Raw genomic sequence first — 67678 nt, forward strand, 5'->3', positions numbered from 1 at the left:
TTTGGATTTATTTCAACCCTTTGGAGATGCTGTTCTCTGTGTGTCGACCTCTGGGGAGGTGGGATCCTGGCTTGGTTGTGGTTGGATGCAGTTCCCAAGGGGGTTTCCCACTCAGGAAGGGTTTAGCAGGAGTTTTGGTGCCTGTCAGGGAAGGAGGGTGAAGCCTCTTGGGGTTCCAGCAGCTTTTTGTTCCCTCAGGATGAGGCAGGTCAGGGGAGAACAGGCTCGTTCAGGGTGGGGCATTGCTCCTTGCTCAGAAATTGAGACACCTAAAATTCCCAACTTCATTGTCCATCCCTTCTCCTCTCTCCTTCTTCTCCCAGCCCTGGCACTCAGCACAGGAGCAAGACCAGAGGAGGCCGTGGAGCTGCTCCAAGGGCTGGAGAGAGCTGGAGAAGAGAGGGATCCAGGGAGATCTCAGAGCCCCTTCCAGGGCCTACAGGAACCTTATAAAGAAGGACAGATTTTTATAGGGCCTGGAGTGACAGCAAAAAGGGTTTTAAACTAAAAGAGGGTTGACTCAGACTAGATGTGAGGAAAAATTTTTTATGAGGAGGGTGGGCAGGCCCTGGCACAGGGTGCCCAGAGAAGCTGTGGCTGCCCCTGGATCCCTGGAAGTGCCCAAGGCCAGGTTGGACATTGGGGCTTGGAGCAGCCTGGGATAATGGAAGGTGTCCCTGCTCATGGCAGGGGTGGACTGGATGAGCTTTAAGGTCCCTTCCAACCCAAACCACTCCAGGGTTCTGTGATTCCGTGATTCTTCCTCATTCTACTGCCAAAACACCTCCTGATCACAGAGTCAAACATCCTCTGCTCCAACCAAATTCTCCACATCCTGAATTTTCCCTCCAGTTCCACGGGACCCTCAGGGGGGAATATTTTCCCAGCAAAGCTGCTGGACACACTTTGAGGCTGCTTGGCCTCAGCTCATTCCTGGGGCTGGGAACAAGGTGGCACCATGGGTTCTGAAATAAAACCACCAGCACTGATCCCAGCATGGATCTGTGCTGATATTCCCGTTTTCCAAGCATCTTGACAAGAAGCAAGACCAACTCCCAGCCCCTCCATCCTTTTCCGTGTCCATCAGAGCAACTTAAAAGCAAAATGGTGTCACAGGGAAGGAACGAGCCAAGTCTCTCCTCGCCTGCCAGGCAGCTCAGCTGTTCCAAACCTCCCTGGCTCCCTTCCAGCTCCAACGCTTGCTCCCTTCCATCCTCACCTCCCCAGGCTTCAGCTCCGGAGCAGCAGCACCTTGGAGCCAGCAGCATCTGCCGAGCAGGAGGAGGTGTGGAGCTTCTGTGGAGAGCGTGGGCGAGATGCTGCTCCCTGCGCTGCTCCCAGCCCTGCCCGGCTCCCTAATGAGAATAAACCCATCTGCGCTAATTGTGTTCATTAGCTGGAAGCCCAGCAGCTCCGCAGCGGGGAGAGGAGGAGCCCAACCCATCTCCTGGGCAGGGATTTGTCCCGCGTGTTGCTGCAGGAAGGGCTGGAGCCACCAGGGAATGAGGGGATTCTCAAATCCGGGGTGAAATCCAGGGATGGGTTGGGAAGGGTTGTTCCGAGGGTGATGAAGGCAGGAGGGGTGGAGAGCAGAGGTTTCACTGCGTCCATCCTCGTCACTCTCAGTGGTGTGGACAGTGTGTGACACTCGTGTGGCTGAGGGCACCGTGGGGATGGTCCCGAGCTCCTTCTATCCATGCTGGAGTTGTTGTGCCCGTCCTGCCCCTCTGCCTGTCACTGCCGGCTCCAGGTGTGAGGTGCGAGAGGGACACGTCCTCAGGAACTGCAGTGACAGGAGGAGGAATAACGGGTTCAAACTGAAAGAGCGGAAGTTTGGGTTGGATAGATGGGATTCCTGGCTGGGAGGGTGGTGGCACAGGTTGCCCAGAGAAGCTGTGGCTGCCCCTGGATCCTTGGAAGTGTCCAAGGCCAGGCTGGACAGGGCTTGGAGCAACCTGGGATAGTGGGAGGTGTCCCTGCCCATGGCAGGATGGGCTTTAAGGTCCCTTCCAAGCCAAACCATCCTGGAATTCTGCGATTCCATTAAAACTGAAGGAAGCTGAGGTGACAGGGAGTCCCTGCCCTGCTCAAACCACTCCAGGAAGAAGCTGGAGGAGATCCAGTGGATGGGAGAGGAATGGCCCTAAAGGGAAAGAGAGGCAGAAAGCCCCCCTGGGTCATGGAAGGGGTTGGCTCATCCCGATGCCATCCTGCAGTCAGTGCCAGCTGGAGCGCTGGGAAGGGCTGGCACGGAGGGAAATGTCGGGATGAATATAGCATTGGCTCGTCACGCTGTCAGCACCCGGCTGCCTGCACAGTGCCACCCCAGCCACGCCGGGCGGGGGCACGGGGGCGGGCTCGCTCCCAGCCGGGGCTCATCGCCTTTTCCAGGGAAAACCAGCCGGGAGAAAAACCTTCAACTGGCAGCCTTCACCTGGCGGCTCCCCAGTACAGATCGCTGCTCCCCAGTGCAGCTCACTGCTCCCCAGTGCTCCCCAGTACAGATCACTGCTCCCCAGTTCAGATCACTGCTCCCCAGTGCTCCCCAGTACAGATCACTGCTCCCCAGTACAGATCACTGCTGCCCAGGGCTCCCCAGTACAGATCACTGCTCCCCAGTACAGATCATTGCTTCCCAGTACAGATCACTGCTCCCCAGTGCTCCCCAGTACAGATCGCTGCTCCCCAGTACAGATCATTGCTCCCCAGTACAGATCACTGCTCCCCAGTGCTCCCCAGTACAGACCACGGCTCCCCAGTACAGATCACTGCTCCCCAGTGCTCCCCAGTACAGATCGCTGCTCCCCAGTACAGATCACTGCTCCCCAGGGCTCCCCAGTACAGATCACTGCTCCCCAGGGCTCCCCAGTACAGATCGCTGCTCCCCAGTACAGATCACTGCTCCCCAGGGCTCCCCAGTACAGATCACTGCTCCCCAGTACAGATCACTGCTCCCCAGTGCTCCCCAGTACAGATCGCTGCTCCCCAGTACAGATCACTGCTCCCCAGTGCTCCCCAGTACAGCTCACTGCTCCCCAGTGCTCCCCAGTACAGCCCAATGCTTCCCAGGGCTCCCCAGTTCAGCACAGTGCTTCCCAGTGCTCCCCAGTTCAGCTCACTGCTCCCCAGTGCTCCCCAGTTCAGCACAGTGCTCCCAGTAACCCCCACTGCTCCCCAGTACAGCCCAATGCTCCCCACGGCTCCCCAGTACAGCCCAATGCTCCCCACGGCTCCCCAGCACAGCACAGTGCTCCCAGCGCTTCCCAGTAAGAACTCCGCGCTCCCAGTGCTCCCAGAACAGCTCCCAGCTCTCGCGGTATCCCCCAGGACAGCTCCCGGTGCAGCTCCCAGTACTCCCAGTACAGCTCCCAGTCCAGCTCCCAGTCAGCTCCCAGTACAGCGCAGCGCACGCCCCAGTTCCCCGCTGGGCGGCACCGCGCCCAGGCCACGCCCCCTCCCGCCAGGCCACGCCCCCTCCCGCCAGGCCACGCCCCCTCCCGCCAGGCCACGCCCCCTCCGCGTCCATACCCGCGGCCTAGCCGCCACTTCCCCTCCCGGCAGCCCATTCCGCTCTCTGATTGGTCGAAGCCGCCGCCGCTCAGCGCTCTGACCAATAGGCGAGCTGAACGCGAGGCGGGGGGCGGGCGTTTCCGTTCTTCCGGTCCGTGCGGTGCCGTCGGCGCGGCCTGAGCGGGGGAGGCCGTGCCGGGATCGGCATCGGCACCGGGATCGGCACCGGGATCGGGGCTGGCTCCGGCACCGGGACCATGTTCCGCCGCAAGCTCTCGGCGCTCGACTACCACAACCCCGCCGGCTTCAACTGCAGGGGTGAGGGGCTGCGAGGGGGCCGGGGGAGGCTGGACATTGGGGCTTGGAGCAACCTGGGATGGTGGAAGGTGTCCCTGCCCATGGCAGGGGTGGGATGGGATGGGCTTTATGGCCCTTCCCACCCAAACCATTCCATGATTCCATGAGTAGATCCCATCCAGAGCCAAAATCTCCCGGCTGGGCTTCGAGGGAGCAGTGGCACCCCAGAGCGGTGAGCGGCTCCGTGCGGGTTCTGTTCGCAGCGGGGTTGTGTCCCCCGCTCTGAACATCCCTGTGTGCGCCACAGCCTGGGAACTGTGGCATTCCAGCTCCCAAATAACGGGATTTGGGCTCAGCAAGCAAGAGGAGTCAACAGTGAAGGGAAAAACTGTGCAGCCGCAATATTTATGTCGTGTTTTTTGGGAGGAGTTGGGGCTGATGTTACATGTGTTGTGTTTTTCCTGAAAACAGAGTTAGAAACGCAGTTTCTCTGTCATTTTTTCGCCTTTCTTTCTTTGCTTGGTAAGTTATAATTATCTTCCCAGTAAAAACAATCTGTTGGCTGATACCTTTTAATGTGGTCAGTTTGAAAAATGAAAACCACTCAGGGTTGATTTTGGGTCGGAGAATCCACAATTTTAATGGGTTTATATATATATATATATGTAGGGTTTTAATGGTAAAAGTGCTCACAGGCATCAAGGTGTGTATGAATTGGATCAAAACTTAAGATCTTGGTTAATTCCTGCCTTGTTTCCTCCTCCCCACAGATGAAACAGAGTTCAGGAATTTCATTGTCTGGCTCGAGGACCAGAAAATCAGACACTACAAGATCGAGGACCGAGGGAATTTGAGGAACATCCACAGCGATGACTGGCCCAAATCCTTTGAGAAGGTATTTCCTTGCTCCAAACAAGTGGTGGTGTAAATGATCTTCACCAGCTGCTGCAGCTGTGGAACGGAAATAACTCGGGATATTTGTCCTGTTGGTGAACTCTTCTGTTTCTAGGAATTGAAATGAATTATTGAAGCCAAACTGGGGGAGTTTTATTACAATGGGAGGGTTTTGTGCATAGTTTTCCCTCAGCTTTGTTTGTTCAGTAGGTGGAGTATCCATCCTAATCTGGTTGGGGTTTTTTTTGCCTGATTTGATTCAGCTCTTGAAGCAGAAAGAAGACTGACTGCAAATAAACAGATTTTTTCTGCATTAATGCTTCCCCTGTCCCAAAAGGAGGTGGTGGATGAGTCTCCTGCAGGCCTTGCCAGCATGTGGGGGAAAATTCCTGCAGCTCATCCCTGCACCTCCTGTCATTCCAGATGGATTTCCTGGCTCCAGATGGACTCTGGGTGATCTCCTCTGTGCTCCTGAGCATTTGGAATCACCACCAGGCTCTTGAGCTTTTCCTCTTGGTTCCCGTTTCCTTTCTCTGTAATCCCCACTGCCCGTTCATCCCACTTTTTCCCCCCTGGAATCACTTGCTGTGCTCACTGCCCAGGAGCTGCAGTGCTCAGGCTTTGCAGGGGGAACCTGAATCATTCCAGTATCCCGCAGGTAAATGGAAATATCTGGAATTCCTGGCAGCTGGTGCTGTTGTGGTGTCAGTGGTGCCTTTCCTGGCTTGGCTGGACTCTCCTCTCCATAACTGCCGGGGAATCCCTGCTTTCCTACCCCTGGCATCCTTTTCCCAGCTGTGTGGCTCCCAGAATGTCACCCCATCCCTGACAGAATGTCACCACGTCCCAGTTTTTGGGAGCCTTGGCAGCAGCCAGGGCTGGATCTCGTGTTTTGGGTTCAGAAGAGCACAGACTGAACCTCAGCCACTTTTTGGCCCCTCTCTTGTTTCACAAAATCCCTAAGAAAGTGAAAATTATTACTTCTGCTGCTCCAGGGAATCCTCTGGTTTGTGGAAGCCTTAGGCAGCTTCATTCCAGGTGGGAAGATTTGCTCCAATTTGTTTCCCCTTCCCTTGTTCCATTTGCTCTGTGACACGAGCAGAGAGCAAAGCAGGGGGGTTTTGGCTTGCCTGGGTGCAGTCTGACAATAAATAACATTCACTAAAAAGGAAATTCCATTGCCAGATGTCAGATCTGATTTGGATTGGGACACTCCAACACGGATCAGATGCCACAGCAGGAATTTCACAGCGACACCTCTTGTGAATTAAGATTTTCTGTGAGGCCTGTGGGAAAGTGACTGCTCACACAGCAGTTCTGTGCCTCCAACTGATTCATCCAGGTCACTGAAATCCATTTGTTTTGTTTTCTCTTTGCTCCCCAGTACATGAAGGATGTGAACTGTCCCTTCAAAATACAGGAACGACAAGAAACGGTGGATTGGCTCCTTGGCTTGGCTGTGAGGCTGGAGTATGGGGATAATGGTATGAGGGAGTTCATTTAATACCTCAAAATGGGAGGGGAATGGGGGTTTCTGATTAATTTCACAGAATCCCAGGATGGTTTGGGTTGGAAGGGACCTTAAAGATCCTCCAGTCCATGGGCAGGGACACCTTCCACTAGCCCAGGCTGCTCCAAGCCCTGTCCAGCCTGGTCTTGGACACTGCCAGGGATCCAGGGGCAGCCCCAGCTTCTCTGGGAGTTCCATTCCCAGCCAGGAATCCCTTGCCTTTGGTTTGGAAAGGCAGTTTTCTCTTTGCAGCATTCCCAGTGCGGGGTCACTCCCTCCATTCCTCGGAGCATCCATTCCATGTTCCATTTCCCTTGGAGACAGTTTCACCTCAAACCTTTATTGTCAAAGATGTGCTGTCCCTGTGCTTTGGGACAGCTCCATCCACTGCAGTGTCCAGCCTTCCTGGGAGCCTGGCTAGAGCTGGGAATTTGTGGGCAAGGAGCCAAATGTGTTGTCTCCTCCTCGAAGCCTTCCCAGATTTTCTTGCTCTTTCCTCTGGAGAATCACAGGGAGATTTGGATTGAAAGGAGCCTGTCAAGACCTTCCAGTCCAACCCCTCTGGAAGGGGCATTTCCAAGCAGGCCAGGTTGCTCCAAGCCCCATCCAGCCTGACCTGGAACACTTCCACACAGGATGTCCTGCACTTGTGCAGGTGCCTCAGGTAGCGCTTCAGCAAGTCAGGATTTTCCTTCAGCTGGGAGAGCAGCTTGGAGGTCTTGCAGGAGCATCCATCCTTCCTGCCAGATCTCTGGAAAGCACAGGGTGACAGCGTGGTGACAGGGACAGAGGGACCTCAGGCCTCTCCTGGAGAAACTCAGGCCTGGCTGAGCTGCCCCAGGGAGCAGCTTGTGTGGGAATCATGGAATGGTTTGGATTGGAAGGTCCCTTAAACCCCATCTCATTCCAATTCCCAGGAATGCTCAGCCTGCCCTGGTTTTCTCCTCGTGGCCCAGACCCACCTCTGCCTGCTGGGGCTGGGCAAAGTCTGGGAAGGACCTTCCTTGTCCCCATGCCCTTACCCCCTCCCTCACCTTTCTCCAGCAGTTCCTGGCTTTCCTGCAGAGGGAACACCCAAGGGAAACCCCCAGGAGCAGCAGGTACAGGGCTGGGATGCTCCAATAAAGCAGCTCTGGCGTGGTGATGCCCTTGTGGGCAGCACCCTTCTCCTGCAGCTCCAGGGGAGGCACATCCCACACCAGGGTGGCCCAGGAGGGTGGGCAGGAGTGGGTGGTGCTGCTGGGATAGAAACAGCTGAGCCCGAGGGCCACGAACAGGAGCTGCTCCAGGCCGGGCATCCCTGGAATCCCTGCTCAGGCCATCCCACGTTGGCACCTGGAGCTCTGCAGGGTGGGGACGTGAGCTGTCACCCCACAGTGTGTCACCAAACGTGCTGTGATGTCACAGTGCCCTTGCACACACCACTAAATGCCCTGGGCAGGGACACCTTCCCCTACGGAAATTCACACTATTTTTAAAGTTTCCATCAAAATCAGACAATGCCAAAAGCATCTTTCACTTTTTTTAACAAATAAACCACAATTTCCTGTGCTTGTTGCTGTTGCTCTTCAGCTCCCCTGGGACTGGAGCAGCATAATTGCATTTGTTATTTTATTTACCCACATTTACCCCAAAAAACGGCCCCGGGAGGTGGAAAATCTGGGACCCCAAAGTCACCTCGGGAACCCCCAAATTTACCCCAGAAAATTACTTTGGGTGTAGCCAATGCCATTGTAGATATTCATCCCCTTCTCCCTGGGGGATTGCCTTTATGAGAACTTACCCTGAAGTGCATTAAATGCATTATATTTAGCACTGCATTTCTTCAGAGAAGTTATTCTTAGACCCCCTTTTGTTTTTTTTTCACGAGGAGTAGATGTGGAACCCTTGGGAACTAGGACAAGGTTATGGAAAAGTGGAGTTGAATCTCCCCAGTCACAGCAGTTCCATCTCCTTGTGGAGGGAGTGGGAATACAAATGGAATTACTGGTGGCAAAATAACAACAGCCAAAGCGTTGTTTTTCCATGACCTTTAATTCCTGCAGGGCTGAGCCCTGTCCAGGACAGGGATGGGAGATAAATCCTGTGCTCAGTCCCTCGTGATGGGCAAAATGAGCTGCCTGTTCCTTGGGATTGTGTGGAAAAGGAGGAGTCAGGAGATCCCGTCCTCCAAAGGCTTGGAAAAGCCCTGTGTGGGCTCAGCTGGGTGTTGTGAGACAAACCCTGAGCTGGAAGAGTTTGATTTGCTCCTTAGGACCAGCATCATCCCGTAATTGTTGCTCCCTGTGCTCCTGCTGGGGCCAGAGGGCCCTGGCAGTGGAACTGCTGGGTTTTGGAAGTGGCAGATGTGGGAGATGCAGCTTGTTCAGCCTTCTGGGGTGAGGCTGTGCTGAGGAGCATCCTGCCCTACATAAAAGTGTGGGGCGGGCTCTGAGGCTGCCCCTGGAATCTCTCTGCAGATGGCAGCTCTTAGGGCAGCTCATTGGAGTGGCAGCTTTGGGGTCATTAATGGGGAGCTCCAAAATCTCCATTTATAAACCCGCAAGGCTCTTGGGCAGTCACCAAGCCCCAAAAATCCAGCTGTAACAGCACAGCTAAACTTCGAGTTCTTTTTGCTGATGGTTTTTGTGTTTGCCTCTTCATTTTGCAGCTGATAAATACAAGGATTCCACCCCTGATGGTGCTAAAAACACTGAGAACACAGCAAAAAATGCAGAGCCACTGATTAACCTGGATGGTGAGTGTGCCACAACCTCTGGATGGGAACGTGCTCCGTGTCCTGTGTGTTCCTCAGATGAGAAGTTGATTATTCCTGTGATGTGGATTTTTTAGAGCCCCATTTGAAGCTTTAGGAATGCAGAGAGCTGAACATTTTTGCTCTGTAAATCAGAATTACTTATTGTAGGTGAGGGAGAAATAGCAAGATGCCTTCAAAAATAAAAATACCCAAGGAAACATGATGGCAGGCTGGGTACTTCCATGCTGTCAGGAATTTCATGTTCAGACTTCCCCAGCTGTTCCTGTCATAATAATTTTAATTTTTTTTTTTGCCTTCTGGGCACAGTCACAATAAATGGAAGTGGTGGGAAAGAGCTGCTAAAATCAACCCTCAATCTTCCAAGTCTTTTTCCATTCCCTCACCTACAAAAAAGCAGGATTTGATCCTGCCCTCCCCCAGCAGCAGAGTTCTGCTCTGCAGGGATAAAAATGCACAAAAGGCAATGTCTGCCTGTAATTTGCTTTATTTTCAACACTTCACCTGTTCGTGTAGCCCAGTGCTGATTGCTCTGTAGCCGAATTGTTTCCTCACTGCTGTGTATCCATGGCCTTGGAATCAGGGAATTAAGGTTGGAAAAACCCTCCAAGATCCCTGAGTCCAACAATTAACCCAGCACCTCCACATCCACCATGAAATAATGTCCCCAAGCGCCACATCCTTGTTTTTTGAACACTTCCAGGGATGCAGAGGAATTGTCCTTGCCCATCCTTAAGAGCAATCCAATACCATGGAGTCAGGAAGCCAATTCTGCCTGCAGGAATCAGTTAAACCAAAATAAATCATCGTTTATTATTAATGAGAACGTTGGTTTTTCCAGTGAATAATCCTGATTTCAAGGCTGGAGTGATGGCTTTGGCTAATCTGCTTCAGATCCAGAGACATGATGATTACTTGGTGATGCTCAAGGTGAGTTTCCCACTTCTCCCACCTCCTTTTTTTCCCTTCTTTTCCCCAGTGCCTGGTGTGTGTTCATAGCTCCAGGTGCAGTTACTGATAAATAGGAATTTTTAGGCAAAGATTGGAAAGAAAACCCTCGTCTCTGTGTGTCTTTTCAAGCAGATAAGAATGCAGAAGATAAATCATGGAAATTCGTGCAGGGAGAATTATCCTGGGAAACAATTTTAGCTGAGTTCCTTAAGGAACATCCTCAAAGGAGAAGGTTCTGTTCCAGTGCTAGAAATTAAGAGGAACTTGAAAATACAGAAATTAATGATGCCAAGGATGTTTTAAAACAACATCCAAGGGAGGAGCCACAGTTACAAGTTTCCTTTTCCTTTTGGTCCTATAAACCGTTTACTCCTTGTCATTATTCAGTTTGATTTAGTTTTGGCAATTAATTAATGCTTTTAAGTGGCCTAAATAGGCTGCTTAATTTTCTAAACCATCTTTTTTTTATGCCTTTAAGAACATTTCTGCCTTTCTGGTGGAACTGTAGAGATTTTGGGTCAAAAGCATACTGTTTTAAATAAAAAAACCAGCATTGATGAGAGTTTAGCAATCCCAAGTTCCTACTTGATCACGTGGGAATAAATTTAGTTTTGTTTGGCATTAAAATAAAAGCATGCCACTGAAAGAAAAAAAACACCCCATGAAGTTCTGGTCATGACAATAGTTGTGATATTTGTTCAGTTTATTCTGGAGAAACCAAAAGCTGTGGGTATCGAAGTTTATTTAGTGTAAGTCTGTAACTCTTGGGAGAGTATTATGGGAATTTATAATGGTTTCTTAAGGAATTCTCAGCCTGCAGTTATTCCATCCCTTTTTTCCCTCCTTCTCTCCAGTATGGTTTCCTACTTTCCCTTCCCAAAATACCCTTCTTCAGTCTTTAAGGAGGGTGCAGCTCTCCTACATCAACCCCCTACAAAAAACCACCTCAAAACCCTATAAAAAATGAGTGAAAAGGGATCTCAGGTAGGGAACTGGGATATGGTGATATTGAGGATTTGCAGCATGAATGAGCTCAGCTCTTACCCAAATTCCTTTAGATCTTTTCCCAGGGCTGGCAAACTTTCCTGGGTGCACCAGTGTATAGTTCTGTATAAATGTATTTACATTTCTGTCACTATTTCCACATTTCTGGTCTCACTTTTTTTTTTCCAGACAGATTTGGGCAAAACCAGCCTGAATTTTCTTGCTTTTCATTCCAGCAAGAGTAGATTCCTGCAGTGAAAATCCACGTTCCAAGAGCAATGCAAAGCTGCTTTGGGGCTTGAGATGATGATATTAGAAAGTGTCAGTCAAACTCTTTTAATCCTCCACCACTCTAAGTAGGTTTGCAGGGAATTTCTGATCCCTGTCCAGGCTTGGACACTTGGGAGTGGATGTTTTTGGGGAGCCAGAGGGTGCAGGCACACCACAAACATCTGGCCAGGGTGAGCAGAGATTTAGATGCCATTTTCCTCCTTTAAATCTGGCAAGTTGATCACAAAGCATCTGTGGGACACAGTTGGATATCCATTTCCTAATGCCAAAGGCACTTGGAATTCTCTTACACAAGGTCTGGTTTCACTGCTGGAATGAAACTCCTCATCCAATCATTCCTTTGTCCAGGCCACTTCCTCCAGGGAGAGATTTCTAGAACTATTTCGGTGGCAACTTTCTGGTATCAGCTCAACTTTACTCAGGACCAAAACTGGGAGAAATCCTGGGGGAGCTGCTTCTGGCACATTTGGCTACTCATCAAGGAAAGTCTGGGGAATGTGTTTGACAGAGCCAGTTCTTCTTCCCTGTGGAAATCTGCCTGCATGGTGTTGCTGCAGTTATTTTTGGAGGCATTTTGAGCTGTAGGTATCAGTAACTGATAGCTCTGATAAGGATTTCACCCCGTGTGCCAGAGCCAGGGCAAACAGATGAGCAGCAGGATTATCAAAGTCAAGGCTGCTCTTGTTCCCAAGGCTAAAATGAATTCCTTCCAGCTCTCAGCCTTTTCCAAGCCTGCCTGGGAAGCCTTGCTCCAGCTTTCTCTGCACATGGGACGTGGTTCAGCACCTCCTAAAAGCTGCTGGCAGCAGGATTTCCTTCCCAAGGCAGGATTTCCTTCCCGGAGAAGCTGCATTGCTGCAGAGTTAAAGGTGTCAGAAGTCAGGAAAATAAGATTGGTGCTGCTGCTTTGGGGTTGTGATCAGCTCATTTTGGAATCATGGATTTGTTTAGGTTGGAAAAGACCTTGAAATCATCGAGCCCAGCCATTCTCCCAGCACTGCCAAGGCCACCAGTGCCACGTGTCCCCAAATGCCACATCCACACGGCTTTGAGATCCCTCCAGGGATGAGGACTCCACCACTGTGAAACCCTTCCCAATGCTTGTCCACCCTTCCCATGAAGAAATGTTCCCTCATATCCAATCTAAACCTCCCTTGGCACAGCTTGAGGCCGTTTCCTCTTGTCCTGGCTCTTGTTCCCTGCAAGGAGATCCCAACCCCCACCTGGCTTCTCCCTCCTGTCACCCTCCTGAGCCTCCTTTTCTCCAAGCTAAAAATCCCAAGCTTTCCAGGCTATTCCTTGGATTTTGCAGCTTCTGTCCCAGCAGTGGCAGGAATTAATGGGGTGAAATCCATGTCCTTGTCGCTCCTGGTTAAGCTGCCTCGCACACCTGGGTAAGATCCAACATGCCAAGATTATTCCTCAATGGAAAGGTTTAAGGGCTGGAAGAGTTTTTTTAAAAAAAAAATCCTTCACCAAACTGGGCTTGAGGTTATAATTTTGTCTCCTTTTCCCTTGGAGTGACTGAGAAGTGCATCAAGAGATGAATTAATTCCTGTCCTCTTCCCATGTTTTTCCCAGGCAATTCGGATTCTGGTTCAGGAGCGCCTGACGCAGGATGCCATAGCCAAGGCCAGCCAGTCCAAGGAGGTTTGTACCCACACTGCCTGTGGCCAGAGTTAATTATTCCATGTTAATTAACGAAGATATAGGTCTGTCCCTTCAGTCAAAACCAGCTCTGTTCCAACATTTCATTTAGGAGAGCGGAGGAAGCTTCCTTTATCCCAACCATCCTGATTCCAGCAGATCCAGGGGATTATGGAGAGCAGTACACAAAGCTCTGTTTGTTCCACTTGAACACAAAGATACCTGTGTGGGAAATCATGGAATAGCTCTTCCCTGAGTTATTTTCCAGAGGATTGTCCTGACTGTTGAGTGCAGCAGGCCTGTAGTGTGAGGAGAAATGCACAACCTGGCTTTTCCTTGGAATTAACAGCACACGCTGCATTAAAAGGTTCAGACATTCCTTGTATGGAATGTTTTGCTTCCTATGGACACCTCGTATGTGTTCAAAGAATGGGATGCTGGAAATCCAACTTCTCCCCGCTCTTTTCTCCAAAAAAAAGGAGTGGTGAAGGAAATTTCTGCCCTTAAACTCAGATTTTGCAGAATTCTTCGGTGACCACGAGCTGTCTGTTGGGAAGATGCTCCAGGGGCTGACTGTGGGTTTGCAGTTTGTGATTTCTTCAGCATTCCAGTTCTCCAGCTCTTCTCTCCAGAGCTGGGAAAGGCTGGGAAAGGCAGCCTCACCTGCCCTGCAGGTGTATGAGTCCGAGTGTCCCTGCTAAAGCAGCTGGGTCTGCTCAAAGAGCCCAAATTCCTTCATTTTTTTTAGCAGCTCACAACAATCCATGATTGATTGATTGATTGATTGATTATCATCACCCTGCTGATGGTATTTTCCAAGTGGGAATCACAGGTGCTCCAAGCTGCTGCAATTGCCAGAAGCATTGCAAGGGTGAATCAAAGCTTTGGACTTGAAAATCCATAAAACTGGTCAAAGAGCAGGAAAACAGGAAAGCAGTTGAGCCTGTTGTCTTCATTTTAGGTTCTGCCACGTTAATAAAAAGCAGCTTTTAGTTGGTGTTTTCATAGCTGCACAACAGGGATCAAAATGGGATTTTCTTGGAGGAGCAGGGAATTTTTTTCCTGCCAGGGAATTGTTCATATCTGATAGATCTTCAAAGCATCAGCAGGGCTGAGATGTCTCTGTCTGGGATATCACCCAGGAGTGTGTTTTCCTTAGGAATGCCACATTCCAGGGGGTGTGGAGAAAAGGGGGGGTGGTTAGAGGTGGGAAAATCTGTGCCAGGAGGGACCATCAACATCATCATGTACCAGGGGAAAGAAGGAAATATCTCCAAAGCAGAGAGGATGGCTGGGGTGGGAGTAAAAAGAAAGGAAAATCCGATCTGTGCTTCAGGTTTTGAGTGATTTGTAAATGGCCAAAATTCGGTGTAGCATTCATAAATCAAATTTTTAGGGAGTGAGGCTGGAAATGAAGTTGTCTGTGAAGTTCCAGATCTAAAGGTGCTGTTTTTTTGAGTTTATTCCCTGTTTGAAGCTGCTGCACAAAGAATCGGGAGCTCGTTGTATTTGTAGGATGGGCTGGGGGGATTCCAAAGGCAGCTTCCCAGAAAGGATCAAACTCAGGGAGTGTGGGAAGGAGGGAGGGTAAGGAATTTGCTGCTGCCAGGTGACACTGGAGGAACCTTGGGGAATTCATCCACGAAGAACTTGGAGGGGAAAAAAAAAAGACAAAAAAAGGACCCAATTTTTCCTGCTCGTGTGACTCGAGAACACCCCAGGCTGGCTGGGAGCTCTTTGGAACCTAAAGTCCAAACCTCATTTCTTAAAAAATCCGTGTAGGAAGCCTGATTTTTCTGGAATCTTTCTGAAGTGGCTTTAGTGGCATTCTGATCACCAATTTCAACAGCGGAGACGGATTTTTAGGATTGCAGTTGAACGTGGATTTTCCTATAAAAACCGTGGAAAAACCCCACTTTTTGCAAAAGAGTTGCAGCCAGAAGTTTGTGTTTAGTGTGGGTTTTGATCAACTCAGATTCTTTTTTCTTTTCCTTGTGTATAAAAGCCTTTAAAGGAAGTTCTCACTGTCTAAAAGCTTTACAGCCCCATCGCCGCAGAATTTAATGGTGTTGAACCCCAATGTTTTTGTCGTGCAAAATGCAAAGTATTTGGCAAATGTTGGAAAAAAAAAAACCTCACTGAGGGCAGTAAAAGCAAATCCTAAGATTTGGAATGCTTAAATCTGATTTTAAGTGCATGTTGGAGCTCCCTAAGTAATGATTTAGTGTGACCACTCCTCTGCAGCTGGACAGGGCAAAGGAAACAGAGCAATGACCACTAATAAACTTTGCCTTGGAGTGTTTTAATAGAGAAAATGTTTAGAAAACAGAAATATTTCGCTTTATTCCTAAGCTTTACGCTTGAGCAGATGCTTCTGGGGACGTTGTGAGCTCAGCAAAACTTGATTGCAGAGAATCCTTGCAGCTCTTTGCAGTCAGCCCCTGCTCGAAGCCTGGCAGCTGTTGAAAGGCAGAAGTTTCTAAGAAAGCCCGGGTTTGTTTTCCTGGGAAGCTGCTGGATTGGGGGATGGCTCCCAGTGCTGCTGTTGGCCTTTTAAGGATTGAATGCAGGCACTGTGTATCCAATGGGGGATTCTGAAGCAGGAAGATTTTTCTTGAGTACCACCCCAGGTTTGGTGTTTCAGGACACAAAGGGAGATGTTTAATCAACCACGGTGGCTTTTCAAACTTGTCACACGTTTTTATATAACCAAACCCTGTATTTTCTCCCCCAGTTACCTGCTGCAGTTTGATTGTATTTACCAAACCTCTAAAATGACATTTTTAACATCTTCTTTTTTTTTTTTTTCCTTTTCCAGGGTCTGCCTGTTGCTCTGGAAAAGCACATTCTTGGATTTGACACGGGAGGTGAGCGCTGCTCCTAATGTGACTTTTAAATGGGAATGTTTGTCTTTGACAAAGTTATTACTGTCAAAGCCAGAGCTGATGTGGACAGTAAAAAACCCCGGAGTGGAAAGAATTCCTCCCTCCCAGCTGGTTATTTACGAGCACTCCTGAGCATTTTGGGTTTGGAACAGCAAAGCCCAAATCCAAGCTGTTTGGAATCTGTTTAAAATAACAGCTTTTAATGGCAGCCCAAGGAATGCATCCCGCTGTTTGTAAATCCTGCTGCTACCAGCAGAGGACAGCTGTGCTGCTTCCATGGATTTCAGCTGCCTCTTTTCCCTAAAATCCCATCGAGGCAGCTCAAGTTGGCATGACCTGATGGATTATTGATAGGGAACAGCCACGTGACCTGGGGCTCCACAGGTCTGGCTTCACTTTGGCTCCACGTCACCTAAATCACTCTCAGAATGTTTCACGCCAGCCTTGGAGTGGGAGGTTGGAATGAGATGATCCTTAAGGTCCTTCCAGCCCAAATCAACCTGTGATTCCCTCATTCCCTGACCCAAAGCTGGGGAAGCTTTGGAGGCCACCCCATCGGGAGGGAAAGTTGTCCCCTATTTCCAGCCTGGAAACCAGCAGTGGGAACCAAGTGCAGAGCATTAAAACTGCCTTAAATCCCTCCTGTGAGCTGAAAACGATGGATAAAACAATGGATAAAATGCAAACTCCTCTCTCTGCCCCTCCCCAGATGCTGTTATCAACGAAGCTGCTCAGATTCTCCGCCTGCTGCACATCGAGGAGCTCCGCGAGCTGCAAACCAAAATCAACGAAGCCATCGTGGCTGTCCAGGCCATCATTGCTGATCCCAAGACTGACCACAGACTGGGAAAAGTGGGGAGATGAAGGGAGGAAAGCCTTTAGCCCCGTGTGTGCTTAGTGCAATTAGGAAAGACGTACAGCTCCCACCCTGGCATGCAGTTCGAAACGGGATTAATTTGCCTGTTTGGAAAGAAAACAGGAAATTGAGTTCTGACTTCTGATGAATTACCAGGTTTTTTTCTCGAAATAAATGAAATTGAGGAAAACAAATTGTTCTGGTGAGCTCTGAGTTTGGCAAATAGGACTTTTTTTTTCCTGTGTCTCTTTTTCATTGTGTTTGGCTTTGTGGTGAGGGGAATGTTACATAAAACCTTCTTTTCCTGAGGTGCTGCCCTAGGAACAACTTGCTCCTGGCTTGCTTGCTGCTTCCCCATGCTGAAATATTCCCTTGCCACTGAAATACTGAAAAACTGAATCCAAAGGGAAACTTAAACCAACCTTTTTTATTCAATTATGGAAGTAACCTAGAAAAAGTGAAGCATTACAATGTAACTGGTATTTCTGAACATGTCTTGGTCTACACTGGGCAGGTCTAGGAAGGCACTTGGAAGACCCAACAAGCATGAACAGATCAATTCTAGCATATTCTTCTAATATAAATACTAAAAGACATGCATGGAGGCAGTGGTGAAAACACAGAATCATCCTCTGGAAAATCTTCAACGCCTTTGCCACATCCCATCCCCGTTCTGCAGGATTTTGGAGCACACACAGAGTCTCTGGCTTCAGGGCTGGTGGTTATTTAGACCCAGCAATTTACTGCATTCACAGCTTCCCACAGGCATTTAATTTATTTTGGATAAAAGGACCTCTTGGTCAGATTGTCAGAACGATGAAAAATGAACCCATCCTTCTTCCAAAAAAATAAAACATTGGAGTGAAAAAAAAAACAACCTACATTTTAAATCTTGCAAAAGCAAGAGTTTGAGTCATGGCTTGAGCTTCCCAGGACCCTTTTTTGGTGATATCTCATTGTTTTCCACTTGGTAAAAAAAATACAGTAGTAAAGTCTTGAGGTATAACTCGAAAAAATACTTGAAAATCTTTTGCAGGAAAGCAGGGCACTTCATGGGCCTCGGTGAGGGACTTTCCCCCCCTTGTATGCAGTGACAGTTCTGTGGGTCTGAAACTCTCCTGGGTGCAAAGATTGTTGTTTCCTTGAAATTGGAGTTGCTATTTCCTGGCTGCAGGGAGAAATGGAGGTTTTTAGTGCATCAGGCAGCCAGCAGCCATCAGAATTCACGAGGGGATGGGGTTTGGGGTGGGTTTTACCTCCAGGGCAGTAGGGATAAACTGCTGTTATCCCATAGAGGTGGGACCGCTGCTCTGGAAGATACTCGTCAGTGAAGGAGCCAGTTTCTTTATTGACAGCTATCACCCCATCCCTGGTGGAAAAAGGGGAAGAAGTGTTTTATTCACCTATGAAACTTGGGGGTTTTTTCCCTTCTTTATGTGTGTTTTAAGAACAGGCAGCTGAAAAGCTTGGTCTGAACACCTGCAGGACAAGTGGAAAGAAATTTGCCCCGTAAAATCCTCCTCCAGCTCATTCAGTGCATTTCTCTCTGGTGAGGCAGCCACAGAAAAGAGCCTTCCAAGGAGAGATTATCTCCCTGAGAGTCTCCTCCAAGCGTGGCAAGCCTTTAAGTGTTTGTTGTAATCTAAGACTGGATGGGAGTTGTGAGAGCTTCCAGCTGGAGTGGGAATAGAGGCGAGTTCCTGCTGCCGAGGCAAAGGGAACGGCTGAGGACAGGATCTTTCCTTGGACCTAATCGAGATCCAGACACTTGAGCCAAGTTTTAGCTTAAAAAAAACCCCCAAACCACTGTTTTATCCCTCCCAGGGAGCTGGGCTTGTGTCTAAACAACTGCTCCGTGCTGAGATTTACAAGCAGATGTTGCTGAAGCCACTTTCAGCTCTGCAGAGACCCACGAGAGCTCTGGGGAAGCTCCAGGATTTGGGAGCAGGCTGGGATTCCTGTCAGGGAGGGAAGCTCAGCATTCCCAGCCGTGCAGGGGTTGGGTTTTTCCCTGCTCACCGTCTCCAGTCCGTGTGGTAGAAGTGGTTGGCGTAGCTGATGATGCTGAAGGGGTAGTTGAGGTTGCTCTGGATGACGCGCCGGCCTGTGCCGTCCGGGAATGTGCATTCCAGGTGCTTGGTGCCTGTTCAAAGAACCAACATATTCCCCATCCCAATGAAAATGCCATCCCAGATATGTTCTGTGTATTCCATAGCCCCATAGGGATCATCCAGCCCAGCTCCAGGCCCTGCACAGACACCCCAACAATCCCACCCTGGGCATCCCTGGCAGCACTGTCCAAGCACTCCTGGAGCTCTGGCAGCCTCGGGGCCGTGCCCATTCCCTGGGGAGCCTGGGCAGGGCCCAGCACCCTCTGGGGGAAGAACCTTCTCCTGATTTATTACATTTTGAAACAGCTTTTCAGCCTAAAGATGTAGAATCATAACATTTAGGTTGGAAAAATCCTCTAAGGCCAAGTCCAGCCATTCCCCAGCACTGCCAAGGCCACCAGTGCTCCATGTCCCCAGGTGCCACATCCACACGGCTTTGAAATCCCTCCAGGAACGAGGACTCCACCACTGCCCTGAGCAACAACATTTTCCATGAAGAAATATTTCCTAAAATCCAATCTAAACCTCGCCTGGCACCACAGTGGAGCCCACAGGTAGCACTGGGCTGAAGACATCCAGGTTTTTCCCTCAAAGCTCAGTGTGACATTTTCTGGTCCATCCTTGGGGACATTACCTGCGTCTGCCCAACACAGCAGCTTGGAGAAGGGGTCAAAAGTCAGGCCATTGGGTAAACCAATGTCTGTGTGCACCAGGACCCTCCTGTTGGCTCCGTTGACAGTGGAAGTTTCGATTTTGGGAGCTTCACGATTCCAGTCCGTCCAGTAAAGGTTGCTTGGGAAATAATGCACAAACAGGGCACACAACAGTAAGGAGTGGTGGGAGATTATCCTGGTTCTTGCCAGGAGCAAGGCCTGGTTTTCCCCTTACCAGTGCCTGAACCAGCTTTATTTGATTAGGAAAAAACCTCTCCAAGCAAAGCAGAACAATACCAAACATGTTTATGACCCAAACTGCAGCTCCTCGATGAGGGCGAGCCTTAGGAGTAGCACATTTTGTATCCCAACAACACCCTGGAGGCACAGCCTGTGTTTCCAAAGCTTTTCCAAATAATCTACATCCTGATACTGAAACAGCAGCTTTAGCCAAATCCTGCATTATTAAATAAAAGAGGGGCTGGGGAACAGAGCCAATCCCTCCTACAGGGTGTGCCGGGTCAGGACGGGGCCTCGGCAGGGCCGAGTTTTGCACCTTGCAAAGCCCCGTGTCCGAATCCCTGTGGGATTTCTGCTGCTCACCCTCGGACGGGGTCCACGGCGATGGCGCGGGGGTTGACGAGCTCGGTGTCGAAGAGCACGCGGCGCTCGGAGCCGTCCAGCCGGGCGCGCTCGATCCTGTCCAGCCCGCTGTCCGTCCAGAACACGGCCCGGCGCAGGTGGTCCACGGCCAGGCCCTCGGGGCTGATGAGCCCTGGTGGGGGATGGCCGCGCTCAGGGAAATGCTGCTCCAGGATCCCTCAGGAATCCCCAGCCCGAAGCCGAGGGATGGGAGGAGCCCGGAGCTGCGGTGGGAACAGCAGATGTGGCTTTGGGCAGGTGATACTGGGGACACGGTGGCCACACCTGAGCTGATGATGGTCTCTGGCTCGGAGCCTGGTTCCAGGCCCGCCCGGCTGATGGTCCGGCCGGCCACGTCGGTCCAGTAGATCATCTTCTCCCGGCAGTCGTAGTCGATCCCCACCACAATGGAGCCCTGCCAGGGTCGGGAGAGGGACACGGGGTGAGATCCTGCCAGGAGCATCCAGGAGCTTCCTCATCCCAGCAGCCGGCACTGAGAGCTGCCTGGGACACGCTGCAAGTGGGGAGTGGCACTCAAATCCCATTTCCCCAGCTAAAACCCGCCCCTGACGGGTTCCCACTGCACCCTCCCGGCTGAATCCCGCAGCAGAGGATTTTAGGGCAGCTGGTGCAGGCTCACACCCACATCCAGATGGATTTGAACCCTTTGCCTCAAGGAGAGGCTGCTCCAAGAGTGAAGCCAGCCCAGGGAAATGACCTTCAGGATGGGGAGAGGGAATACTTGGCAAGGTCTTTCACTTCCCCAGGGTGCAGGGAGGGTCGTGGCCCAGATTTCAGCGTTCCTCTGCCTTGGTCTGGCCTGGCTGGAGATGCACATGGACACGCTCCAAGGGGAGTCCAAGGAAGGAAAAAAGGGAAGTGTGCAGCAGAGCTCTGCAGCTGGAAGTCCGGGCTGTGACCAACCCTGGAGAGCTCTGGGAGCTCCTGAACTCCTTCCCTTTGTGAGCAGTCCCAGCTCTGGGATCTGTCCAGGACTTGCCTCTCTGCTGGGGATGGCTGGAGGGAGGTGAAAATAGAATCCATAGGATCCCAGAATCGTTTGGGCTGGAAGGGGCCTTAAAGAACATCTCATTCCACCCCCTGCCATGGGCAGGGACACCTTCCACTAGCCCAGGTGGCTCCAGCCAGGCCTTGGGCACTTCCAGGGATCCAGGGGCAGCCACAGCTCCTCTGGGCAACCTGAGCCAGGGCCTCAGCACCCCCCCAGTTAATAATTTCGTCCCAATATCCCATCTAACCCTGCCCTCTGTCATTGGGAAGCCATTCCCCGTTGTCCTGTCACTTGTCCGAAGTGCCACCAAGGCAGCCAGCACAGCCAATGTCCCCAAATACCAACATCAACCCTCAAGAGGTGACCCCTCAAACTCCGACAGCTCAGACAAGTGGTTCAGAGAGAGGTGAAAACACTGAGTGGCAGCACCAGCCTGTCCCAAACTCCCCCCGGCATTCCCGCACCCCATCCCCATCCCAAGGATACCGTACATGCAGGGAGAGCAGGGTCTTGGCCGCCTCCTTCTGCAGCCGGGTGCCGTTCAGCGGCAGGTACCCGATCTGCTGGCCCTGGGCGTAGAGCAGAAACGTCCCCGTGGCCGGTGGGGACACGTCAGGCCGGGGCTCGGGCCGGACACTGGGCGGGGCGACGCTGGGCAGACCTGGCACGTCGGAGGGCACAGAGATGGCTCAGGGAGCGCTGTCCCCTCGGCTCCACACCCGGAGCGGGGCGCGGCGCCTGAGCTGTAGGTGTGGCAGGGTGACTTTGGGGTGCTGGGCTCTTACAGGGCGGGGTGGTGCCGGGCTCGGAGCGCGTCCCCGGGATCTCTCGGCCGCTCTGCTCCACGCACCAGCAGTAGCCGCTGTCCCCGTGGCACTGCAGCGGGGTGAAGTCGCCGCTGGCATCGCACTGTGGCACGTACTGGTCCCCGCGGGGGCTGCCCCCGTAGTGCTCCAGCAAACTCTGCCGCCAGCGCTCGCACATGCTGGGGGGCCGCTCCGTGGGCTCTGGCACGGGGAAGGTGACAGTCACCCCCTGTCAGCCTCCCCACTCAGGGCACTCAGAGCCCCGTGTCCTCCTCTCCCTGCTGGCTGTGCCTCCACACCGAGGATGCTCCCCGGGCACTGACCTGGGCTCCCGCAGCGTGGCGGGGTGGTGCCCGGTGCCGTCCGGGTGCCGGCGATCTCCTGCCCCGCCGCGTCCACGCACCAGCAGTGCCCGGAGCTGCCGTGGCACTGCAGGGGCCGGTACCGGCCCTGCTCGTCGCACTGGGGCACGTGGCCGTCGCCCACGGGTGAAGGCCCCGGTGGCACCTCCCGCGGGTACATCCTCGCGTGTTCGCAGGGCGTCAGCTGCTGGATGGACTCTGCCGGCGGCAAATGCCCCCACCCCGGGCTCAGGGGGTGCCACGCGGCTCCCCTGGAGCCACTTGGCACCTGGGTTTGGCCCTGCTTCACCCCAGTCTTTCAGCACCCCTTGGTTTGGGGGAAGGAGGGCGCAGGGCTGCCCCACTCCAGCCCACTCCACACCCCATAGCTGTCCCCTCCACAGGCTGACACAGGAGGTGGTCCAATGGCCACAGCCACTGTAACCCCATGGGCCAGGGCACCGAAAACACCCAGGAACCCCTCGATGCACCCACTTGAGAGCACCCTGCCCTCAGTGAAGCCGCAGAAAGGTGGTTGGGCAGAGGGGCACAGAGTCACAGAATCCTTAGGGTTGGAAGGGACCTCTGGAGATCCTCCAGTCCAATCTCCCTGCCAAGGCAGGGTCACCTGGAGCAGGTGACACAGGGATGTGTCCAGGTGGGTTTGGAATGACTCCAGAGAGGGAGACTCCACACCCTCCCTGGGCAGCTTTTCCAGGGCTCTGCCACCCTCAACATAAAGTTCTTCCTACGTTGAGGTGAAACCTAGGATGTTTTAATTTATGGCTCTTTAGTTTACGGATCCCCTCCATTCACTGTGGCCCCACTGTCCCCGTGCTGCTGGTGGCTGGACTGGAGTGGGATGCCATTGGGATGCCAGCCAGGTGCCCAGGGACCTGACCCCACTCCCCTCACCCCTGGAGGATGTCACTCACTGACCTGGGCTCCCGCAGCGTGGCGGGGTGGTGCCCGGCGCCGTCCGGGTGCCGGCGATCTCCTGCCCCGCCGCGTCCACGCACCAGCAGTGCCCGGAGCTGCCGTGGCACTGCAGGGGCCGGTACTGGCCCTGCTCGTCGCACTGGGGCACGTGGCCGTCGCCCAGGGGTGGCACCTCCCGTGGGTACATCCGCTCGTGCTGGCAGGGCGTGAGGCGCTGCGGGTTCCCTTCTGCCAAAAAAGAAGAGGAGAGTGAGGCCGGGGAAGCTGTGCCAGGCAGAGATGGCACGGGGGGAGCGGGCACCTCACCATACGTGCACTGGAAGCCGTCGCCCACGTAGCCGGGCTGGCAGCGGCAGGAGAAGGAGCCCGGGGTGTTGTAGCAGGTAGCGGCCGGGTGACACGGGCTCTCGGCACACTCATCCACATCTGTGCAGAGGGAAGATGGCACCAGCAGGGACAGGGACACCCTGGCAGCTGTGGCGTGGGGTCCCTCCCATGCCCACCTTACCGGAGCAGTGGATGCCGTCGCCGGTGTAGCCGGGGAGGCACTCGCAGGTGGCGCGGCCGTCGCCGCGGGACAGGCACCGCGCCCGGTCCCCCGGAGCGCAGGGGTGCCGCCCGGCCTCGCAGGGGTCACTCGCCGGTGCCAGCGCTGTGGGGACAGGGGAGGGGTGATCAGGGCACGTCTGTGAGGCACAGGAGATGGGGACACCCCGACTGGGGCCAGCACTTACGCACACACGCCTGCCCGTCCCCCGCCGGCCGGTACCCGCCGCGGCACTCGCAGCGGTAACTGCCCGGCACGTTCAGGCACACGGAGAAGGGGCCACACTGGCTCAGGCCCTCGGAGCACTCGTCCACATCTAGGGAAAGAAGGAGACACCGGGCACCCCGATGGTGGTGGGACACCCCCATCTTCAGGCTGCTCCTGGGCTGACAGGGAATATCCTGCCCTGTGCTGCCCATCCTGTGTCTGTCACTGAACTTAATCAGCTACAGAATTAACTTTCTGACCAGCTCAAAATAGAAGGGAAAAAAAAACAAGACTGCTTTTGGGGTATAGTTTTGATAAAGAAGCACTCGTTCGAGGCACACCAATATTTGGGGCTATTTATGATTTAAAACTAGAGAGATCAGACTGGTCACTTAATCCTGTTCCTTTGGAAAGGCAGGATCCTTGAACTCCTCACCAGCATCACTGTGCAGTGCAACTCACTGGCACTGGGCAGCTTCTTGTGGAAAGGGACTCCAAATTTGGAAGATAAATTTGCAATGTGAAGTTTGGTGTGATAGCAAAGCAACAACGAAGCTGGCTGGATTTATGAAACACAGGGATTCTTTTTCCACTGGTTTTGCTTTTTTCCCATCTCTCCTTTTTTGACTCCTCTTTTCTGCTTGCTCTTCTTTTCTTGCACTTCCCCAGGGACCTCCAGCACCCTGCCTCAGTTTCCCCCCATGATTCATCTACACACTTGGTGAAGCTCTGTGGGTGCTGTGACATCCCAGCATCCCAAATAGCACTGACCACCTTGGTGCCTGATGGACACAGACCCACCAGTTCCCCCTCAGCACCCACCCCCGGCCCCACTGACCTCGGCAGCCCCGTCCATCCCCGCGGTACCCAGTCGTGCACTCGCACGTGTACTCGGTGCCCACGCCGGGCCGGCAGCGCGCCGGTGCCTCGCACGTGTGGGTGCCATCGTGGCACGGGCTCACCCCAGGATTCTCGGCATCATCTGCGGGCACAGAGGGATGTAGGGGGGAATAAGAGATCTAGGAGACACAGGGAGTGACCATCCCCGCTTATACCCGATGCTGGCATCAAATGTGCCACAGTGCCTTTGTCCCATGCAGGGAACCACGGCCATGCCACCCCCACCCTGCCAGGAGCGCTGCAGCTCGAACTGCTTGGAAAACTCCTCTTTTCTGGCTGATTTTGGGCAAAGCGAGCACACGGCAGCTTTGGGAGATGGCAGCATCCCCACTGGGGGCTGGCACCCTGGATTGGCACCGGGATTGGCACCCGGGGGTGGGTGCTGGCGCTCACCTCGTGCCGGGCCGATGCGGGCGGCCAGGGCGTAGCGCAGGACGTGCTCGTGGCTGTCGAAGAGGGCGAAGGCGCGCGCCACGGAGAGCTGCTGCCGCGCCGGCAGCCGCGAGTGCGGGCACCCCGAGAAGGTGATGTTCTGGCGCAGGCGGTAGGACAAGGTCTGGTTGGCAGTGCCCGCGGCCACCGTGTATTCCCGCTGGCCTGAGGAGGTCACGGCTGCCGGACGGCACGGAGAACCCCGTGGGATGTGGGAAAGATTGTGTCAGCGTCGATGTGGCTCGGTTGTCTTTGGGAATTTAGGGGTGGTGTGCGAGGAACTGAAGCCAGGTGAGCACAGGTCTTACCCGAGCTGGAGTAGGAGTAGAGTTCCTTGTAGGGAGTGATACGGACGGTGACGTTCTCCGGCAGGAACGGCAGCTCGCCCTGGATGTGTGTCCTGAGGCTTAAATAATTGTCCGGCCCCAGGCCCTCGGCTGTCTGAGTGACCTGGACCGTCTCCCCGCCGGGGTAAAACGTCACCTCCAGGTTCTGGGTGAATTCAGCGCCTGGGCAGGAAAAGGGAATGGGCACCATTTGTAGAGACAACCCCAAAGCGTCCTTCCCCCAGCCCATCCATGGGGGCTCACAGCAAGAGGTGACAGCCAGCTGAGAGAGGGATTGGAGAAGCCACGGAGCTGCCCTGACCCCCTCACCACCCACCCCAAGGAGCCACCCCGCAGAAGCCACACCCCTTGGCGCGATGGCACATCCCGAATCTCTGCTCACCGGTGATGCTGAAGCCATTCTCAGAGCCGGGCTCCTCCAGGGCAAAGAGCCACGTGAAGAGCCCCCCGACAGGCAGCAGGGGCAGCAGGGCACGGGCAGCAGGCTGGGGCACCCCGCTGATGGCCGTGTAGGCTCTGCCGTCGCTGCCCACGATGTAGGCGTGCAGGTCCACGTCCTGGAAGCGGACGGACGCCCGTCCCACCCTCAGGCTCCCGCTCACCTTCCCGTTGAGGCGATGCACGGCCCCTGGGTGGGGAGACGGGCACCCCTGGCAGCGGCCACCCAGGCACGGGCTGCCCGTCCCCGCCGCCCGCCCCGCGTACCTTCGGGCAGGCACTGCCGCCCGTTCCCGTAGAAGGTGGCCCGGCAGTGGCAGCAGAAGCCGGCGGCGTAGTCGGTGCAGAAGGCGTGAGGGGAGCAGCGCCCGTGGTGCTGGGCACACGTCTCCTTGCTGGCTGCGCTGTAGGTGAACACTGGGGACAAAGGGAAAAGGTTGGGGATGCGGTGACAAAGCCACCCCTCATGGTGGATGGGTGCCTTGCCTTCTTGGCCCCAAAAACACCACGAGCCAGCTGGCAGTGGTGGTTCCCAAGGGAGTCACCCGGGATGCAGAGTGGTGGTGGAAGGTTTGGAACCTGTTCCCCGATTTCAGGCAGATCTGACAGAGGGCAGGAGATCAAATTCCTGAGGGTATTTTTGGGAGACAGTTGGCTGAGGACGGGGCTCTGCTCCCCCGGGTACGTGCCACAGCGATTCCACAGCTGGCTGGGTGGCGGGGAGGGCGGCAAGGCCAGTCCTGGCCTCGTGCTGGGACCTGTCCCCTGAGCATCCCACCCCCTCCCGTGCTCCAAGCCTCCCGCCTTTTCCCACGGCAAGCCCGGCGGGCAGGGCTGTGTGGCTGCAGCAGCCCCTTGGCAGCGGGACTGGGCTGAGAGGAGGCGCTGGAAGGCAACAGCTTTGCAGGAGCAGCTCCAACCCACCCTCCTCCAGCACCAGCTGCTTGGGAAGGGGTGAACTCACAGCCAGGGGCCATTTTTAGGGAGCCACCCGCCACGAGCCATCCCTGCTCGGTCACTGTCCCCATTGGGTCATCACCCCGTGGGGTCATTGTCCCCGCTGGGCCATCGCAAGGGCTGTGGCCGCTCACCATCAGGGTTGAAATGCACGTCCTCCTCCACGCCGACGCCGTGGTGGCCAGAGCTGTAGGAGGAGGGGTTGGCAGAGTAGCTCTGCTGGGCGTCCCTCCTGCTGGGGACAAAGCCCAGGAGCACCGGGGAGCGGGAGCCGTGGCTGGGACGCTGAGCCATGGACGTGTGGCCAGAGAGAGGGCGGCTGTAGCCGGTGGTGCCGGGATTGGGGTGCCCAGGGGGGCTCTGAGGCACGGCAGGAGCGGCTCCCTCGCTGCCCCCCGGCTCCACGTGCTCCACGCCGCCCACGTGGAAAACCCACACGCCGGGAATTCCCGTGTTGCTCTCCCTGTGGACACAGCACACACGGACATCATCGCAGGCGTGCTGGAAAAGCCACCCCAAAGGTGACACCACCCCTCCAGGACCCCAATACAGCTCCCGTGCAGCTGAGGCAGCCCAGCATCCCCAGCTCACTCCCCAAATTTTTCCAGGCTCTAAAAACCTCCAGGGCTGGGAGAAGGTGACCCTGCTCCCCCTGGCCATCCCCACAGCCCCCAGGTGCCACACACCTCTCCAGGCTCCTCAGAGCCTGCTCGCTGCTGGCCAGGCTGTGGAAGAGCCCGTCCCTCTTTGGGTCGTCGCTGTCCCCCCAGCTGAAGCCCACCCTGGCTGGCAGCTCCAGCTGGACGTTGTAGGACTCCTTGGGTCGCGTCCCCAGGAACTGGAGGCCGCCGTTGGGGTAGAGGAAGATGGTGTAGGTGTCCTCATCGTTGTAGGCTATGACTGCCTGGAAGGTGTTGAGCTGCCAGAGGGAGAGCGGGACAGATGGATGGCATGGAGGGACAGGAACACAGCAGGGGAGGGAGCAGGGATGTGAGAGGCAGCCCCACACACACCACAGGGCATGCAAGCACCCCAAAAGAGCCCTCCAACAGAGAGCACCTCCATGGATCCAGGCTGGAAGAGCTGGGGGTGTTCACCTGGAGAAGAGAAGGCTCCAGGGAGAGCTCAGAGCCCCTTGCAGGGCCTAAAGGGGCTCCAGGAGAGCTGGAGAGGGACTGGGGACAAAGAATGGAGGGACAGGACACAGGGAATGGCTTCCCAGTGCCAGAGGGCAGGGATGGATGGGATATTTGGAAGGAATTCCTGGCTGTGAGGGTGGGCAGGCCCTGGCACAGGGTGCCCAGAGAAGCTGTGGCTGCCCCTGGATCCCTGGAAGTGTCCAAGGCCAGGTTGGACGGGGCTTGGAGCAGCCTGGGCTAGTGGAAGGTGTCCCTGCCCATGGCAGGGACTGGATGTTCTTCAAGGTCCCTTCCAACCCAAACCATTCCAGGATCAGCCTGCAGAGACCTCCTGGGGAACAGCAGGAGCTGGGGCTGCTCCTGCCCAGCCAAACCCCAAGTGCCACAACCTGGGAGGATGCTCAGCATCCTCCCAGGAGCCCAGGGCACAGCCAGGCCACCCCCCTCAGTGCAAGGGTGTCCCAGGAGCATCCCTGGCCCTGTAACCCCTGCACAGGGTTGGCACTGAGTCCTGGGAGCCCCTCACTCCTGTCCCGCTCGCACTGACACCCCCCTGCTCCATCCCATCAGCACCAGAGGAAAACCCACACCCCCCGCTTGTCCCTGAGAACATTTTTAGCTCGGTTTCCTCCGGAAAAAACATTCCTGTGCTCCCAGCTTCCCATACATCCCGCTATAGGCAGGCTGGCCTCCTGCCCTGCCAGCCCTGCGAGCCTTGGGGCCGTGCCAGGCAGCGGCACCGCGGCCACAACCCACGGCCGGGGAGGCCACGGAGCCAGCACAGCCCTCCCGAGCCGCCCGACAATCCACACCCTCCACATGCGGAGAAACCAACCCCAGCAAATAACCCCAAGCAGGGAGCAGCCCTTCCCACCGAGCACGCAGGAAAAATGATTACACTCCCCATTTCACCCCCGGAGCAGCGGGAGGGAGGGTGGGGGCTCCCCCCACTCCACGCCCACAGCACCAGCCCCGATTTTGGGGCGCAGGGCCCCCAGAGCATCGCTGGATTTCCTGGCAGCCCCGCGGGATATAAAGAGCCTTGTTGTGCCTGTCACACACTCGGGCATTCAGAGACCCCGAAAAGGCGGCCAAAAAGCTGGAGCTGGGCGGGATAACCCCCCCTGCCCCCGGGGCTGGATTCCTCCCCCACGCAGCAGCCGAATCACCACGGCAGCAAGCTGCAGGACTCATTCTGCCTTGGGGTGGGTGGCGAAGGGGGGACATGCTGGTGACATCGATGTACTGGCATGGTGGGATGAAAGGAAGGGGGGGAAAAGCTCCCGGCAAAGAGCTGCAAAGGGCAAATTCCAGCCCAAAAGGGCAAGTTTTGCTCCTACAGAAGTTGGGTCAGGCTTGTCCCGCTCTGCAGCCTGGGAAAATGTCACTGCAGGGACCAGGAGCATGTCCCAAGGAGTTGGAGGGGACACAGCATTGCCAGACCTCCCACCCAGGCAGGACCCCCAAAGAGGGGATTTGGGGATCCTCATCTCCCCATTTAACCCAGTTTTCTACTTTTGAGGCTCAAAAGGGATTAGCCATGACTTTCCAGAGCAAGACTGGGAAAGACTTTGGAGTCAATCCTGGTTCTGAGCAGCAGGAGGGCAGCGTTTCCATAAATGCTGCATTTGGTCAGGGGAAAAAAAGTGGTGTTTGGGGAGGTTTTTAGCAGTTTTGGCGAAGGGGGAGCTCAGCAAAGCACAGGCACAAGCTGCATTTCAGCGAGTCTTGAATGAAGCTCTCCCTGGAGCTCCTCGTTTCCAAACAAGACCGGTTTCGTTTTAAAGCCTGATCCAAACTTCTCAGAGAGGGGGAAAAAAACTGGGAAGAGAAAAGAAGAGGAGGCTGCGTTTTCGACGGCCGCGAGGTCGCTGCGAGGCCCCTGATGGCATCTCTTCAGCTGTTTTCCCAAGTTTTAAATGAGAGGAAAAAATGTGCCTTGCCTCCTTCCAAACCTCAGCTTCTTGCCTCGCTTGGCTCCCCTCTCGGCAAGGCGCTACCGAAGGGCCCTGCAACGGGGGGATGGCTGAGGATGGCTCCTGGTGGCCCTTGGGGACGCGGTGGCTGCTGCTGGGCTTAGAGTGAGAGCCCATCACCCATCACACAGTTCTGGGTATCCATCACCAGAGTTCTCCTCGTGCAGCTCATCACATTCAGCTCGCCGGAGTCCTCGCAGCTGGCGGAGCGTCACTGTCACCTCCTCAGCACGTCATCGGCCCAACGTGACAGCTCATGACCGGCGTTTTCGGGGACAGGCAGCGCTGCAGGTCCACCCACGCAAGGGCCTTATCAGCCCCGTGGGTGGAGAGCACAGGTCACCCCCCTGACCTGGCAGACCACCTCTGAGCTTGTTTTCCAGGCACAAAATCAGCCCACGGTGGAAATTCCAAAGCCAGTTCCTCGTCAACAGCGTAATCAGCACAGGGGCAGAAGGAAGGACCAGCCCCGAGCCACCAGTGAAGGTCAGGAGCACAATGGGTGACCTAAACCAGGGCCTCCCCCAGCTGCCCCCAGCCACCCTCTGCCCTGCAAAGCCAGAGCCACCAGCACTGGAAAGCTTTGTTGGAAAAGAATCGGAATCCCAGAATGGTTTGGGTTCAGGGGATCTTAAAGCTCATCTCATTCCACCACCCCTGCCATGGGCAGGGACACCTCCCACTAGCCCAGGTTGCTCCAAGCCCCATCCAACCTGGCCTTGGGCACTTCCAGGGATCCAGGGGCAGCCACAGCTTCTCTGGGCACCCTGTGCCAGGGCCTCCCCACCCTCACAGGCAAGAGTTTCTTCCTAACATCTGATCCCATCCATGGGAAGCCTCTCTTCCTTCCCCTATCACTCCATGTCCTTGTGCAAGCAACTCCAGCCATGAAGGCAACCTCTAAACCTCTTCTGGCCAACAGCCCCACCTCTGGCACAGCTCTGAGCAGAGGGGAAAAGCTCCATGTTCCGCTTAGTGCTCACCCAAGGATGGGTGGAGCCACCATCCAGCTGCTCAGAAAGACAAGACTCAGCATTTTGGGTGCCACATGAGAAAAACTCCTCCTCTCATGCCATGCAGGATGGGCATCCAAGCTCAGCCCCTTGGCCTCACCTTCAGGGAGGGCTCGGTGTCCTGGGAGAGCTCCTGGTAGGCACCCACGTCCTCCCAGGTGGCAATGAAGGCATTGGTGGGCACGAAGGAGCCAGCAGAGCGAGGGAACCCGGCCTGGATGTATCCCACAGCCTGCTCCAGCACGTCCCGAGAGTCATCCTGCCGGTAGTAGATGTTCCCTCTGTCCCCGGAGGTGTCGAGGTCGGCCAGGAAGGGGGCGATGACGGGGAAGTCTGTGGGGAAATCGTCATCCACGTACTGGGTCTCCCTGGGGAAATCCTGGGTGGAGATGACCCCGTTGGTCCCCACCTGCAGGGAGAGCGGCGCAGGGTGCTCAGGAGCTGCAGAGGTGCCACCACCGCTGGTCCCCTTGCCCTGTCCCCCCCTCCTCGGTGCAGTGGGGCAAGGGGGCTGAGAGCCCTGAGGCCGCGTGGCCCCATCCGGCCGGGCAGAAAACAAAGACCTCGGGCTTCTCCATCCCCCAGGGAGCTGCAGCTCAGGGGCCATCCCAGCTGCAGCCGCTGCTGGCGGGGGAACAGCTGCGGAGGAGAAAGCCCTCTTGTTCCTCCACAGCCGGAGACACCGGGCAGGAGACGGCGGGAAGGGGGAAAATGCATGGATGGATGGACGGATGGAGAAAACACACGTGCGGTGGGACAGCGAAGGTGCACATGGAGGGGCAGGGGCGGGGAGGAGGGGATGTAAAGGCTGGGGAGGAAGGGGGTGAGTGGGAGAAAGGATGGAAAGATGGAGGAGTGAAAAGCCAGAAGGAAGGAGGGATGGTGGGACAGAGGGATGGAGGGAAGGACGGAGTGAAGATGGAGGGACGGAGGGAGATGATGGAGAGGAGGAAGCGGGGCACGGAGGAAGAGGGGCCGGAGGGGAGGAGAGGGGAGCGGGGCCGGGGCCAGGCGGGACTCACGTAGAGGCGGCGGGCGGCGCGGCCGTAGAGGCGCAGGGCGCGGCGGAGCAGCACCCCGGGAGAGCTCTCGTCGTCCCCGGGCCGGAGCCGGGCATCGCCGCGGGCCGGGCCGTGCGGGAGCAGCCCCGGGCGGGGCAGGGCTGCCCCCACCGCCAGCACCGCCGCCAGCACCGCCGCCACCGCCCGCATCCCGACACCGGCCACGGGAAACCCGACGGCGCCGAGCGGACCCGACCGGGAGAAGCCGAGCGGAGCAGCGGAGACGAGCGGAGCGGGACGGACCGGACGGGGCGACCCCGGCCCGGCGGAGCCAGCCGCGGGGCGGGACGGGGAGTAGCCCGGCAGGGGCGTGGCCAAGCAGCACTCGGCCAATCGGGTCTCACCCCAAAATCCGTCCCGGCTCGCGGCCCCCCCCGTCCCGCATCCCCGCGCATCCCCCGGGCCGGTACCGGCATCCCGGGGGCAGCGGGGTACCACGGCGGCGGTGTCCCGAGGGAAGGAGAGTGGGATCTTCGTGCCCCGCGGCCCCCCGGAGCCCTGCACCCCCCCGGAGCCCTGAACCCCCCCCCCGAGCCCTGCATCCCCCCCGCCTCGCCGCAACGCCCCCGGGACCGGGCCCGCGTCCAGCCGGGGTCGGGGCCGGGGTCGCGGCGTGGGCGGGAGGCTCTGGCCGCTCCCCGCTCTCTCCCTCGGCTCCCGCTCCCTTGAGCTGGGAAGAAACGTGACTCCTCATCCACAGGGGACCCGCGGGGGGAGGACGGGGGCAGCCATCGGCCAAAATCCGTCGTGCGCCTCGACTGGCAGGCGGTCAGCCAGCGGCCCCCCACGCACGCAGGGCCGGGCGCGGGGTCAGCGCTGTTCATCCTTTCTCTGTCCCATCATCCATCATCTCCCCCCAGAGAGCTCTGCAGAGATCGAGGACCCTGCCTTTGGGTTGGGGTGTTGGGGTGGGAGCACCCACAGCGGTGGAGAGGAGGACGAGCTCAAATCCCGACAGCTGCACTCCATGAGCGCTCCTGGAAATCCGGGCTGGGAGTAGCCAAAAGCTCTGCTCCAGCTTCCCGGAGCATTTCCCTCTTCCCTGGCCTGGAGTGCTGCATCTGTCCCAAGACAAATCCCTGCCCGAGGAATGCCAGATAACAAGGAGGGAAGTGTCAAACTCCTGTAGGCTGTGGCGAGAAATAAATCAGGGACACATTCATGGCATTCCTGACAGGAATCCTGACGTAGGAAGCAGCTGGACACCCTCGGCCCCATCCATTGCAGACACAGGGATTTGTCACTGCGGCCCCTGTCCCCTCCATCCTAGGCAGAGTGCAATCCTCTGCATCCCGCTCATCCCGGAAAGCAGCTCCCACCCGTGCTGAGATTGAGCTGGTTTGGAATTCTGGCTGTTCCAGGGAGTGTCACTGCCGGGGCCACATCTGGAGAAGCCACTGCCCCTGGGCTGCAGGCAGCTGGCTGGCCTCAGCCCCTGGAAGGAGCCGCTTTGCCTGGCCATGGAAAACCATTAGGACATCAAGCAGGGTCCAGGCCAGCTGGACACGATCCGCAGCCTTCGAGGAGCTCCCCGTGCCAAAAAGTGGCTTTTCTTTGAACCTCAAACACCTCCATGGCTCTCCAGGGAAATTGGGAGCTGCAAGGGGCCAGCAGCGCCTCTGCCTAGTGAGAGATCCCAGCTGGGATGTCCCTCCCACGGGGAATGGTGGCATTTGGTGGCACCTCGGAGGTGGCAATGGGCAGAGGGTGCAGCAAGTGGGGGAATCCAAACCACGGGCCCTGAGGATCCTCTGGACCGGGAAGGAGGAGCTGCCAGGCTTCCTGAAATCTTTAGGGTGCTATAAAGTGCCTTTTCCCGACTCCAAAAAAAAAAAGTGGCAGCTGGGAAGAGCTGGAGTCCTGCCCTGGCCTTGGGAGCAGAGTCCTGCTGGCATCCCTGTAGCTTTGGGAGCCTTAGCGGGGATGGGAACAGGGATGGGGATAGGGATGAGGAAGAGGATGGTGACAAGAAATGGGATAAGGATGGGGACCATGATGTGGATGGGGTCAGGGATGATGATTGGGGTGGGGAGATGGGAATGGGTAGAGATAGGGATGGGGACAGAGATAGGGACAGACACTGGGACGGGTGTAGGAATGGGGATGGATATAGGGACAGGGATAAAGGTGGAGACAAGGATGGGGATGGGGATGAGGATGGGCAATAGAAAAAGAAGAGGAAGATGGGGGAAGGGACAAGGATGGGGATGTGGAATAGGTCTTGGGAGGTGGATGGGATTGGGTATAGGGACAGGGATGAGAATGAAGATGGGGATGGGGACAAGGATGGGAACTGGGGACAGGATATGGATGGGGACAGGGACAGGCTGTGCTCGCCCACACCCTGTGCTGGGAAGGGAGGTGGTGCAAGGACTGCTCCCTGTAATCACTTCCATGTGCCTCGGCAGAGCCTCTGGCTGCAGGGTCCATCCCTTCCCTTAGCTTGGGCATAAAAACAATCCAGAGCCATTTCCTGGGAGGCATTTTGGGCAGAAACAGATGTGCTGACACTGTGGAAATGGGGGAAGCTCTGGGATGGGGCTGAGGACGGATCTGGCCCGACCCTGCAGCCCCCACCACTGAGACACTCCCAACCCCTGCGCTAAACTGGGAAAACCAGGACAAACCACTGGTCACACTCCTGCCAGATGTGGCTGCCGGAGGGGCCGGCACCTCCCTGTCCTGCTGAAGGCTCACCTTCCCGTGGGCTCCTAGCGAGAAGCAGGAAAAGCAGAGGAATCCCTGGCTCAGAGATTGCTGAGGCAGGAAATCCCGGCAGCCTCTCCCCCCAGCCTGGCAGCGCTGGGATCGCTGAGCCCCTGCAGCCGGCAGAGATAAGGGGAGCAGCAGGAAACGCGCACCTCTCCCGGGGCAGCCAGGAAAGGAAGCGATTCCCGGTGACGGGAGCGTGCCTGGGGGCTGCAGCCCATAGCGAAGGCTCACAGGATGCACCGGTTGGCGCTTTGGGATGTTTGGAGGGAAGCTGGGCTGGTGTGGGGCTGGGATAAGGGCAGGGATTCAGCTGGCGCTGGCACGGGCTCGGTCAGCAGTGTCCCGGTGCCAGCTGGGTCAGTGGGTCACTGTAATAATGCCCTTGGAGCATTTCTCCTCCTGGATATCGGGAACCAGCCCTGCTCCAGGTCAGGCTGTTTGGCAGGAAGAGCCACAAACCCGTGCCTTAAACATCCCTGCGGTTCCTGCAGGAAAGGGCTCCCGCAGGGAGGTGGCTGTGCACCCCTGAGCTCCCCAGATCGGCACCAAAAAGTGTTTTGGTCTCACATCTTAAGAAACGGAGATGTCTGTGAGGTGCCCCCTCACAGAATCATGGAATTGTTTAGGTTGGAAAAGCCCTCGAAGATCATCGAGTCCACCCATTCCCCCAGCACTGCCAAGGCCACCACTGCCCCGTGTCCCCAAGTGCCACATCCACACGGCTTTTAAATCCCTCCAGCACTGCCCTGGGCAGCTGTGCCAGGGATGGACAGCCCTTTCCATGAAGAAATTTTCCCTAATATCCAACCTAAACCTCGCCTGGCCCAGCCTGAGGCCGTTTCCTCTTTCCTGTCCCTGTTCCCTGGGAGCAGAGCCCGACCCCTCCCGGCTGCCCCCTCCTTTCATGGAATGACAGAAAGAAAATCCCTCCATCCTTAATAACTGGAATCTGCTGGGTCATACCAGCCAAATGGGACAGCAGCATCTCCGAGGCTCGATAAAACCAGACAGAAGGAAGAGAAACCCCATTAGCTGCCCCCTTGCCTGGGAAGGGAGGCACAGCCACGGGTTTGAGCAGAACCCTCAGGAGCCATTTGGGACCCCCCAGCTGGTGCCCAGCTTTCCAGCAGCAGGGACGAGCTCTGTGCTGTGCCAGGGACAAAGGAGGACTCTCTGGGTGGCCGTGCCCCTCCTCTGGGGTGGCTCTGCATCCCCTCAGGCCATCTCAGGGGATTTCTCCTGCTGGCTCCATCTCCCTGCCGTTCCTGTGGCTGTTTCCTTTCCCGGGAGCATCCTGAAGGAGCTGAGAGGCGGGCAGGTCCCCCCCAGCACAGCACCCAGCTCTCCATTTTTGGGAACAATCCTCATTAATTTTGCTCTCAATTCCTTGACTCAGCTTCGCCTCATGACTCAGCACCTCCTCGTCCTGGCCCTCTGTGGGGACCCACTTCCCGATGGATCCAGGGATGGACCCACTTCCCAATGGATCCAGGGCTTGCTGAGGTGCATCCTCAAGGACAGCCACCCCTGCTGCAGGTGATTTCCCATGCAGGGTCCATCCCACACCCTCCAGCTGTGACCCAGCACAGATCTTTCTGCTCAGGGCATCACCGGTGTTCTGGGAGAGAGGTTTTCCCTATGGAGAGCTGGAAGGATGGGGTCCAGAACACCACAGGGTGCATGGAAAAACAAGATTTTTATAAAAAGAGGTTTTCTTGGCCCTGGGCAACTCGGCTGGAGCAGAAATGTGGGAAAAGGAGAGTGCATGGAGAGGAGGCTTGGAGCACCCTGGGATAGTGGGAGGTGTTCCTGCCCATGGCAGGGGGTTGGAATGAGATGGGCTTTAAGGTCCCTTCAACCCAAACCACTCTGGGATTCCAGGATTAAGCTGCTGAGTCCTCCCAGCTGGAAAGCAGAGCTTGGATCTCCCAACACCCTGGGGAGCCAAATACTCACAGGATGAAAACTCGGCTCCCACGTGGAAAAGTTTTCTGAGACATCTGAGCCCCAGCCCAAAGGACTGCTCGAGGTTTTAGAATGTATTTTAAGACACAAAGGTAAAGAAAAGGGTGTTTTTTAAAGCTCTGGGGCTCTCCTTCCTTCCTTCCTCTCTCTAAATATTGCTGCAAAGCTGTTTTTGCTCTGGCAGCTGCCGGATGAGCGTGCGGAGCCCTGTGAGCCCCCGGAGCTGCCGGGAGCTCAGCACGGAGCTCGCAGGGAGCTCCCAGCCCTGCCTGACACTGACTGATTCCTGCTCCCCAAGATTAGCCACAAGCTCCTTATTTGGTCCAGGCTCCAGCAAATTCCCTGGCAGAGGGGATTGCATCTGCAGGCAGAGCAGCCCGGATGGGTTTGTGCTGGAGCACCGAGAGGGTTCACAGCAAAGATAAAATCAGCCCAGCGCCTGCGTTTCCAAGGAGTCTCGTGTTTTTCCCTGCAGCACAAGGCACAGCAGACGCACAGTGCCTGTCCCCATCACTCTCCAGAGCACAGAATCATGGAACAGAATCACAGAATTTCCTGAGCTGGAAGGGACCCACAGGGATCATCCAGGGCAGCTCCTGGTCCTGCACAGACACCCCAACAATCCCACCCTGGGCATCCCTGGCAGCGCTGTCCAAATGCTCCTGGAGCTCTGGCAGCCTCGGGGCCGTGCCCATTCCCTGGGGAGCCTGGGCAGTGCCCAGCAGCCTCTGGAATAGCGGAACCTTTCCCTGATATCTGACCTAAACCCCCCAACACAGGTCTGATCCTGCCCCATCCCAGGGCTCTGACCCCGACACCCGCTGGGCTGAGCTGCTGCAGCTTTGGGACACTTCCTCGGGTGTTTATACCCAGAATCAAGAGTTTGCTGCAGATTTAGGCTTTATTTGCTGCATGGATTAGGTGCCCCTGGAATGTGCCCAGCTGGAAGAGGACAGGGACCCACAGAATCCCGGAATGCTTTGGGTTGGAAAGGACTTTAAATCCCATCTTGTTTCAACCCCCTGCCACGGGCAGGGACATCTTTGCCTAGACCAGCTCCTGCAGAAGCTGGGATCCCATGGCCCGCCCTGGGAGCACCCTCAGAGATGGGATTCAGCCCTTCCCACGGCTCTAACAAACCCAAGTCGCCTCCCAAAACCTCTTTCCAGCTCATCTCTCCTCGCCTGACCTCCTGGGGCCTCCAGCCCTGACCCCTGCAGCCCCCGAGGGCTCGGGGGTGACTAATCCCAGCAATTAGCCTCGTTCCCTGCATTTATCTGCTTCCCGTCTTTGTCTCCCACTGACAGCCCCTCCGAGCAAATCTGCTTCCAGCCCCATTTCCCCGGCTCCGTCTCCCCCCGCCAGCCTTTGTCCCGCGGAGCCTCTCGGGGCTGGGTGAAGAGGTTATTCCCCCCCGACACGTGTCCCTCGCATCCGCTGTGACCAAAAAGCAGCGCCCAGCAGCGCCGAGGTCACCCGGGCCCGGCAGGACCCGCTCCGGCTGCAGGCGGGAGGATTTGTTCTTTAAATTGAAGACGGATGCAGCCGCGGCGGCGTTTCAGGCTAAAAGGGATTTTAGGGCTGAGCGATCCGGCTAAATGGGGACAGAGGGCTTGGGGTGGCTGGGAATTCAATGGGAAATCGCGGAACACATGGGCAGCACATTTGGGAGCTGCCTGCCCCGCCCTCCTCGGGACAGGCTGTGCATTCACAGGGGAGCTCCACGGACACACGGGGAGTCAGAGGGATGGAAGTCCTCGCATGTGTGCGGTTCACAACCTTTCCATGCCTAAAGCAGCGAGCCAGCCCCCTGCATTTAATTATTGTTATGTTTCCTGAGATTTTATTTTATTTTTCAGTTCAGGATTCTTCTCCCGTTAAACTGAGCTTCAAAATTTTGGGGGGATTTTAAATCCCCAAATTAAAAAAACCGAACAAAAAAAACCAAACCAAAACAAAAAACCCCCCTTCAGAATCCTTCAAATCTCCTTTAGGTGGTTTTTCCCCAACGAGGTACAGGCATCTCAGGAAGGAAGGAAAAAAGAGAGAGATGGAGGGAAAAAAGGATGGATTTGGGTTGAATAGGACCCTAAAAATCATCCAGTCCCACCTCCTGCCATGGCAGGGACACCTTCCACTAGCCCAGGTTGCTCCAAGCCCCGTCCAGCCTGGCCTTGGACACTTCCAGGGATCCAGGGACAGCCACAGCTTCTCCGGGCACCCTGTGCCAGGGCCTCTCCACCCTTCCAGGGAAGAATTCCTTCCCAATCTCCCATCCATCCCTGCCCTCTGGCACTGGGAAGCCATTCCCTGTGTCCTGTCCCTCCATCCCTTGTCCCCAGTCCCTCTCCAGCTCTCCTGGAGCCCCTTTAGGCCCTGCAAGGGGCTCTGAACTCTCCCTGGAGCCTTCTCTTCTCCACGTGAGCACCCCCAGCTCTCCCAGCCTGGCTCTGGAGCAGAGGGGCTCCAGCCCTTGGAGCATCTCCGTGGCCTCCTCTGGACTCGCTCCAGCAGCTCCACGTCCTCCTGCTGTTGGAGGCAGCCCTTTAGGTGGGATCGGCCGAGGAGCGCTGGGCACCGCTGCCGGGAGGGGAGGAGAAGGAGCGGGATGGGGCGGGGAGCGGGGCCGGTCCTGAATCCCGGCGATCCCGGCGATCCCGGCCGCTGCCGCCGCCTGCCGCCCGCACCGGGACACGCACCGCGCACCGATGCGACAGCCGCACCCACGGACAGCCCCCCATTCCCGGCGGGACCCCTCGCTGGTCCCTGCTCAGGCACAGGTCCCTCCCCGCACCCCGCAGACACCCACGGGTGGCACAGCCGGGACCCAAAGGAGAGGATCAGGGCTGCACCCTCCCAGCCCGGACACACACCGGGGCCCGCGGTGCAGGTGCCCTCCTTCCCTCTTTCTCCTTTCCTTTCCCTCCTCACCTCCTTCAGCCCTCCTTCCTCCCCATCCCAGGGGTGATCCCCTCTGACTTCCAGGGCCCCCCTCACTCTGGTCCCAGGCCCCTCCTGTCACTCCCTGCAGCCCCCGGATCCCGCCCCGCGCGGTGCAGCCGCCCCCTGACTCGCCCTTGGTTGTGCTGGAAACGCCACCGAGCCCCAAACCACTTTCCTCGCTCTTTCCGGTCATCCCACAGCTGGGACAAACCCTGCCCCGGGCTGGGCTTGTGCAACTGGGAAGCGTTGCTCCATCGCCCCCTTCCTGCCCAGCACCTTCCCACCGCGGGGCTGCTTTCTTTCCCCTCGTTTTCCTCCCCCTGGCAGGGTGCGATGCCCGCAGCCTCTGGAAACGCGGCAGGAGGAGGTGGCTGCAGCCCCTGGACCCCCCACGGGACGAGCCCACGGCTGTCGGCACAATTCCCAACTTCCCAGGGCGTTTTTTCCCCTCCAGGGCGAGCCCGCAGCTGGAAACCATCGGCGGGATTGCAGCCGGTGACTCAGAGCGGCTCTGGTGTCTTCCGTGCACCAAAGCTCCCCTCTGCTGGGGAGTCACCGCCAGGATGGGGGGACACGAGGAGCAGCCCTGTCTCCATCGATCAATTTAAATCAGGGGGTTTGGGCGTGTTTAAGATGCTCGGTGCATCTTCCCAGCAAAAAAAACCCCATTGTTCCAAAGGAGGAAAAAACCCCAACGTGAGGGTTCCCCATCCCTGTGCTCCGACCCCTGGACACCTGACCCCGGCTGCCTCCCCAGCCTCTCAGCGCATCATTTTGGCAGCGGGAGCATCGCCTGCCCACGCCAGGGAGCTGTGAATCCCCAAATCCCGCCGTCTGGAGAGAGTGAAAGGCTTGAAAGCCTGTTTAGTCTGGGGAAACCGGAGCTGGGGAAGACGTGGGAACAACTGGGAAAGGACCCCGCGGAGGGGAAGGCAACGCTCTGCTCCAGGAGCAGGGTCCCCGGGAAGGGAACCGAGTCTGGGATGGGTCGGGAAGCACCAGGCAGAGGCGATCCAGCGCTCGCGGGCAAGGAAGAGGCTCTTCCCTGCAGGACTCTCCCAGCCGGGTTTGCTCCTCATGGGAATGTCCAGCAGGAGCTGCCAAAGCCGCCGTTCCAGGGCAGCCGCATCCCCGCATCCGGCTCCGCGGCACGGCGCTGCTGCCAAAGCCCTCCCCGGCTACGGGCTCTAAATTAGGGTATTCAGACACCACGACAAACACTTCCAAAGGGAGCGCTGAGCTGGAGGGAGAAAGTCCCAGCGCGGCCGCCCCGAGTTGTGACAAAGAGCAGGCGGACACGGCTCCTCCGGGCAGCGGCGGCTCTTTGGGAAAAGCCAAGCTTGGAAAAAACATGGCACAACTCTGGAGCAGGCACCCCTCGCCAAAATGTGGCAAGGAGAAGCCGTAGGGAGTCAACAAAAGTGTTGGGGAAAAAAACCCAAACCAAAACCCAATTAAAATTCCTTGTGGATGCTTCAAGTTTTTCCAGCTCCTCATTTGTCTCTGGGTTTCGTGGCTGCTTTTTCTTCCGCTTTGGGTTGTTTTTATTCCGGTTTTTCCCCCCCCCCTCTCTCCACCAGGAATGTGACCAGCCAAAGAGGGTCACGTCGGAAGCGTGACGAGCGGGAGAGATTCGTCATCCGTGGCGATGAGACTTTCTCCAAATCATTTTCCCCTCCCCAAATAGCTGCAATTTATGCAAATGAGCCCAAAGAAGAGCTAAACGGGGGGGACTCGGTGCAACCTGGCTGCCCACGCCGGGTTCTCTCCCAGAGAAGAGGGAGGAGGGAGATGAGTCTGCGGTTACATTCCCGGCTGGACACCTATCCCTGGCTTGAGGGATCCATCCCTCTCCACAGAGAAGGATGGGCACCGTGGTTGGCCGCAATCAGCATCAGATCCTCCAGCAGCAGGGGAAGGAATCCAGGTGAAATCATCCCCCTGCCCACCCGTTCTGACACCATCAGCCACATCTGCACTGGGTGGATGCCTCCTGTGCCTGCTCCCAGAGTCTCAGATGGTCCCAAAAAGTCCCTTCTCCATCCCAGGCTTTCCCCATCGAGCACTGCAAGGTCAGGAGCAGCAGCACCCCATGTCCTTCGGGGTTTCCAGCCACAGCTGGTGCAACCGGGGGCAGCACCCACCTCCAGAAGGGGCTGGGTTTTGTCACAGTTCTTCCTCCTCCTCCTCCTCTTGCCAAGCATTGAATTGCCGCTGAATTTGGCCTTCCGGTGGCTGTCAAGGGACTTTCCAATGGTGGGGGAGCAGCCCAGAAGTTCAGCCTCTTCCCCAGTCGGAGCAGATGTGGCAGTGTGGAGTCACCGCTCAGCCAGCAGCGGCTCGGATCCCTGGGACCATCACAGAATCCCGGAATGGTTTCAGTTGGAAGGGACCCCAAAGCCCACCCAGTTCCAACCAGTGGGCAGGGACACCTCCCACTGTCCCAGGTTGCTCCAAGCCCCGTCCAGCCTGGCCTTGGACGCTTCCAGGGATCCAGGGGCAGCCACAGCTTCTTGGGCACCCTTTGCCAGTGTTTCCTCCCTGGCGTTAGCAGCGTCGCAGCAGGGCTGGCACAAATTTCTCCAGGGATCAGGACAGGGGTTGTGCTCCCAGTAAATCAGCTCTCCAGAGGTGCTGGGCTCTCCTTCCCAATCTTCATTCTTGGGAAAACCTGAGGGATCCCACCACATCTTCCCCCTGCTCCATGCTGCTGGGGTTCCCGCAGGGAGCTGACAGCAGTCGGTGGGACCAGGGTGCCGGCTCAGCTAAGGAAGGCAGTGGGTGTTTTCCAGGAGCTGCTTTGGACGATATCACTCGGATTGCTTCCCAGGGCAGGCTGAATTTCCTCTCCCTCGGGCCCCAGGCAGGAAGCAGCCTCTGGGTTCACACTCAGCCCTAACGAGGGCAGCACTTCAACACCAACCGTGGGTGAGAGCTGAGCTACAACGAGCTTTATCTTGATTTCTTCCAGAGCTGAGATTTTCATTTGCACTGCCACAAACAGTCCCTGCCCTCACTGCTGAAGGAATCACCAACTCCCTTCACGCAGCAGAAGAACTACAGCCCATCACTAAAACCTGCCATGCTGATGTCTGGCCCCTTAGACCTCCCTTCCCACCCCTGCCGTCATCTTGATACTTCCCTGTGCTTCGTGTACACTCATCCCGAGTAGCAAAAAGTGGCCTGAAAGCAGACAGCCACGGTTTCATGCCTATTCATCATCACATGCGTCCTGCGAGCTGCTGTGTGTGTTTTGCAGCCGTGTTGCTGCGGTCGGAGCTGCTTTTCCTGGAAGAAGCTGCGGGGGCTCCTCCCGGAGTTTGCTGGTGGGACGGAGGAGCACCGCCAGGGGCTGTGGGGTCAGCAGCGGCACCAGCACATGGCACACCCGTGGGATGGGCCGCGGGTAGATGTGGCACCTGCTCAGGCTGAACCATATCACAGAATCCCAGAATCGTTCGGGTTGGAAGGGATCTGAAGCATCACCCCGTTCCACCGCCCTGCCGCTGGCACGGACACTTTCCACTGGATCAAGGTGGCTTCTGTCCTGTGATGCCCACAGAGAATCAGCCCCAGTCCCCTTCCCTGGGCCACCCGCGGGTTCAGCCCTGTCAGCCCTCGGCCCTGTCCCCCCTCCAAGGGCTCAGTCCCCCCTCTCCCGTAACTCCCCCCTCTGTGCTTGGACCCAACTCCCTCGCCCGGGGCTCAGCCCCGTCCCCTTTCCAGCACTCCCCACCCCCGAGGGGCTCAGCCCCAGCTCCCTCCCCTCCAGCGTCTCATCCCAGAGCCCCTCACCGTAACCCCCGGCACTCACTCCCGGCCCCATCCCCTCCCTCTCCCCGGGAGCCTCGGTTCTCCCGGGGGAGCAGCGCAACCCCCCTGTCCCCGGAGCCGAGCTCCGACGGCCGGGGCGGGCCGGCGGCGAGAAGGGGCCGTCCCGGGGGCCGTGCCCGGTTGTACCACACCTCCCTCCTCTTCCTCCTCCTTCCTCCTCCCTCCCTCCTCGGCGGGGGCCGCCCGCCCCGCCGGGACAGTCGCTGCCGGCAGCCGCGGCGCGGTGCGATCCATCCATCCCATCGCATCCCGGTGCAGGACACCCATCCCATCCCGGCGCGGTGCTGGACATCCATCCCATTCCATCCCATCCCGGCGCGGTGCGGGACATCACCGCCGTGCGGTGCGGGATTTTATCCCACCCCGCTGCGGTGGAGGACATTGATCCCACCCCGGTGCAGCGCGGGACACCCCGAGGCGGAGCGGGGCTTCCCTCGGAGCCCATCCCGGCGCGGGCGGTGATCCCGATGGAGACGGAGGGTTACCGCTGCCGCAGCAGCCGCTACATCGAGGGCGGCCAGTCGGCCGTGCCCAGCTCGGTGCTGTTCGCCGCCGGGCTTTTGGGGAACGTCCTGGCGCTGCTGCTGCTGGGCCAGCACCGGCGGCGGTCCCGGTCGCCCGGGGGCCGGCCGCCGCGGGTGTCGGCGTTCTACGTGCTGGTCAGCGGGCTGGCGGTCACCGACCTGCTGGGCAAGTGCCTGCTCAGCCCCATCGTGCTGGCCGCGTACGCCTACAACCGCAGCCTCAGCGAGCTGGGGCCGGGTGGCCTCGGCGAGGACGAGCCGGGGGTGCTGTGCCAGCTCTTCGCCTTCCTCATGGCCTTCTTCGGGCTGGCCCCCACCCTGCTGCTGCTGGCCATGGCGCTGGAGTGTTGGCTTTCCCTGGGGCATCCCTACTTCTACCGGCGGCACCTGACTCGCCGCCTGGGTGCCACGCTGGGGCCGGCGGCCGCCGGGCTGTGCGCCCTGTTCTGCGCCCTGCCCCTGCTGGGCTTTGGGGCACCCATGCAGTACTGCCCGGGCACGTGGTGCTTCATCCGGATGGCCGGCGGTGGCCCACGCCAGCTGGTCTTCCCCGTGCTCTACGCCAGCCTGATGGGCTTGTTGGTGTTGGCCATCGTGGCGTGCAACGTGAGCAGCATGAGGCACCTGTACTGCATGGCCCGGAGGCAGCCCCGCCGCGGGACCCCCCCCCGCCGCCGCCCCGCGCATGGAGGAGCTCGACCACCTCGTCCTGCTGGGGCTCATGACCGTCCTCTTCACCGTCTGCTCCCTGCCGCTCATCGTGAGTAATCCCACTGCCCCCCGCCGCCAGGAAAACCCCCCCTGCGCCTGGGAGCGGGGGTGCTCGCTTTGGTGCCTCACCGGGGGTCGGTGATTGCATTAAATCGCTTGGGGAAATACCCTTTCTCAGCACCATCGCCTCTCAGGGAGGTTGGATTGGTGATTTGACCCCCTTGGAATAGTCCCCCACCCTGTCCATGGGGGTCAGGGCATTGTTGAGCACCCTGGAATATCCCCCCCACCCCCCCACCAGCCCCTACCCCTGGGAATGTGGGTGGGTGCTTTGGCCCCCCTCAAACACCCATCACCCCATGCCCCAGGGCTCGGTCGTTGCATTAATCCATTTGGAAAAATATCCTTTCCTCAGCACCATCGCCTCCCAGGGAGGTTGGGTTGATGATTTGGCCCCCTTGGAACAGTCCCCCACCCTCTCCATGGGGAACAGGCCATGGCTAAAGCACCCTGGAATATCCCCCCCACCAGCACCACTCAGTCCTGGGGGGGTCAGAGCACTAATTTTGGGATAAACCCTGACACCACCACCAGCTTGTAGGGGGCCAAGACTTTGCCTCCTAAATACTCCCCCACTCTGCCCACAAGGATCAGGTCATTGCCTAAAACTCCTTGGAATAACCCCTCCCCCCACCCCCCATCACCACCACCCACTCCCAGGGGGAGCAGGGGTTGCTTTGGCCCCTTGGAATAAACTCTGGAACCACCACCCCCTCCTGGAGGTGCCGGGGGGGTTCATTGCTTTAGTGCCCTGTGAATAACCCACCCCTACCACCCTCTAGGATCCTCTCCAAGGGTCAGGTTATTCCTTTAATCCCCTTGGAATAAATTCCACCCCCCCGCCTCCACTATCCCATTCTGGGAGGTTGCCCCTCCTCAACACCAGCACCACATCCCCAGTCCTCAATTTATTTAAATTAATTAAATTAAATTAAATTAAATTAGAAGTTGTCCTTTAACCCTCATGGAAGAACCCCCCAGCACCACCACTCTGTGCCAGAGGTACTGGGGGGGGGGGGGGGGGGGGGCTGAGGTAATTACTCTGTCCCCCTTCTGAGTGTCCCCCACCCTGCCCCAGGGATCTGACTGTTGCTTTAGCCCCCGTGGAATAACCCCCAACATCCCATCCTGGGATGGGGGAAGTTAATCCATTGTTTTAATCCCACTGGAATAACCACAACAACCCCACCACCCTGTCCTGGGGGCTGATTTATTTTTCAAACTTCCTTGGAATATTTGCCCCCTCCACCCCACCCTGTCCCAGGGAGGGTCATTCCATTGCCCCCTCCCTGGAATATCCAATCCCAGCACCGCATCCCCAGGGGTCAGTTCATTGCTTTAATCCCCCTGGAACACCCTTCTCACCATCACCGCTCTGTCCCAGAGGTGTTGGAGGGTCAGGTCATTATTTTAGTCCCATCTCAGTGTCCTCCACCCCATCCCAGGGATCAGTTTGCTGCTTTAGCTCCATTGGAATAACAGCCCCTCCCATCCCATCCCATCCCATCCCATCACCACCCCTCTGTTCCTCTGAGGTGTTTAAGGTTTGGGGGGGTCAGTTCATTGCATCAGACCCCTCAATAACCCTCATTCCCACCCCATCAGACCCCTCAATAACCCCCATTCCCACCCCATCAGACCCCTCAATAACCCCCATTCCCACCCCCGTGTCCCAAAGCTGCTGGGTACATCCAGCTCCCTTTGAACCCCACTGAAATACGCCCTGAAATCCTCTCATTTCTTCCCCAGGGATGGGGGTCCCGCTGGTGGGGTGGGGGTGGGAGACCCCCAGCATGAGAGAGCCCTCGCTGCCCCTCCCCTCCCCCATTCCTGGGCCCAGATCCTGCAGTTTCACCTTTCCATCACCCTCTGCGGGCAGAGTTGGTGCCACAGGAGGGGCTACCCTGGGATCAGGGTGGGGGGTGTGCGCTGGTGCTGCCACTGCCTTTGGTGACAATTTCCACATCCTCTTCCTGTCCCCTCTGTCACCTCTGGAACCATATCGTGAGGTATCAGCCACCAGCAGCCCTGGCACCACTGGGCTCGTACTGGTTTTGTGACCACCCCAGTGGTCCTCAGTCAGGATGAATCCCTGCTGAGTTAGCCAATGGATGCCAGGTCCAGTTTCCATGGCAGCACCAGTGGGGTGCCCCAGCCTTGGGGCCAGAGCATCACCTGCCAAGGTTGGATGATTTCTTCATCCATGAAACCACCCCGGTCACCAGGGCCACCTTTCCAGCTTTAACATCCCGCTGGGGACACAGCATCCCTGTGCCACAACCATCCATGATCCAGCCCCACTCCCAGCCGGATCTGCAACCCACAGCACATCCTGATGCAATCCATAGGGATATTGAAGGGTTAAAACTTCTTTTGCTGCCCTCACGGGGATATTTTTATCCCCACCGTAGCAAGACCTCCCCTCATTCCCCCCCATTTCCTTGACCTTCCCTGATTTTCTCCTATTTCCGGGATTTTTTGCCAGATCCGGGCGTACATGGGGGCTTTCGCCGCTGATTTCAATGAGAACGCCGACCTGAGCGCGCTGCGCTTCCTCTCCGTCAACTCCATCGTGGACCCCTGGGTCTTCATCATCTTCCGCACCTCCGTCTTCCGCACCTTCGTCCGCAGGGTCTGCCGGAGGCTCAGCTCCCGCAGGGCCTCTCTGAAAGGCTCCAGCCCCGGGGCTGATGGCCAGTTCTGTCCCCCGGGCTGGCGCAGGACAGACGCCCCGCAGCTCGGCATCCCCTGAGCGCGGCGCTGCTGCAGAAGCCGGCGGCTGCTGGCGAGGATGAGGAGCGAGCCTTCGGCCCCACATCCCTGCCCTGGAGCATCCCGAGGCGGCACAGGGCGGTGGCAGGCAGGGACAGCGTCCAGCTCGCTGCGAGGGACGCTGTGAAGGGATTCTGTCCCCTCCCTAAACTGCGTTTGGCCCCGGAGAGGAGCCGGGGCGGGGCTCCCGGGGATCTGTGAATATTCCGAGCGTTTTGTGGAGGGTTTAGGGAACGCCCGGCTCCAGGAGAGCGTGAGGGATTTGGTGTGTGGTTCAGGGCAGTGGGGGCGCACAGGGAGGAGAAGTGTGGGTGTGTCCCCTTGGAATAAAAGCGGTTCAGAGCCCTGTTTCATCGCCTTGTCCTGTGCGTGATCCCATTCCATGCCAAGGGCGTTTATCCGGAGGTGGCTTGGGATGTCCCCAGACTGGGTGAGGGTCAGGAGGGACTCAGAAAGCTGAGCAGCAGCTCCTGGTGTGACGAGGAGCTGGATGCAGGCGGGATCCCTCCACGGGATTCCCATCATCCCTCCCTGGCACACCCTCCATCCCTTCCCAGGATCTTCCCTATTCCCGGGGCAGGGCTGTGGTTTAGCCACTCTTCTCTGGAAAACTGATTCCCCCGAGCGCCGATGTTGCATTTGTGTTCCTCAGCCCTACCTGCTGTGCTGTAATTATCTAAATTCAGTATTTATGACCGCCTCGAGCCTTAATGAGAGCAGTAATTGAGAGAAGGCAGAGCCTGGGACACACGAGCTCTCGGTGCAAGCGTGCAGGAGAGCGATCGTTTTGATGGAAGATCCATTTCCGCTCAACCACACGGATAAGCTGGATTTAATTTCTGCCTCAAGTGACCATTTAGGCCAAAAGCATTACAATGACCAACTGTTTAGTGCCCTTGGAGGAGACAGAGAGTATTTCTCTCCTCTGTTTAGCTAAGCCTTGCAAGGTGTAGCCGTGTTCCTGCCCTCTCTCACGTGATGTTTACTCTCAGTGTCAGATTCTGGTTTTGAAGGAGCAGTATCTTGGAGCTTTTTGGAGGTGACCTGCTGGGGTTGGCTCTGGTTGTTTCTCCCAGCTGGAGAAAAGGGCAGAGCTGTGTTTGGGGATATTTTGGGGACACCTGCGAGCTGCCGGCTCGGTGCCTCTCCTCGGGGTTTTCTGAGGAGAAAGAAGGAAGTGAGGGTTGGTTCATGGATTGGTTTCATGTTACTGGCGTGGTATCGACTTGGAGATGGCTCACGTGGGGTTGCAGAGTCAACAGCTCTGAGCCTGCACCGAGGCTTTCCTGGGATCTGTTCCACCGTGGCCGGATGAGATAACGGCCCTGGAAAACCTGATTGTTGTCCCCCCTACACTGGGACCTCCTCCCCCAAACAGATCCGTGCTCCACTCGGGACAGGTGGATCAGGCACGGCCAGGCTGGGAATGTTCAGTGATGTAGAATCATGGAATGATTGTTGAGGTGGGAAAAGATCTCCAAGGTCATGGATTCAGCATTAGCACGAGCTGGGGGTGCTCTGTGTGTGCAGGGATCATCTGCCCGTGATCCCAGTGAGGATTCACTCCTGGAGAGAGGCCTTGCCCAGGAGAGATCCCTGCTGCAGGAGAGATCTCTGGCCCAGGGAAGGTCCCTGCCCCAGGAAAGGTCCCTGCCCCAGGAGAGGTCCCTGCCCCAGGAGAGATCCTTGCCCCAGGAAAGGTCCCTGCCCCAGGAAAGGTCCCTGCCCCAGGACATGTCTCTGCCCCAGGGAAGGTCCCTGCCCCAGGACACGTCCCTGCCCCAGGAAAGGTCCCTGCCCCAGGACATGTCTCTGCCCCAGGGAAGGTCCCTGCCCCAGGAAAGGTCCCTGCCCCAGGACATGTCTCTGCCCCAGGGAAGGTCCCTGCCCCAGGAAAGGTCCCTGCCCCAGGACATGTCTCTGCCCCAGGGAAGGTCCCTGCCCCAGGAAAGGTCCCTGCCCCAGGACATGTCTCTGCCCCAGGAGAGGTCCCTGCCCCAGGAAAGGTCCCTGCCCCAGGGAAGGTCCCTGCCCCAGGACACGTCTCTGCCCCAGGAAAGGTCCGTGCCCCAGGAAAGGTCCCTGCCCCAGGGAAGGTCCCTGCCCCATGCTGTGTGTGTTTAGATCCCAGGGTAACCATGATTGGTGGAAATCAGTAATGAAACTGACACAAACCACATCAGGTTCTTCATTAAGGTGCAAAACCAGACTCCAGCCGAGCCCCAAGACGATGCAAACACCGCATCACCGGCCCATCCCTGAGTTCATCATCACAGGGGAGAAACCATGGAGCCACGAGCGACCCCATCCCTGCAGCATCCCCGCTCCCTGGCTGGGGCCACACGTATCCCAGTGACCTTGACAGCTCCTCTGGCTTGGGCAGCACTTTTAATCGGGATTCTGCCCTTCCTGGTGTCCTACAACAGACCTGGAGTCTCCAGCCAGCCGCTGCTGCCTCCGGGCGAGTCAAGCGGCGGCTGCAGCCAGCGAGGTTTGGACGTGCGGCTGCAGCCAGGGCGGCCTCCAGGCGGATAAATCCTCGCTCCCCGGTGTTCCCGGGGCTGCCGTGTCACCGTCCTCGCCAGAGATGGCAGCACGTCCCCAGCCAGGGCCGGGCTCCCAGCTGGCCGAGCACGAAGAGCGAGGAGACCACGGATGTTCTCCACCCCAGGCTGGTCCCTTGGACACCCCATTTTTCAGTGCCTCAACACGCACAGTTTGAGGCTTCAGGGGTTATACCAAAGCGTAGGTCTCCTTCCTGAGTCCTGGAAAGATGAAAATAAAAGGAAAAGAAGGTGTAAATTAAATAAGAATTGAAATAAAAAATCCCGGCAATGCGCGGGTTGGTTGTAAAGGTTGCTAAATAGGAACCGAAAAAAGCCCAGGGGCTCCGGGAGCTCCAGCTGAGGAGGGGAGAGCGGCTGAGGAGCCCTCCCTGATCACACTCTCCCCCCAGGCTCCTCGCTCAGTCATTCCCCTCGGGACCCCTCCGTGCCAGATCTCTCCTGTGCCAGCCGCTCCCGAAGGGCCGGACCTGCCGCTTAATGGAGGCAATAAAGAGACACTGCTCAGCTCCAGGCTGGAGCTCCACGCCAGCGATGCTCTTTTGGGGCCTGTTTTATGTCCCTGTCACCCTCCAGCAGTGCCAGCTGCCCTGTCCCACGCTGTCAGTGCTGCCACTGCATCACTCTCCCTGCCTCCCGCTCCTTTCCTGGACATCAATCACTCCCAGGGTGGTTTGTTTTTTTTTTTCCAGTTCACGAAATCCAGGCACAACTTTACTCAAGCTCATTTCCCTCATTTCGTGTTTCGTTCTTGCGAAGAGCCCGTTTTATTTTTTTACTGCCTGCCTGCATTTTTCAGCTATTCTGGAAGCTGGGAGGCGCGTGCCTGGGCAGGCAGCAGTGCCAGGGCTGCCAGGAGCCCCGGCCAGCCCAGGAGTGGCTTCATTTATTTTTTAACCCATGCACCCAGGTGCTGGTACAGGACGAGCCAAGGCACCAAAACCTGGATCTGCCATGCCAGCACACAGCCCTGCTTTTCCAGGAGAGGGAAGGAGGCTGCTGGAAGCACTGGAACACGAGATAAAGGATGGGAAGGCTTTGGAAGAAAGGTGTTGTCTGGATTTGTTGAACACAAGTCAGGATGGGGGTTTGGTTGAAAAGGGATGAAATTGTCTCACCATAAACAGGAGGGATGGAGTCCTCCGTGCCCCTGGTGCCAGAGGCAGGGATGGAGCAGGATCCCAACACCCTCCCCAACCACAGGCAGCAAACTCCAGAGGCTGAGTCCTCTCCATGAAATTCACAGAGCTTTCCTACAAGCCCAGAGTGTTTTCTCCAACTGGGCCAAGCCTGGAAATCTTCTTTTAGGGAAAGCAATGCCAACAAACCTTGGGAGGATGTATGAGGGGCTGGAGTGTGTCCAGAAAAGGGAACAGAGCTGGGAAGGGGCTGAGGAGCAGCTGAGGGAGCTGGGAAAGGGGCTCAGGCTGGAGCAAAGGAGGCTCAGGGGGGACCTTGTGGCTCTGCACAAGTCCCTGACAGGAGGGGGCAGCCGGGGGGGTCGGGCTCTGCTGCCAGGGAACAGGGACAGGAGGAGAGGGAACGGCCTCAGGCTGGGCCAGGGGAGGTTTAGATTGGAAATTGGGAAAATTTCTCCATTGGCACAGCTGCCCAGGGCAGCGGTGGAGTCCCCATCCCTGGAGGGATTTAAAAGCCGTGAGGATGTGGCACTTGGGGACATGGGGCAGTGGTGGCCTTGGCAGTGCTGGGGGAATGGCTGGACTTGATGTCTTAGAGGAGTTTTCCAACCTAAACAATTCTAGGGTTTGATACGGCCCTCGCTAGAGGCGAGACACACGAGCTAAACATGGAAGCAAAGGGAAGAAAACAAACACTTCCCAAGGCAGGACAGATTGTACCAAGCAGCCTGTTCCTGGTTTTGAGCTCAGAAGGGGGAATGAAAAAAACAAAAGCCCAGCAATTTTCCTATTATTGCAGAAAAATCCCATCAGAGACAACTGTCAGTGGAGAAGCCTGAAGCCCCAGAAGGGTATTTAAGGCTCCATTAGCTGCCAGGAAAATGAGCTCCAGAAGAAGCCAAAACCCCTTCCTGAGCTGTGACACGGAACGCCAGAAAGGAGGGGGAGGCTGGGAAAAGCCTTGGAGCAACCACCCTATGGGGTGCCTGCTGCTCGGAAGAGGTCTTGGATGGGCAGACTGCAGCTGCCTGGATGGATCAGGACAGGATTCAGCCTCAGCTGAATTTGTGGATGCCACAAAGGGGGGCTGGACGTGCCAGGGTGGCACCCGACCCTGTGGAATCAAACAGGGTGGCTCCCACCGTCGGATGTGTCCATGTGCTTTGGTGCTCTGCTGGATCAGGACTGGAAGCAGGGTTCAAAGAGCTCCTGGGATGTGTTTTCCTGGCGCACCTGTGTTGAGGTGGGATGGTTAAAACGCCGTCCCCATTGCTCACCCATTGCTTTGACTGTGGGAACGGAGCTGGAGCTGTGGCTTTGTCACCTCACCCTCAGCTCATCCTCCCCACCTCACTGAAGAGACCTGTGAGCTGTGTGAGAGAAGAAAGCAAAGCCAGGACTAGGAGAGGCCCCTCAGAAATGGAGGTGCTGTCACCAACCGCAGCCTGCCCGGCCCTCGAGCCTGCCGTGCCCCGTATTTCCTTTGCGAAGTTCCTGTTACAAAAGCAGGGTTTTAAAAATAACAGCCAAAGCCACTCGTGTGCCTGCAACCTGCTGTGTCCCTGCTGGAGCCACCTGCAGTGTTTCACTGTGGTTTGGGGGGACCAGGTGTACGGGCTTAATTAAAAATTGAATTGTTACAGCTGTTGGAACAGCCCCAGGGCCACAGGAAGGAAAAGATTTTCTGTCCTCGGGAGGTTCTGGAATTGACCTGTGAAGCAGCAACTGCTTAAATAAAGGCAGCTTGAGTGAGGGCTGGTGTCCTGAAGGATGGAGAGAGCATCCAAGGCCACTGGGCTTGAGTATGTGAATTTCCCATCCCTGGATGTGTTCCAGGTTCCAGGTTGGATGAGCCTTGGAGCAACCTGGGATAGTAGAAAGTGTCCCTGCCCATGGCAGACGCTGGAATGGATGGGCTTTAAGGTCATGGCCAGACAGGCTGCACCCCCTTGGGGACCTCCGATGACATGTAGGAGAGGGGGGCGATGGGGACGTGGCATGGTGCAGCCATGGGGCAGGGAGTTCTCCATGGGTTCCGGGCACCTCTGGGGCCATGGGAATTCCCCTGCACAGCCTGGGCTCAGCTGGGACTCCGGGCTCGGAGGGCTTTGGAGCCAGCTTTGGAGCCAGCACTGGGGCTCTCAGGCCACACTGGAGCTTGCTGTGTGCCTCGGGGCTCCCGGAGCACCGCCGGGAATCTCTGACCATGTGAGGGGCTGCTGGACCGGCACTGGGATTCCCGGATTAGCACTGGGACAGACTGGGGCTCAGCACTCCCGGAGCCACACCGGGACTGTCGGATCTATACCGGAATTGGCCATGAAAGCGATCCCGGGCCGGCACCGAGACTCCTGGAGCGGCACCAGGACTCCGGGAGCAGCGCCGGGATCGGCTGTGAGAGGAGGTCCCGGTCTGGCCCCGGGCTGATCGTGTGCGGGGCTCCTGGTCCGACACAGGGACTGGCCGTGCCTGGGGGCTCTCAAAGCCGCACCGGGCTCCTGGAACAGTACCGGGACTCTCGGACCGGCACCTGGGCTGGCCATGCGAGGGACTCCCGAAGCCGCACCGGGGCTCCTGAACCGACACCGGGGCCGACCGCAGAAGCCGCTCCCGGTGGGGCAGAGGGGCTGGGCGTGCCGGAGCCGGGGCTGGCTCAGACCGGGGACTGTCCCAGACATCCCGGGGCCGCTCCGGCACTCCCGGCCCGGCCTCGAGACTCTCGGACCGCACCGGGACTGGCCGTGTGCGGGGCTCCCAGAGCGGCACCGGGACTGGCCGTGTGCGGGGCTCCCAGACCGGCACCGGGACTGGCCGTGTCCGGAGCTCCCAGAGCGGCACCGGGACTGGCCGTGTGCGGAGCTCCCAGAGCGGCACCGGGACTGGCCGTGTCCGGAGCTCCCAGAGCGGCACCGGGACTCTCGGTCAGGCCGGGGTGGGTCCGTGCGCGTCCCCCGCCTCCGCTCCGACCATCCCCGGGGGCCCGGGGCGGTGCCGGGGGCCCGGGGCGGTGCCGGGGGCGGCGGGCGGGGCGGTGCCGTCGGGGCGGGCGGTGCCGGTGCCGGTGCCGGGGGCGGCAGCGCAGTCGGGCGTGCGGCGGCGGCGCGGGATGAACGGGACGGGCCGGGCGTGCGGGTCCGGCGGGGCAGCGCTCCCGGCCGGAGCTCGGCCGCTGATCAGCGCCCTCATGTTCTCGGCCGGGCTCCTGGGCAACCTCCTGGCGCTGGGGCTGCTCCTGCGCGGCCGCCGCGGGCCCCGGCAGCGCCCGCTCGCGCTGTTCCACGTCCTGGTGCTGGCCCTGGTGGTCACCGACCTGCTGGGCACCTGCTCCGTCAGCCCCTTGGTGCTGGCCTCCTACCACCGCAACCGCACCCTCACCACCCTGGCCCGCGGAGGGCACATCTGCCTCTACTTCGGCTTCGCCATGAGCTTCTTCGGCCTCGCCACCATGCTCATCCTCTTCACCATGGCGCTGGAGCGCTGCCTGGCCCTGGGGCGGCCGTACTTCTACGAGCGCTTCCTGAGCCCCCGCACGGGCCTGGTGGCCCTGCCGGCCATCTACACCTTCTCGGCCGCCTTCTGCTCGCTGCCGCTGCTGGGCTTCGGCCGCTACGTCCAGTACTGCCCGGGCACCTGGTGCTTCATCCAGATGCACCTGGATTCCCACCAGAGCAATGGGGAGGTGGCGGGGCTGAACGTCACCTTCTCGCTCCTCTACGCCACCCTGCTCCTCTTCCTCATCCTCGCCGTGCTGCTCTGCAACCTGAGCGTCATCGTGAACCTGGCCCGCATGCACCGCCGCGGGCAGAGGACCCGCCGGGTGACCACCCTGGAGCAGCCCCGTGTGGCCACCGGCTGCGGCCGGCGCACGTTCTCCATGGCCGAGGAGATCGACCACCTCCTGCTGCTCTCCATCATGACCATCACCTTCGTCATCTGCTCGCTGCCCTTCACGGTGAGTGCACCTGTCTGGGGGGTGCACCAGGGTGAGGTCCCTCTCCCCGGCACCCACATTTCTCTCCCGGCCTTTATAAGGCTCCCCCCAACTCTGCTGGCCAAGCCTTGAGGGTTGAGGTCAAAGCTTTGCTCTTCCCAAAGCTTGGGAGATCCCAGCTCAGCCATGAGCTTGGCGATTTGCACATCACCTGGGGAGCGGGGGGATCACTCCCTGTATCCCCAGTGCCAGGACGAGGATGGGGTGTCAGGATCACGGGGTGGTAGGAGGATGGAGTGGTAGGAGGATGGAGTGGCAGGAGCAGAGGTGCTCTCCCACCCCACAGAGGCTCCGAGGCCAGGCAGTGTGGCTCAGGCAGGGATGAGGTTGGAGTCCCCTCGACCACACGGCATCACTGCAAATCCTGGGATCCAGGAACTCATGGTGCAGGTGTGAGGGATGGCAGAGCAACCAATGACACTTCTGGAGATTGGATGAAGGAGCTGCTCTGGGCTGGAGGCAGTGGATATCTGTGCTGGGCGGGATGAGTTATCCCAGATTTCTGCGGATGGAGCTGGAGACAGAGGTTTCTGCTCGTCTGCAACAGCACCGAGGCGCGGGCACAGAGATGGGAGATTTCTGGGAACAGAGGTCTGGCACAGCAGCCACAGCACGTGTCTTCCCAAGGGATATGCCCACATCCCGTGCCCCATGCATGCACGAGACTTCCAGCAGAAATCCAGGATCAAAACAGCCAGGTGAGGAAGTGGAGAGAGTGAATCCCCTGACTCTGTCTGGGCTCTCCCCTCCCAAGGGCCACTTTTCATCCATCCAGGTGCTTTTACACCAGGAGCATCGTGGGCTCCGGAGCACCTCTGGCTGCTGCCCCTGTGTGTGACCCCAAACTGCAGGAGGTCAGTTTGGTCCCATTAGAAGTGACCCCATCAAGGCTGGGAGCGCAGCCAGTGGTAATTTCATACTCTTGGTGTTAAATAGACTCTGCCTTCCCTTCATGCTCCCTTGCTTTTCCTAAGGGAAAAGGAAATAACACAGGCTAAGCCGAGCCGGGCTGGCAGGGTTTTAGGACAAGGGAGTAATGTCCAGATGCTCGTGAGCATCCCAGGAGCCTCAACGGCCTAAGAGACACTGCAGCTCCTAACAATGAACCCACACATGATGGGCAGCTCTTCCCGTGTCCCAAAAAAGGTCGGGTTTGGCTGCTGTGGTCATTATGAAACGGAACCCCTCGGAGGGGACACGTGGGCAGGGCCTTGTGAGTGTGCTTGGGGCAGAGGGGCTGGGAAAGCGGCACTGGCCGGGATCCCATGGGCCCTGTGGTGGCAGATATAGCCTTATCCAGAGCCAGCTTCCCTTTTCCCATCGCCCGGCTCCCATGTGGGGCTGTGCTTTGGCAGCGGCTCAAACCCAGCTGCCTCCTTGGGGTGACACTTTCTCTCCTGTCCCCGGCTGCCCACAGCAGCCACCGCTCCTCCCAGGAGCAGTCCAGGCACACGAACTCATCGGGCCACAAATTCCTTCCCAAAACACCCCAGAGCTTGGAAATGCTGCGCGCGGCCACCCCGTGCCCTGGGCTGCGCCATGCTGGGGCGGTACCCAGCGGATCCCGGGGATGCTCCTGCTGCCCATCCCCATCCAAGCATCCCCCCAGCCCGGAGCGAGGGGGTGGCGGGTGACCCGAATGAGTAAGGAGTGCTGAGTCACCCTTCCAGGAAGCCCCGCGGGCTGTGATGAGTCGGCACGTCGCAGGAAGGACCGGCCAGGTCCTGCACCCCTCATCCTCTCCATCTCCCACGGTTATTGCTGCTGTGTGGCCTCAAGGTGAGAGCCACCACTTCCTCCAGCAGCCACGGGTTTAGATGTGGCTCTAAATGAAGCAGAGCACGGGGCTCGCTGTCATTTAAAGGCCATTTAAACCCATGGAGTCGGCAAATTTGCTGTGACAGCCCAAATCGCCCCAAAAGAGCTGCCTGGGGGGCCGGGTCTTGGGAATTATTTCTCCCTGTGATTTCTCCCTGGTTGAGGGAGGGGACTGTGAGACCCCACTGCAGTGCTGTGTCCAGCTGTGGGGTCCTTCCAGCGCAGGAAGGACGTGAAGCTGTTGAAGCGAGTCCAGAGGAGGCACCAAGTTGATTAAAAGGATGGAACAGCTCTGCTGTGAGGAAAGGCTGGGAGAGTTGGGATTGTTCAGCCTGGAGAGGAGAAAGCTTTGGGGTGACCCAATTGTGGCCTTCCAGTACCTGAAAGGAGCTAGAGGAAAGATGGAGAGAGACTCTACAAGGGCCTGCAGTGACAGGACAAGGGGGAATGGATCCAAACTGACAGGGAGGAGGTTTAGATGGGATTTGGGGAAAAAACTCTTTCCTGTGAAGGTGGCGAGGCCCTGGCACAGGGTGCCCAGAGAAGCCGCAGCTGGACGTGACCAAGGCCAGGTTGGACAGGGCTTGGCGCAAGCTGGGACAGTGGAATGGCAGGGGGGTGGAACGAGATGATCTTTAAGCTCCTTTCCAAGCCAGCCCGTTGCCTGATTTTGCAGATCCGTGCCTACGTGAACAAGTTCAGCGGGGAAGAGGCCGACCACGAGTGGGACCTGCTGGCCCTGCGCTTCCTGTCCATCAATTCCATCGTGGATCCCTGGGTCTTCGCCATCCTGCGGCCGCCGTTGCTGCGCCTGCTGCGCTCGGTGCTGTGCTGCCAGGTGACCGCCACGGCCCCGCACGGCCGCGCTGCGGCCCCCGCCGTGGCAAAGCTGGCCGCACGGCTGGACCTCTGCGGGCAGCTCCAGGAGAATCCTGCCTCCTGACAGGTGCTCTGCCTTAGGGCCCATGAAGAGACGTGTCTGCTGCAGCCTGGGCCGGGTGGGGGTGGCTCAGGTGGCACCTGGGAAGCCCCTGGAAAGCCATTATGGCCTCTCGCAGGGACAAAAGTGCAGCGGGACAAGGTTGGAAGGGCTGCTGAGTCCCTGGGCGCTGCTGTCACCCTCAGGGCTGATCCCACCTGGAGAATGGTTCAGCCCTGCTGGGAAGGGTCGGTGGTGAAGCATGAGGGGTTTGCTATCAGCCCACAGCTGGGAGGATGTTGGGAAGCAGAGATTCCTGCTGGTGGGCTTCCCAGCCAGGTCTCCGTGGTTGTTTGGGATGCAGGCAGGGCTACGGCTCCTGGAGGTGGGGCTGGGTGGCTGCAAACACCCAACAGTGTCCCCAGATCCATAAGGATTGGGAAGGAGAGGAAGGGAGCAGTTTATCCTCAAATATTCCCCCCTTTTTTAGGCTGGTTGCCTGAAGAAATGCACTTTTTCAGGGGCAGGTCTGTGTGCTCGTGTCTGTCTGTCTGTCCCACACCCCTGAGATTTTAGGCACTGGTGGGTCTCTGAGGGGCACCAAGGTACTAAAAAAGCCAAATTTTGGCACTTCCCTGGCGCTGTGATGGAGTAGAGCAGCCCCTCCTCAGCACCCGTTTGGAAATTCCCTTTGTCCCATGATTTTTGCAAGAGCCAAGGAAGGGAATAAAGAGCCTGACCAGGGAATGGTCACAGCCATGAGCTTCACCCACACCCAGGGTGGTGCTGCTGGTGGGGTTTGGGTTTGTCCTTGAGTGGGACAAATGTTTATTTAAAATAACCCCCCCCAAAAAATCCATAAAAGCAAAAAAACCAAGGCCAAAACCATCCAGCTCATCAATCCTGCCGCGTTGGGCAGCATCCTTCAACACCACTCCTTTGTTTTCTGGGATGCTTTGGGACTCCAGGCTGGTTCCTGCTGGGATGAGGAGCGTCTGACTCCGCATCCCAAGGCCACCACTGCCATTAGGAATTTTCTGGTGGCTCCCATCTGAGCAGCATCCAACGCACCCAGCGGCGTTTGTGCAATTCCAAGTGGGGAGTCTCATTTGGGAGCTGCAGCTCTGCTCAGGGAGCCCGAAGGTGCCGAGATTTGGGGCTTTTCCGTGGTCTGTGAGTGGAGGTGATGTAAAAAGAAAGAGTTGTTATTTAAATAATAAATGTCTCTCAAAGGAGCCTGCTGAATCATGCGTGGGTTTGTGCTTGTGATGCACCTCGGGGTAGATCTGGAGGAAATGTGTCGGATGTGGGATGAAGCCACGGGAATGTGGGGAGAGGGCAGCAGGGGAGGCTTGCAGGGGGGAGTGGGTGCCTCCAATTCCCTAAAAAGTGGCAATAAACTCTGTTTTACAGATGTAGAATGGCATGTTTTTATCTGAGCTACAGAAATGCCCCTTCCTCTGAGCTCCTTCCTGAAACCTGCCTCTCCCACGGCCAGCAAAAGGCAGGCAAAGCTCCCACCTGTTATCAAAACACAGCCCCCAAAATACCCACCCTAAAAAAAGGCAGAATTGAGGTCACTCCTGTCAGGCAGCCAAGGTCCACAGGAAGTTTCCTGGCCTCCCAAATGCGTGTGGGCAGATGTCAGGCAGGGGCTGCTGCTGTTGCTCAAGTGGGTTTTTGGCAGCACCCTGTGGCTGGGGGGCTTTGGAGGGGGTGTGGAATTTTTGGGACAGGGTTTCTGGAATGTCATTAATCGTGGTGCCAACCTTGAGAACCCAAATTTGGCACCATCCCACCCAGCACTTGGGAGGGCACAGTCGTCCCTTCCCAAATTATTCCCTCATCCGTGCACACAGCAGGAGGAAAGGCACATTCTGGGCTCAGGGGTTGGTGCTCCCATCGTGTTTCAGGGTGTGCTCAGCTGGAAAAGGAGCCATAAACTTTGGGAAGAGCTGTGGGTCCGTGAGCTTTATTTATCCGGATGGTCATGACCTGGTTGCTCACGCTGGGATTTCAGGACCAGTTGCCTAATTCTCCTCTGAGCCAGAGGGAATGGCTGCCTGGGGTGCAAAAGATGGAAAGGAAATTTTTAAAAAATGGGAAAAATGTTGGAAATGGCGAAGAGGTCACATCCTGCAGGGACCAGCATGCCAAGGAATGTGGCAGGGTGGGAAGAGAACCCAGCAGGATCCGTGGCAGCAACCTGAAGGCAGGATTCTCCCAGAATCCAAGGATTCACTCCTGCCAGCCCCCAGCTCCTCTGCTGACCACTAATTGCCAGCTGCTTTTTTTTTTGGGAGGTTTATGGCTCCTCATCAGGAAATGCAGGGCTGGGAGAGAACCTCCCGGCATCCATCCCCTGGGATCTGCTTTTTGCTGCAGCAGAGTCACTCTCCCAACGATCAGGGCAGCAATCCTGGCAAGTGGGCTCAGGGAAATGATCTGGATCACATTTAATGCCAAAATAAAAGAGAAATTGGTGCATGCAAGGAGAGGAACCCCTGAAACCTGATGGATCCAATGCGGGCTACACCCTGAGCTGGTGGCCAGGGATTACCCCCACGCTCTGGAATCAAAAAAACTCCTCCTTTCCCTGCTTCCAAAGGAAAAAAGGACCTTCACCAGAGCTCTGTGAGGACAAGGAGGACCATGGATCTCTGCATCCTGAGCCGTGAGCCTGCACAAAGAGCTGCTTTCATTAACGTCACGCAGGAGCCTTTGCAAAAGGCAAATTAATTTGCCTCTCGTCAGCTCCCTCGACGTCTGCTCGGCTCAAATGCAAGATGACAAAGTTTCATTTCATTGTCTGGGCTGGTCCTTAATGACTTCTTTAATCCCACGCCGGAAAGCTGCTGGTGCAGGGAAGCTCCAGGCAGGTCTTTACGTCTGCAATTCCATCTGGGAATCCGCTGGTGAAGAGGAGAGAGGGAGAAGCCATTCCTTGGAGACAACAGAGGGCATCAGCTGCCCCTCGGCCTTCTTAAAAATGGTGAGACTTTCCACAGTGGCTGGAGGGAGCGGGAAGTTGCGGGATCCAAAGGATTGGGATCTTCTCCAAAATCTGTCATAGAATCATGGATGGTTCGGGTTGGAAGGGACCTTAAAACCCATCCCATTCCACCCCCTGCCATGGGCAGGGACACCTTCCACTGTCCCAGGCTGCTCCAAGCTCTGTCCAACCTGGCCTTGGGCACTGCCAGGGATCCAGGGGCAGCCACAGCTGCTCTGGGCTCCCCACCCTCACAGCCAGGAATTCCTTCCCGATATCCCATCTAACCTCTGGCAGTGGGAAGCCATTCCCCCTTATTCTGGCAGTCCAGGCCCTTGTAAATAATCCCTCTCCATCCCCAAATGATGGTGATGCAACGCAATGTTTTTGGGAAATGGGAATTTTGGGAGAGTAGAGAAGAAAGGAAAAGCACTTCTCTCTTGCTCCCTCCTTTCCTGGCTTGTTTGGAACATCTCCTCCACTTTTCTGTGCTCTCAGCAGGGAGGAAACTCTCATTTTTTGGCTGTTTTGGCCATGGTTTTACTGGGGGACACAAAAACCCCATTCAGGAGGATCAGGAAATGGGGGCAGCATTTCGGAACACCCTATAAAGGTGGGGATGGGATGGGATGGGATGGGGATGGGATGGGATGGGATGGGATGGGATGGGATGGGATGGGGATGGGATGGGATGGGATGGGATGGGGATGGGATGGGATGGGATGGGATGGGATGGGATGGGATGGGGATGGGATGGGATGGGATGGGATGGGATGGGATGGGGTGGGATGGGATGGGATGGGATGGGATGGGATGGGATGGGGATGGGATGGGATGGGATGGGATGGGGATGGGATGGGATGGGATGGGATGGGATGGGATGGGATGGGATGGGGATGGGATGGGATGGGATGGGATGGGATGGGATGGGATGGGATGGGATGGGGATGGGATGGGATGGGATGGGATGGGATGGGGTGGGATGGGGTGGGATGGGATGGGATGGGATGGGATGGGTGCAGTGGTGTGTCGGAGCCCAGCATTCCTGCAGAGCACCTCTGGAATTGCTGCTCCAGTCCGTTGGGAGGCCGGAAGCAAAGCAGAGCTGCCTTTCCAGGCCCAGGACGGGCAGGGAGCCCACCTCCCCGGGCTCCAGAAGGGTGTGATCCATGTTAAATTGGATTAAATTCATTAGCCAAGGAAGTGATTTAAGGGGACATGGCATGGCTGGGCTTCCCATCCGGCTCTGCAGTGGTTCCAGGGCTTCCCATGACACAAGGAAAAGCCACATTTGGCTTTACCACAGCTGCCTTCTGCTTTTGCAGCTGCTTTTGCTTCTCTGCATCCCCACATGAATCCTTTCCTCTGAGTCCTTCAGGTCACCCCATTGTTCCCATTCTGAAAGAGGGATCAGCCTTTTCCAGGGGTTGTTTGTGGTATCCCAAACTTCACAGGTTTCAAATCAGAGCCTGGAGCCCAACACTGAGACCCCAAATGAGTAATCTGTGGCCTGTCCCCTGTCCTTGTGAGGGGTGATGAGATCTTGGAAGCAGCAGGGCTGGGCAGAATTACCTGAAGTGAAACCGAATCCACCCGAGAGATCCAGAACAAACTTTTGTGTGGGCACAAATTCCTTGTGCCACATCAGTTTTACCTGGGAATCCTGCAGTGGAATCCACGGGCTGGGATCCCTGCATCAGCATCAGCACCCTCCCAGTCAGGAATTCCTTCCCAATATCCCATCCATCCCTGCCCTCTGGCACTGGGAAGCCATTCCCTGTGTCCTGTCCCTCCATCCCTTGTTCCAAGTCCCTCTCCAGCTCTCCTGGAGCCCCTTTAGGCCCTGCAAAAGCTCTGAGCTCTCCCTGGAGTCGTCTCCATGTGAACACTCCCAGCTCTCCCAGCAGAGCCTTGAATTTTCAAGTTTTTATGCAATAAATGAATAATAATAATTTTCATTCTGGCTTTTGGGTTCAGCATTGCAGGGCGGTGAAGGTCTCATGTGAGTTGTCCCCAGATTACCATAAACTCTCCATTTCTCAAGCCTAACAAGTTTTTTTTAGCTGTGGGTGTGACCTCCTCACTTAGAAGGGCTGTGCTCAGACTCTTTCTCATGTAACTCTGTTTTTCTCTTACTCTGACCGAAAAACAACAACCTGACCATCCTGGTCTAGTGCAAGGTGTCCCTTCCCATGGAATAAGTGGGCTTTAAGGTCTCTTCCAACCTAAATATTCCATGATTCCATGGAGGTGCAGCCCTCCTGCTGCTCGTTCTTCCTCGCAGATGGAGCTGGGTGTGCCGGGAGGGTGAGCTGGAGGATGCTGGGGTGGGGTTGGACCCTGTATCCCTGCTGTGCCCTGCTCCATCCTTCATCCAAAATGCACATCCAGGCAGAGGGCTGGATGGAGCACAACCCCCCAGGGTTTTTTCATCCAGCTGGGGGACGTCCAACCGGAAAACCAACCGGAAGGACTGCGAGAAATCCAGCCAGAGCTCCAAGATGATCCACAACTGACTGAAAACAGAAAGAAGGGAAAGTTTTACGAGCCTGACTGGGACGTGGAGCTAAAAATACAGCGGCTGTGACTCGTGGAGGGACCAGGAGTCCAAGGCCACCGCTTGTTTGTGCACTCACAGCGCGCCTGGCGCTCACCCCCGGAGAAAATCCTGTCCCTTAAGAGCATCCAGATGAGGTGTGAGGGAATTTATGTCCTCGCTCTGTGCTCTCCATGCTCTCCGTGCATCCAGCAGGGAGGGATCGCGCTTCCCCGCTGCCCATGGGCTTTTGCAGAGGTTTGGAAGGGGCACATGGTGTCCCTGTTTGACAGCCTGAGGCGGGCACCGTGGTGGGGACACTCCTGGAAGTCGCCAGGGTTTCCCATGCCCGGCTGCTTTTTTTAACCGGCTTTCCCTGAAATGTGCGAACATCCACGTCCATCAAATCCACAGGGAAACGCCGCCCATCTGCCAGCGCTGGGGCTCTTCCCAAAGCGACCTAAATCTTCCCATCCAAGAGACTAAACAGTGTCAAACTCACAGCGAGCATCTGGCTTTTACAGGGGCCACAGGGGCTACGAGGCATCGTGGAGCGCGGTGGATCGCTCACCATCCTGCCCCGAGTGATGAACCTGTGACCTCTCCCAAAAAACCCACTTATTAGGAAAAATCAGGACCCTGTCAGCAGCTTCGTGAGCTGGGCTCATGTGAGGAGGAGGGCAAAGGTCCTGGGGTTTCCGGGCAAGTCAGACTATAAATCTTTGTAGGGTTTCACGTCCCAGTTTCGTTGTGGTTCATGCTGGGCTGCCCCAGAGGCAGAAGGTTCCATTTTGTGGCTGAATTAAAACCTCTCTGCAAAACCATCTGTAAATCTTGTTTTTCTGAGCAGCTGGGTTGTGAGGGAGCTCCTGCCACAGTCAAAATTCCAGCCCTCAGGTCTTGCACGTCCCTGGATCCCTGGAAGTGTCCAAGGCCAGGCTGGATGGGGCTTGGAGCAACCTGGGATAGTGGAAGGTGTCCCTGCCCATGGCAGCGGGAGGATGAGATGAGCTTTAAGGTCCCTTCCAACCCAAACCATTCTGGGATTCCATACTCTGCCTCAGTTTCCCCTCCATGATGTTAGGACAACCCACCAGAGCTCCTTGAGCCCATCACCCTCCCCAGACCCACTCCAGCACCACTCTCCTCACCACCCTCCTCCCTCTGCACTGCAATTCCTGGAAGGTTCTGGATAAGCAGCAGAGCAGTGGTTGGTGGAACTGGGATGGATAAATCCGCTATGGATGCCATTTATTGGGAGCCCATTATCCCAAACACCGCAGCAGGGACGAGGTTTTATCAATCTGCTCATGTGGGGGCAGGAGGAAATGGTGAGGGCCAGCACAGATGTGAAACATCAAAGCAGACACAGTTTTGAACAGAGTTTAAAAGAAAAGGATCTGTTTACAAGAGGCCGTTCCAGGGCGGTTTGGAGCCTGTTTATCCCTGGATATTCGTGCTACCAGAGTTTGGCCCATCAGTGGCTGGAGAGTGACGGGGTTTGTCATGGGGAGTGGATGTGTACATGAGACAACATTTATTTGTCATGAGCAGCTGCTGTTTGCTCTGCTCCAGCCCTTTTCCATGCCACTGGGGCTGGGAATTGCTCGTGCACAGCTGTGAGGTCTCTCCGAGGGCCCTGCAGAGGCTGGATTGAGCCGCAGATCCATCGGGATGAGTCCTCAGCGGGTGTTTACTTCCAGGAAATCAATGCCTGGAGAAGGCAGGAGCAGCCCGTGCCCTGCTGAGGGGCTCTGCCAAACTCCCTGGGGCTGCTGGAGGAAGCTGCTCATCATCTTGGAATGAGCATGTGATGCTGGAACCCTGGGTTTAGAGAATTTAGGTTTCTGGGATCTAATATGTATATGTGTAACAATATGGAGGATTTTGGGTGTGGATTTGTTCCTTCATCTTCTCTCCTTCTTCACAAATCAGAGTGTTCTGGTATTGGTTCGAAAAACCCGCACTGTTACTGGATTATAAGTAAAAACATATTACTTGGTATTTCATAATTGGTTGATTTGGCCTTTAAATGGCCTTGGAAGTTAGAACTCAGGACCATTTTCCACCTTGTTAACTAAGAAGCACATCCCGGGCAGCTGTGCTGTAGATAAGAAATAATTAACATCTAAGTCCAAAGAACAACCTAGCGTCGTCTGCCTGTTAATCCAAACTCTGCGTAAAAGAACTCGCGATTCAGAGAGACAAAAACGAAAACAAAGAGAAAACTAACAACGTCGGGCGTCGGTTTTGGAAAGCTGTGGAGTGCTCCTGCTTCCTCCAGCACCCCGGGTCAGCGCCATCCCCGGCACCCGGCGCTCCCCTGGGGCTGTTCCCGGAATTCCTCCCCTCTCTGCTGCAGGACAATGCCCTGATGTGGATGAGGAGGAGCACGGAGCTTCTGCAAACCTCGTGCAGCTCTGCGAGTGCGGATGGGGTCATGGAAAGGGGACAAGAGAGAAGGGAAGGGGGATAAGGGATGGGGAACAAGGGGAAGGGGAAGGGGGACGGGAAAGGGAAGAGAAAAGGGAAAGCGGGCAAGAGAAAAGAGAAAGGAAAAGAGGACAGGGAACAAGGGAAAGAAACAGGGGATGGGAAAGGGGAAGAGGGCAGGCAAAAGGGAGCAAAAGAAAAGGGAGGGGGGACAAGGGACAGGGAACAAGGGAAAGGGGAAGGAGAAAGGGAAGAAAAAAGGGGAAAGGGGAAAGAGGAAAGAAAACAAGGGAAAAGCTTCCAGGCTCTGTCCTGGTGTGTCTGACCACTGGAATTGCTGTGCCTGGCTGGTTTCTCAGTGGTGGCATTTTGCCATCATCCCTCCATTCATTACCTTTTGCATTCTCCAATTTTGGCAGCCAAATCAGCCCTGGAAGCCTCAGCATTCCCTGCGAGATGCTCTGGGAACTGGAGGCTTGGGAGCATCCTGGGACAGCAAAACGCAGGACCCCTGACGTGCCTGAGAGGGCTCAGGGATCAAAACCAAACACCAGGACACGCAGGGCAGGACATCCGCTGGTTCAAGCAGCTCTTTCCCCCTCGGAGATCTCCTTCCCCGCGTGGTTTGCTCAGCACTTTCCTCCTTGCTGGAGTTTCTGCTCAAACCAGGGAGCTGTGGCCGGTTCTGCCTCCCTGGGCACGGCATTCTCCTGCCAGGGCATCCCACTGGCACCACTTCCAGCTGCAGCACGGAGCAGCTGGGCTCAACTTCAAGTAGCCAGTGCTCCCACGGTGCCAAACACTCGTCCAGAGCTTCACAAGAGCTATTCCCTTAATTATTCATGGCTGTGGTTAATGCGCGGCAGTTGTTGGAATAAATCAGGATTTGCAACGTTTTTAATCAATCCTCTCCCTTCCAGAGGAGGCTGGAGGGCCCTGGGGTGGCACATCCCTTCTGTTTGGGAGCACTGGAGCAAAGATCCAGCATCTGGCAGCTTTTCAAGGGACATCAGCTCTGCCTGGGCATTGCAGGGATGCTCTCAGGGATATCTGCTGCCGATGCCCCCATAACTCCATCCAAAGCCCTTGGAGCGCATTCCCCACCCCCTGCCAGGACAAGGATTGAGGTCCAGTCAGCAAACACCATCATGTTGCTGCTTTTCTCTATTTTTTCCTTCTCTGGGGAGAGAAGATGTGTTTTCTCACATTTTTCTGGAGTCATCGTGTGTTTTTAGAAGGACGTGCTAAGCCAGGGAGGATTTCTCCTTGCGGGCGTGTTTTCTCTCAGACTCTCCTTCACACAGCAGTGCCCTGTGCATTTTTTAAATCCTATTTAATTGCTCTCTCACCCGTGCTGGTGCCTTCCTGGGAGTGGAAGGCTGCTGGCAGCTCACAGGGCCATAACTCATCGGAGACACCTTTGGGGTTCCCATCCTTGCAGGGCAGATCCTGTCCTAGGGAGTCACTGTGGGATCCCTGCCCTGGCATCAGGGTCCCTGTTCTCCCATGGATGATCCCTGTCCTTGTAGGGAGTCATTGTGGGATTCTCATCCTCGTAGAGGGTCTAAGCCCCTTGTAGAGTGCCCTTGTCCCCCTGTGAGGTCGCTGTCCTTGAGCAGGGCATCCCATACCTCTTAGGGGATCTGTAGGGGATGGCAGCAGCT

General features: G+C 57.0%; 5 protein-coding genes and 1 long non-coding RNA gene across 17 annotated transcripts in view; 5 read left to right on the top strand and 1 right to left on the bottom strand.

Annotated features, from left to right (window-relative positions):
* Positions 1-16, top strand: part of LOC116445565 — a 2461-nt gene extending 2445 nt beyond the window's left edge. For all 11 annotated transcript variants that reach the window (XM_032112262.1, XM_032112266.1, XM_032112270.1 and 8 more), the window contains one exon: positions 1-16. This exon is cut by the window's left edge. The gene's annotated coding sequence lies outside the window, so the exon portion shown is untranslated.
* Positions 17-3649: 3633 nt separating this feature from the next.
* Positions 3650-16786, top strand: RTRAF (RNA transcription, translation and transport factor). The gene is made up of 8 exons (XM_032112050.1): positions 3650-3828; positions 4578-4702; positions 6086-6185; positions 8862-8948; positions 9808-9896; positions 12774-12842; positions 15658-15706; positions 16434-16786. The coding sequence occupies exons 1-8, from the start codon at positions 3768-3770 to the stop codon at positions 16586-16588; spliced, it is 735 nt and encodes a 244-aa protein (XP_031967941.1). The 5' UTR covers positions 3650-3767; the 3' UTR covers positions 16589-16786.
* Positions 16787-16987: 201 nt separating this feature from the next.
* NID2 (nidogen 2) lies at positions 16988-32355 on the bottom strand. 2 transcript variants are annotated; one of them, XM_032112049.1, is made up of 22 exons: positions 32063-32355; positions 31141-31449; positions 27599-27831; positions 27047-27375; positions 26223-26372; positions 25900-26145; positions 25479-25679; positions 25132-25350; positions 24677-24820; positions 23819-23947; positions 23593-23736; positions 23391-23510; positions 23212-23312; positions 22128-22254; positions 21784-22005; positions 21490-21659; positions 20272-20401; positions 19948-20119; positions 19326-19483; positions 18600-18723; positions 17837-17949; positions 16988-17748 (listed from the first exon to the last, which is right to left on the bottom strand). In XM_032112049.1, exons 1-22 carry the CDS (start codon positions 32249-32251, stop codon positions 17738-17740), a joined length of 3741 nt encoding a protein of 1246 aa, XP_031967940.1. In that variant the 5' UTR covers positions 32252-32355; the 3' UTR covers positions 16988-17737. The 2 variants fall into 2 exon arrangements, with proteins under 2 accessions (XP_031967940.1, XP_031967939.1); XM_032112048.1 differs by having other exon boundaries at positions 22128-22364; positions 23085-23312.
* LOC116445464 lies at positions 31443-36898 on the top strand. The gene is made up of 3 exons (XR_004240798.1): positions 31443-31805; positions 36210-36349; positions 36695-36898. It is a non-coding gene; the product is annotated as an uncharacterized LOC116445464 (long non-coding RNA).
* A 6835-nt stretch (positions 36899-43733) lies between these two features.
* PTGDR (prostaglandin D2 receptor) lies at positions 43734-47975 on the top strand. The gene is given in 3 exon segments (XM_032113261.1): positions 43734-44750; positions 44752-44839; positions 47336-47975. Coding segments are annotated over 3 exon segments (1083 nt in total). The 5' UTR covers positions 43734-44022; the 3' UTR covers positions 47603-47975.
* Positions 47976-54417: 6442 nt separating this feature from the next.
* PTGER2 (prostaglandin E receptor 2) lies at positions 54418-59288 on the top strand. Its single transcript, XM_032113258.1, has 2 exons — positions 54418-55277; positions 57811-59288. The coding sequence occupies exons 1-2, from the start codon at positions 54432-54434 to the stop codon at positions 58075-58077; spliced, it is 1113 nt and encodes a 370-aa protein (XP_031969149.1). The 5' UTR covers positions 54418-54431; the 3' UTR covers positions 58078-59288.
* The last annotated feature ends 8390 nt before the right edge of the window (positions 59289-67678 follow it).

Source organism: Corvus moneduloides, chromosome 6 (genome assembly GCF_009650955.1).
Source record: "Corvus moneduloides isolate bCorMon1 chromosome 6, bCorMon1.pri, whole genome shotgun sequence".
NCBI lineage: Eukaryota > Metazoa > Chordata > Aves > Passeriformes > Corvidae > Corvus > Corvus moneduloides.

Excerpts from the sequence above, each read along its gene's own strand:
- RTRAF (XM_032112050.1), top strand. The coding sequence starts at position 3,768 with ATGTTCCGCCGCAAGCTCTCGGCGCTCGACTACCACAACCCCGCCGGC. Across the intron at positions 8,949-9,807 it reads GCCACTGATTAACCTGGATG|TGAATAATCCTGATTTCAAG; the intron begins GTGAGTGTGCCA and ends TGGTTTTTCCAG. Across the intron at positions 15,707-16,433 it reads TCTTGGATTTGACACGGGAG|ATGCTGTTATCAACGAAGCT; the intron begins GTGAGCGCTGCT and ends GCCCCTCCCCAG.
- NID2 (XM_032112048.1), bottom strand. The coding sequence starts at position 32,251 with ATGCGGGCGGTGGCGGCGGTGCTGGCGGCGGTGCTGGCGGTGGGGGCA. Across the intron at positions 27,376-27,598 it reads GCTCTGAGGAGCCTGGAGAG|GGAGAGCAACACGGGAATTC; the intron begins GTGTGTGGCACC and ends CTGTGTCCACAG. Across the intron at positions 25,351-25,478 it reads CTACTCCTACTCCAGCTCGG|CCGTGACCTCCTCAGGCCAG; the intron begins GTAAGACCTGTG and ends GCCGTCCGGCAG.
- PTGER2 (XM_032113258.1), top strand. The coding sequence starts at position 54,432 with ATGAACGGGACGGGCCGGGCGTGCGGGTCCGGCGGGGCAGCGCTCCCG. Across the intron at positions 55,278-57,810 it reads TCTGCTCGCTGCCCTTCACG|ATCCGTGCCTACGTGAACAA; the intron begins GTGAGTGCACCT and ends CTGATTTTGCAG.